Genomic DNA, 65961 nt, shown 5'->3' on the forward strand with positions numbered 1-65961 from the left:
GGCACGATCTCGGCTCCCCCTCCCGGGTTCACGCCATTCTCCTGCCTCAGCCTGTCGAGTAGCTGGGACTACCGTAGCCGGCTACCACGCCCGGCTAATTTTTTGTATTTTTTTGTTTGTTTGTTTGGTTGGTTGGTTGGTTTTTTTTTTTTTTTTTTTTTTTTTTTACTGTTTAATATTATTTTATTTTATTTTATTTTATTTTATTTTTCATTTTTTTAATTATACTTTAAGTTCTAGGGTACATGTGCATAACGTGCAGGTTTGTTACATATGTATATTTGTGCCATGTTGGTGTGCTGCACCCATCAACTCGTCATTTTGTATTTTTAGTAGAGACGGGATTTCACTGTGTTAGCCAGGATGGTCTCCATCTCCTGACCTCGTGATCTGCCTGCCTCGGCCTCCCAAAGTGCTGGGATTACAGGCGTGAGCTACCGCGCCCAGCCGTCTGTAGCTTTTTCATTTGGTTCCCTGGCTAGGTCCTTAAGGACAGGCAGGGTGAGACAGAGGGTGTCTCCTCCTCCAAATGAGAAATGGCCTCTCCTTCTTGACCCTTCCCTGTTGTCCCTCACAGCAGGAGTCTGTACAGAGGTTATGACCACTGGTCAGCTATTCGGAAGGGCAGAACAACAAGGGAACTGTTGTGGCATCAAGACGGGGGCTTTGAAGTGGATTCAAAGTCTTTTTGACTTTGCTGGTGGTCGCTGGCAAAGGAGAGGGTCAACTTCCTCCCTCTCTCATGGTGGTATTCTGCTGCATCATCCTCTAGAGGGCGCCGGTTCTCTTCTCCGGGGTCTTCTCCGCCTTCTGGTCTCCTCTGATGAAAGATTCTATGACCACAAGGTGGCGTAGCACAATAAGGGTTATTATTATTCTATGCCCCAATCACAGAATAGACAGCCAGGCTTGATGTGGCTAGTATGAATGAGAGACCTACCCTCTGGGCCGTGTCCTAGCGAGAAGCGAGCAAGCCCAACATGGGTCCCCTGGTTTGGATTCAAGGGGACAGCCACCTCCTTTGGAGTCCTGGTTGGGACAACATTATAAACATCTTGTCTTTAGTCACGTGAAGTAACAGTTTTGCCCCACCTCAACAAATCTGGGGTCTTGATATTGCTCCGGAAAGGAACAGAAGTGACGTCGTCTGTAATAGCAAATTCAAATAGGACAAGAGCAGAGGCATGCTAGCTGTTTACAAAAGCGCCTCCCCCAGCTGTGCTTAGGGCATCCACGTCAGCCTGACGTTGCTGCCTTAGAGCCATGTTCACGTGTCATATGCGTCTCAAAGTACCCCAAATCACAGGGCCAACTCACGGGGCTCCTCCCACTCTAGCCAGTCATGGGGTCAGGATAGCCCACCCTCAGCCCAGAGATGTGTACTCCCCCAACCTTTTGTGTTCAGACCCACAGGCCTTATAGTGTCCTGTGGGTGCCCCAGCAGTTCCCTGCCTAGTGGGGCCCCAGGCGGGTAGGGTGACCTCCTTCCCCAGGCAGTTCCACACCTGATCCCAAAAGCCAGTTCTAATGAAGTGGATTCATTCAAATACTGGTGTTACTGCTTAGCCAGGCTAGTGAGGCACAGAGAAAACCCACAAATGTAGAGTATGGGACACAGCACAGAGCAATCCCATGCCAAACTGATGTAATGGCATTCCAAGTTTTGAGTTCCACCGCTTGAGACCATCCAGGATTGTTTTACCAATTAATTGTCCTACTGTCTCCTATCTATTTCATGATTACCAGAAATCCTTCCCTTTTCCTCCTTGTCACTTACAGGGATTTTGAGCGATTTAGGGCGTTGATGAAGGAAATATATGACCACAAGGTGGCATAGCATAATAAGGGTTATGGGGTGATTCTGTGACAGGTTTGCATGAAGTCCCTCACAGCAGGAGTCTGTACAGAGGTTATGGCCACTGGTCAGCTATTCGGAAGGGCAGAACGACAAGGGAACTACTTGGGCATCAAGATGGGGTTTTATTTGTCTAGGTGATGTCACTCAGCAGCAAAGCGAAAAGTCTCTGGGTCAGAGAACTCTGAAGGGCGGCAGCAGCAGCTTTGGGTATTTTATGGCCTGGGGCCTAACTTATCTATTCCCCAAAGATGAAAGATGTAGTGCCAGGTTTTCTGGGGTATGTAAAGCAGGAAGGCTCTCAATAGGCTCTCAATGGATAAAAGTCTATTTTTGGGGGCTAATTATGAAATAATTGGGTGTGTAAAAATTTGTTTGGTGCCAGCAAACTTTTTAGTTAAGGGGTCTCAGCCTGCAGTGAAAAAATAAACAACTTGGGGGTCAATACATACAGACCATGTTTGGCTCATTTATATAACAGTGAAGGTGTAATTCATCCTAACTGGTCCTTAGAAATTCTGGTAAAAAAGTTTAAGGGTAGAGAGTTATAGGAACAAGATAAGGATGCCTGCTTTCGTCACTTCTATTAAAGATTGTACTCAAAGTTCTAGCCAGATAAATTTTCAGGCAAAAGAAAGAAAGAAAAGGTGCCCAAATTAGAAAGAAAGTAAAACTATTTATATTCCCAGATGATATGATTTTTATATATATAGAAAATCCTAAAGAATCCACAAAAAAAACTATTAGAACTCATAAACAAATCCTGCAAAATGGCAGACTACAAGATCAACACACAAGTATCAATTGCTTTTCTATACACTATCAATGAAAAAGCCAAAACGGAAATTAAGATAACAATTTTGTTTACGATAGGATAAAAAGAATAAAATACTGAGAAATAAAGTTATCCAAGCAGATGCAAGACCTGTACAAAACATTGCTGAAAGAAAGTAAAGAAGGCCGGGTGCGGTGGCTCACGCCTATAATCCCAGCACTTTGTGAGGCCGAGGCAGGTGTTCAAGACCTGAGGTCAGGAGTTCAAGACCATCCTGGCCAACATGGTGAAACTCTGTCTCTACTAAAAATACAAAAAAAAATTATCCAGGTGTAGTGGTGGGCGCCTGTAATCCCAGCTACTCAGGAGGTTCTAAGGCAGGGGAATTGCTTGAACCTGGGAGGTGGATGTTACAGTAAGCCAAGATCACACCATTGCACTCCAGCCTGGGTGACAGAACGAGACTTCAAAAAAAAAAAAAAAAGTAAGGAAAACTAAATAAAAGGAAAAACTAAATAAAAAATAAAACTAAATAAAAGGAAAGTGTTCGTGGATAGTTAAGGAAAACTTAACATTGTTAAGATGGCAATACTCCCCAAAGCAACCTACATATTCAATGTAATCTCTAGCAAAATCCCAAATCCCTTTTGTGCCTAAAGGGGAAAGTTAATCCTAAAATTTATATGGAGTTGCAAGAGTCTTCGGATAGCCAAAACAATCTTGAAAAAGAAGAACAAAGTTGGAAGACTCACACTTCCCTATTTCAAAACTTACTGCAAAGGTACAGTAATCAAAACAGTGTGGTGCTGGCACCAGGATAAACATATAGATCAATGGAATAGAATTGAAAGTCCAGAAAAAAACCCATGCAGCTCAAATGATTTTCGATTAGGGTGCCAAGATCATTTAATGGGGAAAGAATAGTCCCTTCAACAGATGGCACTGGAAAAAATAGATATCCACATGTAAAAGAATGAAGTTGTACCATAACCCCATACCATATATAAAAGTTAACTGAAAATGGATAAGAACTAAAACTGTAAAATAACTAGAAGAAAATGAGGAAATAAATCTTCATGACTTTGGACTTGGCAATTGTTTCTTAGATATGATACCAAAAGCGTAAGGAACAAAATTAAAAAATGAATAATTTGACTTAATAAAAATGAAAACTTTTGTGTATCAAATGACATTATCAGGAGAATGAAAAGACAACCCAGAGAATGGGAAAATTATAATCTGATAAGGGTACCCAGAATATATAAAGAACTCTTACAATCTAATAACCAAAAAATCCCCAGTTAACACTGGGCAAAGGATTTGAATATATATTTTTCCAAATAAGATATACATGATACACACATGGCCAATAAGCTCATGAAAAGATTTGTTATTAGTCATCAGGAAATTCAAATCAAAATCACAATTAGATACCACTCTACATCTGCTAGGATGGCTACAATAAAAACCAACGAAACAGCAAGTGTTAGAGAGGATGTAGAGAAATTGGAACCCTAATACACTGCTGGTTGAAAAGTAAAATGGTACAGCCACTGTAGGAAACAGTTTGGTGGTTCCTCAAAAAGTTAAACATAGAAATACTATATGATCCAGCAATTCCACTCCTATTTATACACGTAATAAAATGGGAAACAGGTAGGTATTCAAACAAAAACTTATCCACCAATGTTCATAGCAGCACTATTCATAATAGCCAAAAGGTAGAACAGCTCAAATATCTATCAACTGATGAGTGGGTAAACCAAATAGGGTATAGTATATCCATACAATGGAATATTATTCAGCCACAGAAAGGAATGAAGTACTGTTACTGATTAACCTTGAAGACGTTATGCTATGTGAAAGAAGCCAGACACAAAAGACCACATAGTGTATGATTCTACTTATATGAAATAGCCATAATAGGCAAATCTATAGCACCAGAAAGCAGATTAAGTGGTAGCCAGGGACTGCGGGGAAAGGGGAATAGAGAATGATTGTTTAATGGGGATGGGGTTTCCTTTTGGGGTGGTGAAGACGGTCTGGAATTAAATAGTGGTAATGGTTGCACAATACTGTGAATGTCCTAAATGGCACTGAATTGTACAATGTAAAATAGTTAAAATAGCTAAGTTTCACGTTATGTGTATTTTACCACAATAAAAAAAAAAGGTGTTTATATGAGGTACAAGATGTGTGAATGGTGGCCATGAAGCAGAATGAATGAAAGCAAATGGCAGTGTGACTGAATGGGGGGAAATTGGGGGCACCGTGGGAGAGAATAGATGTGAATGATTGGTAGAGTGGGAAGGAGTAGGAGCCATGAGGGCAGAGTGAGCCTGAAGGGGAGTGACGGTGTTACTTTATATCTGAATGGGTCCTGTGCTCTTGGAAAGCAGTCATGGTTACAAAATTCTCACAGCTCCCAGCTCCCTTTGGGGTTCCAGCAAAGGGCTAACTTTAAAAGTCTCTGGATTACCTGCTCGGGCTACCATAATAAAATGCCACAGACTGGATGGGTTAAACCAGAAGTTTATTTGGCATAGTTCTGGAGGCTGGGAGAAGTCCAAGATGAAGAGGCCAGCTGATTTGGTTCCTGGTGAGGGTTCTCTAAAAAGAAAGCCATAAGGCTTGCAGACAACTGCCTTCTTACTCTGTTCTCACATCACCTCTTTTTTGTGCAAATGGAGAGAGAGTGAGCAAACTCTTGGACGTCTGTTTTTAAAAGAACACTAATCCCATTACATCAACGCCCCACCCTCATGACCTCATATAGCCTTAATTACCTCCCAAAGGCCCCATCCTCAAATACCATCACATTGAGAGTTTGGGCTTCAACATACGAATTTGGGGGATGGGGGAGGGGCGCAATTCAGTCTATAGTAGTCCCTAATGTATCTGCATATTCTGAGATAAGACCTATCGATATCTGTCCTGATGACTCAAGGATGACTCCTTTGCTTACCTGCCTCTATACAACCCGAGGTCTCCTTCCTTGTCTTTGGGATGTTCCACATTAAAGAAAGTTTTCCCTATTGCAATAGCCTGAAAGGGCTCACCTGTGCATTTTCTTTCAGGTGATCAATTGGTAGAATGTGATTAATAGGGCAGAGTGTTTGAGGTCGGGAACCTGATCACTGTCTGTCTCCCGGTTATTCCCCTAGGCCTCAGGGAGGCCCCATAGGACTGGGACTCTGGAATCTCCGCCCTCTCAAATCTCTCTGCAACAGGTTCCCAGGAGGAGGATGGAATGCAGGCCTGGCGGAGTCACAATCAGATCTGTCTTCTCACCTAGTCTCCGACTAAGATTCCACCTCACCCGGGCCCCTTTATCCCTAGGCTTCTGTCTCCAACTCTCCCTGCGCCTATGTTTACCAATATCACTTTCTTCACGTTTCTTTCTCCGAGGACAGATTGTACCACACCTCCCTATTTGCACCAGTGGTATCTTCCACAACGGACTGTACCAACCTGAGCCTTCGCCACCGCTAGGTTAATAGTATTTATCTCCCTACTGTTATTTTCTTGAAAGAACTACCAGCTCCACACGTTCTCCCTATCTGCCCAGTGATACTGACCTGTGGAGGGAGGAATGTATTTTCACCGACTCTGCATCCTTTCTCCCCAGCGATAGGTACTAGGGAGGTCCGTATCATTTCAGGCCTCCCCCATCTCCTCAGTGGTATCTCCCAGCGGAGGGGTCTGTGGTCCTGAACTCTACATTTTTACACATCCGTTCTCTTGAAACCCCCCATATACGCCCATAATTTGCCCGTCACTAATTTTGCACAAAGGGCCCCACTTTTATCGCCAAGTCTTCAAAGTCCTCTCAGAGTTCTATCTTTTCCAAACCTTGAGAGGCATATTACTCTCCTGTACGGAATGGTAAGGGCTCTAAAGATGCCTGCTCCCTTGACAAGCTGGTTTACTGGCACGGCCATTTTTCTTGCCAGCCAAAGACGTACAATCATTGCAGTTAAGGAACAAAAAAGTTTTGGTGTCTATAGCACTGTTCGATAACTATAGTTAGCAATAATTTATTGTACATTTTAAAATACCTAGAAGAGAAGATTTTGAATATTCCCAACGCAAAGAAATGATAAATATTTGAGGTGATGCACATGCTAATTACCCTGATTTGATCATTACACATTGTATGCATCTATTGAAATAACCACTCTGCACCCCACAAATATGTACAATTTTTAAAAATTTAATCCTTAAATTAAAGAAAACCACAAAACAACTTTGGCTGCAAGTGCCAATGGCTTTGGGAACGGTACTGCGCATGAGCAAGTATAGTGACTGGCAGTACCTAATGCAGGGTAAAGGTCGGAAAAAGGTGGCTGTCAGAGGAAGTTGTGACTGATTTTGGAAACACAAGGGGACCTTGCCCGAATAGGAATTCGGATCTTAACATCAGAGCAGGGTATGAGGCAGGGCAGAGTTCACATAGAACGGAAGTGAGAGGGCTGGTGGTCTGCGGGCAGAGTCGTCATTTAACCTCTTTGTGCCTTAGTTTCCCTAACTGTAAAATGGGGATGATGATGTTAATGATAATAATAATAATACCTGCCTTGTATGGTTGTTGTGTATATCAATTGAGTCAATATAAGTGTTTACAACAATGCCTAGCATATGCATGAGTTTAATATTATAATATTATTATTAATACCATAAAATGGATACATATAAACACATAAAAAGGAATACGGAAGTAGAGCAAAACCAGGGCCAGGCTGAAATGTCTATATATATATCATAGGATTCTACATAATTATGTTGAGCTACAGTTATTTTTCTGAGCTTCCTAGAAGCCACAACATAGAGGGGGAAAAAGCTCATTTGCTTTCTTTATCTCACCCGTACAGAGAAAGTAAGCCACTTCCTCGAAAGCAAAGATTTCCTTGATAAGACAGTTCTCTGATGCATCAGCCAAGTCCCTTATCAGCAATCTTGTGATAAATACAGGGATAGGATTGCTCTGCTGTGACAAAAATCCAAACTCTTGAGGAATATGCAATCTAAAAGGGGAAATTCACTTATAATCCCATATCACCACTCATTCCAAATAACGAATTTCTGATGAATTTGGTTAATTTCCACCTATACACCTCTCTCTCCCCCTTGTTCTTTCTCTTTATATTTACATACACATATAAATATATATGTATGTAAATGTCTTCCTTTTGCTAAAATCTGCTCATTAGGTAAAACTGTTTTGTCATTCCTTTTGCCCTTTCCAGAATAATATTAATAATGGTCACAGTAGTAATGATAATGATAATACAAATGATAATGATAATAGAAGTGACACAACAGGAGCCAACATGTAGTGAACTCACACTGCACCTGACACCTTACTAAGCATTATATATGCATGATCACTTTTAGTTCTCATAATGACCTTAGGAAGTAGGTACCATTGTTATCTACCTCTTACAGATAAGGAAGCTGAGTACCAGAGTGGATAAGCAGATGGCATGGGCTTGCACAGCTGCTCACTGGAACTTAGAGCTGGAATAGCCCTGACTTAACGAACACTTGTTGATGGAAGGTATTTCAGTATCAGGACATAGTGATATTTTTAAGAGATGCTTTTTTTTTCTTATATGCATGTATCATGATTTATTAATCAGCCCCATATTGAAGGACTTCTGTGTAATTTCTGCTACAGTGTGGCAGTGATCTCTCTTGTCTTTTTCTTTAACTTTTATTTTAGGTTCAGGAGTACATGTGCGAGTTTGTTATATAGGTAAACTCATGTCACGGGGATTTGTTGTACAGGTTATTTCATCGCCAAGGTACTAAACCAAATGGTTATTTTTTTAATCCTCTCCCTCCTCCCGCCCTCCACTTTCAAGTAGGCCCCAGTGTCTGTTGTTCTCCTCTTTGTGTCCATCAGTTCTCATCATTTAGCTCCCACTTGTAAGTGAGAACATGCCATATTTAGTTTTCTGTTCCTGTGTTAGTTTGTCAAGGGTAATGGCCTCCAGCTCTATTCATGTTGCTGCAAAGGACATGATCTTGTTCTTTTCAAAATTGTTATTATTATTTTTTGTAGAGACGAAGTCTAGAGATGAGGTCTTGCTATGTCGTCCAGGCTGGTCTTGAACTCTTGGGCTCACATGATCCTCCCACCTTGGCCTCTTAAAGTGCTGGGATTACAGGCATGAGCCAGTGCACCTGGCCTGATCTCATTCTTTTTGATGGCCGCATAGTATTCCACGGTGTACACGCACCACGTTTTCTTTGTCCAGTCTACCATTGATGGGCATTTAGGCTGATTCCATGTCTTTGCTATTGTGAATAGTGCTGCAATGAACATATGCATGCATGCGTCTTTGTGGTAGAACAATTTATATTCCTTTGGCTATATACCCAGTAATGAGATTGCTGGGTTGAATGGTAATTCTCTCTTTAGCTCTTTGAAGAATTGCCACCCTGCTTTTCACAGTGGTTGAGTTAATTTACATTCCCACCAACAGTGTATAAGCATTCCCTTTTCTCTACAACCTCAGCAGTATCTGTTATTTTTTTATCTTGTCATCTATCTTTGTACACAGTGGTGAGCATTTCTAGAATGTTTGGTTCAAAAGGTGGGCACGTTTTGAACTTTCATAGACATTGCCCAATTGCCTTTGAAAAGTTAGTTCAAGTTGACACCCCCCACTAATAATGAATGAAAATACCCTTTCTAATCTTCTTGTCATGGTTTTAATCCTTGCCATTTGATAGTTGAAAATATCTCATTTCTTTTGTGTGTGTTTGTCAATGAAGTTGAGTATCTTTTCATATTTTTTTCCTTTTACATTTCTTTTGTGAATCATTCACAAATGCTACTTTTTTTTCTGTGGGAGTTTTAAATCTTTCTCTTACTTTTTTTTTTTTTTTTTTTTTTTTTTTTTTTTTTTTTTTTTTTGAGACGGAGTTTAGCTCTTGTTGCTCAGGCTGGAGTGCAATGGCACGATCTCAGCTCACTACAACCTCCCCCTCCCAGGTTCAAGTGATTCTCCTGCCTCAGCCTACGAAGTAGCTGGGATTACAGGCATGCGCCACCACCCCCAGCTAATATTTTTTGGATTTTTAGTAGAGATGGGGTTTCACCACGTTGGCCAAGCTGGTCTCGAACTTCTGACCTCGGGTGATCCACCTCCCTTGGCCTCCCGAAGTGCTGAGATTATAAGCATGAGCCACCACGCCCGGCCTTTTTCTTTTCTTTTCTTTTCTTTTTTTTTTTTTTTTTCAGGCAGAGTCTCACTCTGTTGCCCAGGCTGGAGTGCAGTGGCGCAATCTTGGCTCACTGCAACCTTTGCCTCCGGGTTCAAGCCATTCTCCTGCCTCAGACTCCTGAGTAGCTGGGATTATAGGCACGTGCCATCATGCCCTGCTAATTTTTGTATTTTTAGTAGAGACAGGGTTTCACCATGTTGGCCAGTCTGGTTTTGAACTCCTGGCCTCATGTGATCCACCCGCCTCAGCCTCCCAAAGTGCTGGCATTACAGGTGTGAGCCACTGTGCCCGACCCTCTTACTGTTTTTTAAAATCTTTTAGGGAAAACTAACTTAGATGAAAATGTTTTGGGTCAGACCTTTTATTGAAGCAGAACATACAGAGAAAAGCATATAAAGTATACGGTTTAATGAACTTCCGCCAAGTGAAAACACCTTTGTAACCCATACCTGGATCAAAAAGCAGGAAATGACAAGCCACCCAGAAGCCTTTATCATGCCACTTCCAATCACTATCTCTTGATTCACGGCTAACAACTTTCTGATTTCTACCACCATAGATTATTTTTCCCAGTTCTTGAATGTCATATAAATGGAATCATACATTATTATTCTTTTGGATCTGGCTTCTTTTACTTACCATAATGTTTTTGAGATCCATCCTTGTTACTTTATGTGTCAGTAGTTTGTTCTTTTTCCATACTATTCACTATTCCTTTTGTATAAACATATCACAGTTTTTAATCCATTCCCCTGCTGGTGGATATTCCATTTTAGCTATTACAAATAATGCTTCTGTGAGTGTTCTTGTGCATGTCTTGGTGAACATACGTGTGCATTTCCACTGGATATATACCTAAGAGTGGAGTTGCTGAATCCCAGGTTAGGTGTATCATCTACCTCTTGCAGATAAGTTAGATAAACTAACTTAGATGTCAATTTAGATGTTCAGCTTTATTAGATTCTACCTATCTGTTAAGTGCCTACACCATTTTACTTCCGACAACGTATGAGAGCTTCAGTTGCTCTACATCCAGCCAACATTTGGAGGGAAATTGGAAGGGTTGAACAGATCCAGGATTTAGGGGGAGAAAGACTCAAATAGAATGCAGATAGCCGGGCCTGGTGGGGTGGCTCACGCCTGTAATCCCAGTACTTTGGGAGGCCGAGGCGGGCGGATCACGAGGTCAGGAGTTTGAGACCAGCCTGACCAACATGGTGAAACACTGTCTCTACTAAAAATACAAAAATTAGCCAGGCGTGGTGTCAGGCGCCTGTAATCCCACCTACTTCGGCGGCTGAGGCAGGAGAATCGCTTGAAACCGGAAGACGGAGGTTGCAGTGAGCTGAGATCGTGCCACTGTATTGTAGCCTACGTGATGGGAGCAAAACTCCGTCTCGAAAGAAAGGAAGGAAGGAAGGAAGGAAGGAAGGAAGGAAGGAAGGAAGGAAGGAAGGAAGGAAGGAAGGAAGGAAGGAAGGAAGGAAGGAAGGAAGGAAGGAAGGAAGGATTCAAAAAGCCTTTCAGGAAAGCTGAAGATTGTTGGTCTTAATTTTAGTTTTCTGTTGGCATATAGTGGTATCTCATTGTGGTTTAAGTTTGCCTTTCTCTGATGACTAGTGATGGTGAGCACCTTTTTATATATGTATTGGCCATTTGGATATTCTCTTTTGTGAATTACCTGTTCAAATCTTTTTTTCTGGTTTTTCTATTGGATTATCTATCTATATTTATCTTATTGTTTGTAGGAGTACTTTATAGTTTCTATAGTATAAAAGTCCTTTCCTATAGATAGGTATTGCAACTATCTCAGAAAAGCCGTTTTTGAAATGAAATATTTCATTTCAAATGAAAAAGTCCTTTTTGAAATGAAATATTCTCTCTGAAGAATATGTTCTTTATTTTTGAAAGTATTATCATTTTGATTTTTATCCAACCTATTGAATAGAAGCATTCAATTACAGGGATCATGTCATTTGATGATGTGGCTGTGGATTTCACCCAGGAGCAGTGGAATTGACTGGTCCTCCTCAGAGGACCCTGTGATGCTAGAGAACTATAGAGAGATATAGAGATGTAATACTATGGAACTTTAGCCATCTGGTCTCTGTGGGTGAGGATGGCTTCCGTGAGTAATTCATGGTATATCTAGTAGAATAACTTTCCATCTCTGAAGTGCTTCAATATTTTGACCTCAGGTTCTAGGGATTAAAGATTCTTAATCCCTCCTAGACTGAACAAGGTGTTTCTATTTTCATCTCCCATGTGAAATTTACCCTCATGAATATGTACCTTTCTAACTTTTTGAGATCCCAAAGCCCACACAGACGTGCCCAAGTCTTGTATCATTTTCTGTTACAGGGTATCCTGTGACCAAACCAGATGTGATTGCCTCTTTGGAGGAGGGAGGACTTTGGATCATAGACAGAGAAGTCCCAAGTTTGAGTTGTACAGATAAGAAAGAAATGAGCAGGCCAGGCACAGTGGCTCACGCCTATAATCCCAGCACTTCAGAAAGCTGAGGCAGGCGAATCACTTGAGGCCAGGAGTTTGAGACCAGCTAGGCCAACATGGTGAAACCTCTTCTCTACTAAAAATGCAAAAATTAGCTGGGTGTGGTGGCCACACCTGTAGTCCCAGCTTCCTGGGAGGGTGAGGCACAAGAATCGCTTGAACCCAGGAGGCGGAGGTTGCAGTGAGCTGAGATCGCACCTCTGCACTCCAGCCTAGGTGACAGAGTGAGACCTTGTCAGAAAGAAAGAAAGAAAAAGAGAGAGAGAGAGGAAGAGAGAGAGAGAAAAGAAAGAAAGAAGGGAAGTGATGAGAAGGATACTGCAGTGGGTCAGTGAGGGCTGGACATCTTTGAAAGCTCAGAAATATCTTCTTAAGGGATATTACTAACTGCAAATTGTTAAGTTTTGTGAGCTATTGTCTCACAGTAATGTTGGAGTGAGATGGTGAAGAGCTAGCCTCACCACAATCTGGCCTCGTCCTTCTGCTTATTCTCTTGTTCACCTCAATTGCTTCCAGCTTTCCTAAAAGGTTCTTTGCGTTGTTTGAGTCCTTCTCCCCACAAATCCTGGATGTGGTATCCTTCTAATCTCCCTTTCCCCTGCTCATGGCTCCCTAAACCTATTTTTACCTTCTCTCCCTTATTTTAGTTTTATTTATTTATGTATTTTTGAAGCACAATTTCACTCCGTCGCCCAGGCTGGAGTGTAGTGGCGTAATCTCAGATCACTGCAACCTCCGCCTCTTGGGTTAAAGTGATTCTCATGCCTCAGCCTCCTGTGTACCTGGAATTACAGGTGCATGCCACCACGTATGACTATTTGTGTGTGTGTGTGTGTGTGTGTGTGTGTGTGTGTGTGTGTGTGTGTTAGTAGAGACGGGTTTTTGTCATGTTGGCCAGGCTGGTCTCGAACTCCTGACTTCAAGTGATTCACCTGCCTTGGCCTCCCAAAGTGCTTAGAGGCATGCGCCACCATGTCTAGCCTCTCCCCAGTTTTAAAGTATTTTTCTTAAACAATAAAATTCGCTTATATTTATCATCACTTTCCCATTCCAATTTCTATTACAGCAACTTGGGTTTTTTGTTTGTTTGTTTGTTTGTTTTTTCTCAAGCTCAGAGTGTAGGAAAGAAATGTACTTGGAATTTCTTTCTGACTGGTATATAGGCTTGAAAGAAAAGTCAGTCCCACCAGAGACCTGCTTCTGACAAAGTTGTATTCATAGGCTAGAGTGTGGATTATCATTATTCTTTCTAGAAGCCTGGCAAGCTGATGACCAGCTAGAGAGGCACATTTTGAGGCCTCGAAGATATGAGGGCTGTCAGTTGGAAGCCAAACCTCACCATAAATCTAGCCACAGGTATTAAGGGAAACCCAATTTAATTAATTAAATAAGCACAGTCCTTGGAAATGATACTCAGGAAAAATGTCTCCAGATTTAATACCAAACTCGCATAGAAAAATTAATAAAATCTACTATTATTAAGAATCGCTGTTTTGTCATAATGGAGAATAAGTGCCATATAAGAACAAAAGGGTTTATCAAATGATAGGTAGCTACAGATTTAAAGATAGCCACTAAAGAACAGCAATTAAAAATATACTTTAGGCTGTGTGCAGTGGCTCACCCCTGTAATCCCAGCACTTTGAGAGGCTGAGGCAGGTGGATCACCTGAGGTCAGAAGTTCAAGACCAGCCTGCCCAACATGGTGAAACCCCGTCTCTATTAAAAATACAAAAATTACCTGGGTGTGGTAGTGGGTGCCTGTAATCCCAGCTACTCAGGAAGCTGAGGCAGGAGAATCGCTTAAACCCGGGAGGTGGAGATTGCAATGAGCCACTACACTCCAGCCTGGGTAACAGAGCAAGATTCCATTTCAAAAAAAGAAAAAGAAAAAAAAGAAAGAAAAGGAAAAGAAAGAAAAGAAGAAAAAAACAAGAAATCAGTATCCAAAGCGTTGGCACCCTTTATGGACCCACAGGGAGATATGAGATTTGATTACCTAGGCTCGTTGGGGCACAAGGCGGGGGAAATCCAGTTGGCATTAAGGAAGGGGGCTCTGGCATTCCTTGGCATGCAGTGACAGCTAGCTGTTTTCATGATCATCTGTGATTATCTTGGTTGAAGTGAACACTTCAAGGCCTCAGGTACTTGAGTATCCATCCCAACCAAAGAGTACAAAGAACATGAGGGACTGCTTCCTTATGGGAGTGGCTGCTTCCAAAGGTGCTGGCCGTTGCAAAGAATGGCAAATTGAAATTCCTAAATTCTCTGCTCAAGACACAAAGTGAAACTCAGGCATTCTGTAAGAAGAAATTATTACCATGCGTGTCCATTGAATGTTTTGCCTACATTCCCGCTCTGTTATTTGAAACTTCAGGCTTTGATCATGAAAGAGGGGCTGGGGGGCTGGAAGAATGGTGTTGTGTGGGAGGATGTGGGAAAATGTACCTTTAACTCCTAATTCCCACTGAGCTTCCTGTGTAAGCACAATCCTTTTGGATTCATTCTCCCCTGAAGAGACTGTATCTGCCTTAAATAAAGACCCTGTAGTGACCTGAACTGAGAGTGATTTTTTTTTTTTTTTTTTTTTTTTTTTTTTTGAGACAGAGTCTCGCTCTGTTACCCTGGTTGGAGTGCAGTGGCACAATCTTGGCTCACTGCAACCTCCGCCTCCTGGATTCAAGCAATTCTTCTGCCTCAGCCTCCTGAGTAGCTGGGACTCACCACACCCAGCTAAATTTTTTTTGTATTTTTAGTAGAGATGGGGTTTCACCATATTTGCCAGGCTGGTCTCGAACTCCTGACCTCATGATCCACTTGGCTTGGCCTCCCAAAGTACTGGGATTACAGGCGTGAGCCACCGCACCCCACTGAGACTGATTCTTTTTAAGGGAAGCCAATTTTCATCTCTCCCATCCCACTCCTCTATCTCCAAACCTATAACTGTCTTATGTACCAAGCACTTCATGCGTTTTACAAATATTAATTCATTTAACCCTCCCAATAACCCCATCAAGTAGCTACTATTATTATCATCCTTATTTAACAGATGAGGAAACTGAGGCACAGAGAAATTAAGTATCTCTTCCAAGGCAACACAGCTAGTAGGTGGTAGAGATGGTTTTTGAACCCAGGAGAACACATGCTCTTGATTCACGCTATCCTCCCTTCCTTCCCCACCCTGAGTGATCTGGTATTTCTTAATTAGAGCTTTGAATATATGGAGGAAGTGACAGAATACTGTGACGGAAGGGTACTTCTGGGCATTGAATAAATGAAGAGAGTCAGACATCACAGCATTTTTTGCATTGTTTATCGATACCATCCTTTATTAAATGCACAAGAGAAAGAAATGAAAGGAAAATAAAATCTGTCTCTTCGAATCTGAGTCATGGATGAATTTTCGGATCAATTTTCACGTTCATATCACACCCCTTGAGCCATTCAGATAAATCATGGCCAGAACAGTGCCGCCTCCAAGAAGTCCTGGGAAATGAAGAAAAAGAGAGAGCATGAAGTGGACAGGTTGAGGGGGTGGCAGTGACACTATCCCTGGCTGCCCACAGTCCGGGTCATCCCCATGAACTTACCAGGCAGACAGTCCATTCTGTGAGGACACAATCTGCTTGGCACACATGATGTCATCCAGAATATGGCGATTGAGCAGGTCTGAGGGGGAAGAGAGGGACATGCTGATCTAGTGCATTGGGGTTAGGGTAACAGTGAATGGAGGGCCCAGGGATTTTGAGTTCTTTGGGGCCTGAAGAACCTCAACCACTATGTTGGCTGATTCTGGATGACCTTGATTCTCTTGTCAGTTGGTTATAAATTATCTTAATCACCATGTTAGCTGGTTCTGTACAACCTTAACTCATGTTGACTGATCCTGGATTATCTGGATGGTCATGTTGGCTAGTTATGAATAATCCCAACCCCCATACTATCTGGTCCTGGACAACCTCAATTTCCATTTGGGCTGGCCCCAAATAACCTCAGTCTCCATTTTTTCCTGTCTTGGACAACCTCAACCACCATTTTGGCCAACACTGAACAACTTTAACTGCTATTCTATTTTGTCCTCAACACCACCAGTCTTATCTGGAAAGTTCTGTCATTTCTGCATGGAGGTTATCTGTTTCTGTTTCTAGAATCAGACATTTGCTTCTTTCCTCGGGGCCTGGGTAACTTCAACCCCAAATCAGGACAGTCTCTATCTCTATTCCACATGGAGATAAGTTTCCTGTTTCCTGAGTCTAAGAAAACTTCAGTGTCCTTTCTGGGTGAGGATTGGGAGCTCTGAGCTCTGAGCTCTTCTGTCCTAAACAACCAAAAGTTGCTCAGGCAACTTTTCTCCTTTTCCCATCACTTTTCTCTTGTTGCAGGAGATTATGGCTTAAACAACCTTGCCCTCCCAAGTGTGGGAGAGTAGGGCCCAGCAGGGCTTCAGTGTGTCCCCAGTGCTGACTTACCATGACAATCCATGTGGCAGAGGTTCTTGGTGGGTGTAATGCCATTGTCACACCACCAGGCAGAATTCAGTTGGAAAATGCCATATTCACTGCTGCCATCAGGATTGTGGTCCACGAAGGCGGTGTCAAAGCCACTCTCATAATGAGCCATGCACAGCCCTGGGGCAGGGAGAAGGGAGGCAAGGAGTAGGTATAGAGCTTGGGAATAGGGAAGGATAGGATGGGGGGAGGACAGGGATGGTTGTCATCTCAGTTGTGAGGGTGGTGATCTTGGTTTAGTGGTGGTGATGTTGGTGATTCTGGTGAGACATCAGTGATGGTGGTAGCAATGGTATTCATGATGGTAACAGCAGTGATATTGATTGTAGTGATGGTGTTGACGGCAGAGATGGAGGTGATGGTTGTGAAGGCCATAATGGTGGTGGTGTTAGAGTTAGTTAAACTACTCAGCATAGTCAGTCAGGGAGTGACTCAAGGGATCATGCCCTGGCCTGGAGAGGTGATAAAGGACAAGGGGAGCCTGGGTCTGAATGTGGTGGGTGGCTCAGGGGCAACTGGGATTCTCACAGTCTCCAATGCCGTAGCCCTTGTAGCCGTTCAGCCCTGCCCTCTCCATTCTTGCCGCCAGCTCGCAGCGTTCATAGATCTTGGAATCCACAGTGACAACCATCAGCGTGGCCAAGGTCACTACCACAGTGCCCCAGGCCTGCATTATGGCACCTGTAAGCCCTCCCAGGTGACTTGCTCCAGACTCACCCTGTGGTGTTCGGAATTAGGGGCATTCTGGAACTCTGGGCTCTATGAGCAAAGGTCTAAGTGGTAGATTCTGGAACACGGAGCACAGAAACCTAAACACCTCCCAACACCGTTGCATTGGGGATTAAAGGCCCCACCTCCCAACACTGTTGCATTGGGGATTAAGTTTCTGACATCTGAATTTTGGAAGGGACAATATTCAAACCATAGCACTCATCCTTGGTTCACCTCTCTGCACTTAAAGTGCTGTTCCATCCTAATTTACTGGAATGTGCCCCATGTTTCATATTACAAATGGCATATTACATATACATTCTTTTTTTTTTTTTTTTTTTTTTGAGACGGAGTCACGCCCTGTCGCCCAGGCTGGAGTACAGTGGCGCCATCTCGGCTCACTGCAAGCTCTGCCTCCCGGGTTTACGCCATTCTCCTGCCTCAGCCTCCCGAGTAACTGGGACTACAGGCGCCCGCCACATCGCTCGGCTAGTTTTTTTGTATATTTTTTTAGTAGAGACGGAGTTTCACCGTGTTAGCCAGGATGGTGTCGATCTCCTGACCTCGTGATCCGCCCGTCTCGGCCTCCCAAAGTGCTGGGATTACAGGCTTGAGCCACCGCGCCCGGCCTACATATACATTCTTATGCCTGCTTTTTCAACTTCATTCTCATTCTGCCTTTTGTTCCTCCATTCACTTACACTGCCTTTCAGCCACTTATATTCACCCATACTGGGCCTCATATTATCACAATTCCCCACAGTCTACTTAGCATTACCCAAATTCTCTCATGTCATATTCCTTCTTCACCCCACTCACTCTTGCTCAAACTCATTTCCTATATTTATCTTTATTTCCCACCCCTGCATCAAATGACTCTGGCTTACTCGCACGTGGCCCAGCCTTCAGCTTCTTTCATTGACCCGGGGCCTCATTATTTCCCCCATTCATTCCCTTTCTGCCCCTCCTTCACCTCTATTCTCTCAGATGCTGTCCCAGGAACACCCGCATTTCCTGGAGCTCTGTCCCTATTACTCCCAAACACTAGGTGAAGTTACCCACATATACTTAGCCTACGCTTGGTCACTGTTCTTTCTCAGTTTTCTCTTCATTGCCTCCATTTACTCTTACTCTGCCTCTCACTGCCTCATTCATTTAAATCTATTCCCATTGTAACCCCTATCACCCTCTTCTTGCTCATATTCTGCCTTCCAGTACCCACATTCTGTCACACTGTGCCTCAAATTCGTTACTTTTGCTCACATCGGGCTCCCCATGTTTCCTCGCTTTACTCACCCAAGTAAAGGTGAGTTCCACTCTCTGCCTCGCAATACCCACCTTCACCCATCCTCTGCTCTTCACTTTCATTCCCTCTCACTCTGCCCAACATCACCTCCATTCATGCACACTCTTCAGCTTATTCACATTTGCCGATTCCCACTGGGATCCCTGTACACCCACGTTCCTGGGCTACTACGCTGTATTACGCCCATCTAATCCCAGTCATCTCTAGTCATCCTTCTCCCTCATAGCACCCGCACTCAAACTCGGCCTGCTTCACATTCTACCATGTCTCCATCTCCACTCTTTTATTCTGTCCTTCCCGCACCCCATTCTTCCCTTTCCATCCCACATTACCCACATTCACTCCTACTGTCTCCCTAAATTCCCCTCTCTTCATTCATCTTGTGCCTCATAAAACCACCATTCATTCACACTCTAATCCTTATAAACTCCACTCACATTCACCCCCTTCAGTTGCCCCATTCAGAGTCTGTTCCCACTTTCACCTTTTTTCCGCTGAGATTGTGCCTTATTTCCCAGCATTTACTTAATCTCATCATAATCTCATATTCATTCATAATTGAATGCATGCATAGTCATTCCCTCACTTTGGCCCACATCCACTCCACTCTGGTGTTCATTCACCTCCATTCCATTGCCCTTTGCCTCTCCTTGCTCTCATTTACTCCCAATTTGCCCTTCAGTCACCATTATTCATGCTCCTCACCCACCAGTCCCATGTGTCTCCTGTTCGCTGACACTCACATTGGCCAACACAGAAAAGTCTGATGGATTGCTCAGGATTTGATTTGGCTGCACGCACCAATCCCACCACAAACACCAGTGGCTTCAAGAGGAAGGAAGCAGATTCCTCTTTTGGAGGCAGGTAATCCAGGGCTAGTGTGGTGGCTCCAAGGTCACCAGAGACCTGGCTCCTTTTGTGCTGTTGCTCTGTCAACCTCACCTGCTGCCTCTGGTCCAAAATGACTGCTCACAATTGGCAAGGCTTTTGTGGTCTTGATAAAATGTATCTTAAGAGCAATTGTAATGATAACTCGCCAGCCACGTGGGGGCTTCTCTCATTGTCTTTCAGTGGGAATGTCATGTTGTGCAGACTCTGTGGTGGGACCAGCCACCTGTCAGCTTCTCACTCTCCTTCACCTAGCTACCTGCTGCTTAGGTTACTGTACGAGGAGGTCATACCTGTAGGGGCTGATGGTAGAGGTGGGGGTCCTCGCTCTGCAGCAGCAAACTTAGCCTCACATAGCTTGTGCATGCACACCGTGGGCCCTGGGATAGTTTCTGAGGGGCTGTATCACTGGTTCCTCTGCCCCCCAACTCCCACCAACCCTAAAGGATTTCCTCCTTTGTGTAGGTGTGTGTGTACAAGGTGGTTGGAGATGACGTTTAGGTGCTAGAAGGGGCGACACTGTGATGGGCCCTAAAGGACCAGCCCTTTCTATTTTCTACCTCCTAATGCATTGAGAGAGTGGATAACTTGTATACCCAGGAGGTGCTGATGTGTCAGGGAGCAAGAGATGTGAGTTCCTTTTTTACTTTCTTTCTTTGTCTTGTCTGCTGGGAAGCTCCATTCCTTTTTGTTGTTGTTGTTTGTTTTTTGTTTTTGAGATGGAGTCTCACCGTGTTGCCCAGGCTGGAGTGCAGTGGTGTGATCTTGGCTCACTGCAACCTCTTCCTCCCGGGTTCAAGCGATTCTCCTGCCTCAGCCTCCCGAGTAGATGGGATCACAGGCGCGCTACCAAGCCCGGCTAATTTTTGGTATTTTTAGTAGAGACGGGGTTTCACCATGTTGGCCAGGCTGGTCTTGAACTCCTGACCTCAGGTGATCCGCCTACCTCGGCCTCCCAAAGTGCTGAGATTACAGGTGCGTGCCACCTCACCCAGCTCATTATATGTGTATTTTTAACGTTACTATATGTTAGATTGCTTCAGACTGTTCTTTACAAATCGGATCCTTTTTATGGTTTCCCATATGTCCAGAATGAAATATGAGCTCCCTGGCCAAGGAGGCCCTACAGCACCTGGCCCCAGCCTACACCTCCTACACTCCCAACACACTGACACTGTCTACTCATCCAGAAAAAGCAACCTGTTAGCCACCACTTAATACACCCCTTCACCCCTGGTGTGTGTGTCCCATATCGCCGTTTATTTTTCAGCTTGTCTGCATACCGACCTACCGTCCTTCAAACGCTACAACGTAAACTCCCAGTCCTGACCACTGGATGAAGCCAGTGGCTTTTCCCTACCTCTTACTCTTTGTGCACGCAGAGCAATTTAGCCACAGACCCCGCCGTCCCGTTCTTTTACACTTGCAACCCTGTTGCTGCCCTCTAAGTTCAAAGTGCGAAATTGCCGCCTGCTAGAATCTTTTCCTTAGTTGGGCACTTCCCCTCCCCGCCTTGCCGTAAGAAAATTGGTGTCTGAAGTCTTAGGAGTACCGGCCTCTGCAGAGCTAAGTAAACACCTGCTCTGCGACGCAGCCCCAGAAGCAAAAACACACGGTGAGCGCGGCCCTCTCGCCTGGAGGAGTGACGTCACCGGCAAGACTACCTTCCCTCTGCGCCTGCGCTGAGGCCCCATGTTGACTATTGGCGGACGGGGGGGGGGGGTCTCAAAGGCGCCACTGAGCGTGCGCAGAACCGACCGCTGCAGCCCTTTAGGCTGCGGTGCCAAAGAGTCGGTCCCGAAGCGGAAGTGCTTGTTGGGGCCGGGCTTTGTAACGGTCTCCTGAGCAGCGAGCAGAAAATCTGTTATCGAGAGAGAGTGAGGTTGAGGGGGCAAGTGCTAGGGGTCGTGGGCTGAGTGATGGGGAGTTCTGCGGGATGAGTGAAGTGGGAGTTGGGGGTTGAGTGATGGGGGACCGAGAGGTCAGTGGACGAGGTTCTAGGGGCTCGCTGGTGAACAAAGTTATGGGGGCTAAGCAGGATTGAATGGGGCTTATTAAACTTTGACTTTTACACATTTTCCAGCACAGTGACCTGCCCCTAAGGGTTCATGCCCATCCCTCAGGCCCCTCTTTAGACGCGCCCCGCTCCTCCCTCTGCCCTATCCCCTTGCCCAAGCCCCGAGGTGGGGACCTGGTGTGAATGCTCGGGCCGAAGTGAACCTGCACCCCCGCACCCGAAGGCCTCTTTCCGGCTCCTGGGCAAGGCGGCCCCCGTGAGGTGAGCAGAAGGAAGGAGAGGCACCTGCGAGGTCTCACCTGACCCCGGGCCTCGCCCAGAGTTGGGGACCTGGGAGGAGGGGTAGGTGCGGGGTCTGAGGGAGATGGGGGTAAAATGTAATTGGGACAATAGTTTTAGAGTGTAGTTTTTTTGGCATTTAATAAATAACATTTGAAGTATAGATTAATTCAGAAATAGAGGAAAAGAAAATCAAAAGGAACTAATTCTTCCCCCACACATTTAAATGTCCATTTTTAGACATTTTTGGTGTGTGTAGGGATATGCCTTTTAAACATTTAACATACAGTTTTAAAATGGATTCCCGCAGTTTTAAAACCTACTTTGTTTTCATATAAAAGTTTAATGTAATTCAGCTTAAGATTTTTTTGTACACCTTTAAAAAACGTTTAATTGAGATACGTATATCACAAAGTGCATAGATACTGTACAGTTCCATATAACACTTTTAACAGCTTTGTAGCATTTTATCTTTTATATTTTGTTATTATTAATCCCTTATGTGTCATAGAGGATCGTTTAAGTTTGGCATTATTAAAATCAATGCTGAGACGTGGGTACGTACAGAGAAATTATGATACATTATGATAAATTATTTCCTTAAGGAAAATACCTAGAAATACACTTTATAGGTCAGTACACAATTTAAGATATGTGTATATAAAACCTTTTGTGTTCAATGTTCGCATGAAGGGTGAATAATACACAGATTGTTAAAATCACATGGTTGCCCAGACTCTTCCAGAGAGCAGTCTGATGGCCAGCTGATGTGAGGGGATTGCTAGGCAGCTAATTCTGGGTACTGAAAGTCTGATAGGTCTCCTCATCTGCTCTACTCTTCTCCACTTGTTCCATCTCAGCCGTCACACGTATCTGCTTTTTCCCGAGAAGAGCAGGAAATGGCCAAACCCCAGGTAAGTGTGTTGTCTGTTTCTTCATTCCTCTATTTTACTGTGGATGTAGCGAAATTTGTGGAAATCCCTGCCATAAAATAGGAAAGTATTTGTAAATAAGGATTAGGATTAGACAAAATAAGAGACAACAGATCAAGGCCAAGTTAGAATGTAGAGGTGTGCAGGACTCAGGGTGTAACAGATATTGATGTTGGGCTGTCAGTTTCTCTTTGAGCTTTCTGGTAGGCAAAGGAAACATAAGCAGTACCTTGGCTCACCTTACTCATCAGGAGAGAGCACACAGCCTTCATGGGAAGTCAAGGTTGCCTGGAATTGTGTTTAAAGGTATTTCTTTGCTGGGTCTTCATGTGGATAGTGCAGTTGCCCTCAACCATAGCCTGGTGACAAATGCTTTCCTGCAGATATGTCCTACAGCTTTCCTCAGTGAGCTGGAGACATCACGTCAAAATGTAACTTGGGAATGAAATCTCTTAAGGAACCTGCTTGTCTTTCCAATGATTTTCCTGAAGCAGTTTTCTTAGTTGGACTTTGAATTATCTTTTGTCCAAGAGACAAAAATTTTTCAGATACCTGCAGCCCACCATATTTTTTCTTTCACTTTAAACAATTTTATTTTTTAAATTAACATACAGTGAAATTGATTTTTCTGTTAGATTGGTGTAACTAATCTATAGGACAGATAATAGTTTCATCACCCCAAAAAACTCCTTCATGCTACTCTGTTAATAGTCATATCTTCCCCAGCCTGTAACCTCAGGCAGTGGCAGGTCTGTTCTGTGTCACTATAGTTTTGTCTTTTCAAGAATGTCATATAAGTGGGGTGTCATGTATTATGTAACCTTTTCTTTCTGAGATGATTGATTTACATGCAATTGAAAGAATAATGCAGAGAAATCCAGTGTACTCTTTTCCTAGATTCCCCCAATGATAACATCCTGCAAAAACCATAGTACAATATCAAAGTCAGGATGTTGACACTGATATGGTCAAGCCCCATCATCGCAAGGATCCCTCAAGTTGTCCCTTACGGCCACAGCCACTACCCTTCCTCCACTATACCCATTCCTAAACTCTTGGCAGCTACAAATCTGTTTTCCATTTTGGGAATTTTGTCATTTCAAGAATGTAATAGAAATGGATCGTGTGGTATGTGACCTTTTGGGATTTTTTTGTGTGTGTTTGTTTGTTTCCACTCAGCACAGCTCCCTGAAGATTCATCAAAGTTGTGTGTGTCAGTAGTTGTTTCTTTGTTATTGCTGAATAGTAGTCCATGGTATAAATGTTCTCCAGTGTATTTATCCATTCACCTGTTGAAAGACATTTGGGTTATTTCCAGTTTTTGGCAATTGTGAGTAGAGCTACTTTAAACAATCATGCACAGGGCTTTGTGTGAACCTAGGTTTTCATTTCTGCGGAGTAAATATTGGATTACTGGGTCATATGGTAAGTGTATGTTTAACTTTTTAGGAATCTGCCGAATTATTTTCTAGAGCGGTTGAACCATTTTTCATTTCGCCCAGCAATGTATGAGTTCCAATTGTTTCAGATTTTTGTCAGTACTTGGTATTGTCAGTATTTTTTATGTAGTCGTTTATCTCATGATGATTTTAATTTGCATTTCCTTAATAGTTAAAGATGTTAAGCATCTTTATATATGCTTATTTACTTTTGGTCTATCCTCTTGATGAATGTCTGTTCAAAAGTTTGTGCCCATTTTTCAACTGGATTTTCTTGCTGTTGAGTTTTGAGAGTTCTTTATATATCCTTTATACAGGTCCTTTGTCAGATACATGGTTCGCAAATGCTTTCTCCAAGTGTATTGCTTGTCCTTTTCTTCTCATACATTGTTGTTTGCAGAGCAAACATGTTTAATTTGGAAAATTTCCAATTTATGAATCATTTATTTATGGATCTTGCCCTTGTTGTCATGTCTAAGAACTTTGCCTAACACTAGGTCATGAAGATTTTCTCCTATTCTATAATTTTATAGTTTTAGATTTTACATTTAGATAGATGATTCCTTTTGCATTAATTTTTTTTTTTTTTTTTTTTTTTTTTTTTTTTTTTTTTTTTTGAGATGGAGTCTCACTCTGTTGCCCAGGCTAGAGTGCAGCGGCGCCATCTCGGCTCACTGCAACCTCCACCTCCTGGGTTCAAGTGATAAGAATCACTTGCCTCAGCCTCCCGAGTAGCTGTGACTACAGGCATGCACCACCACACCCGGCTAATTTTTATATTCTTAGTAGAGTCGGGGTTTCACCATGTTGGCCAGGCTGGTCTCGAACTCCTGACCTCAGGTGATCCACCCGCCTTGGCCTCCCAAAGTGGTGGGATTACAGGCGTGAGCCACTGCGCCTGGCCCTTTTGCATTAATTTTTGTGTAAGGTGTGAGGATTAGGTCAGGGTTCATTTTGCATATGGATTTCCAATTGTTCTAACCCCAATTGTTAATAATTTTTTTTTGCTTTTATTATTTTATTATTTAATTTTTAAATTTTTTTTTTTTTTTTGAGACAGAGTCTCGCTCTGTCACCCAGGCTGGAGTGCAGTGGTGCGATCTCGGCTCGCTGCAAGCTCCGCCCCCTGGGTTCACACCATTCTCCTGCCTCAGCCTCCCGAGTAGCTGGGACTACAGGCGCCCACCACCACGCCCGGCTAATTTTTTGTATTTTTAGTAGAGACGGGGTTTCACCGTGTTAGCCAGGATGGTCTCGATCTCTTGACCTCGTGATCCACCCGCCTCGGCCTCCCAAAGTGCTGGGATTACAGGCGTGAGCCACTGCGCCCGGCCTTAAATTTTTTTTTGAGATAGAATCTCACTCTGTCACCCAGGCTGGAGTGCAGTGGTGCGATCTCGGCTCACTGCAACCTCCGGCTCCCAGGTTCAAGCAATTCCCCTGCCTTCCTCCTGAGTAGCTGGGACTACAGGCGTGCACCATCATACCTGGCTAATTTTTGTATTTTCAGTAGAGACGGGGTTTTACCATGTTGGGCAGGCTGGTCTCAAACCGCTGACCTCAGGTGATCGCCTGCCTCGGCCTCACAAAGTGCTGGAATTACAGGCGTGAGCCACTGTGCCCGGCCTTATTATTTTAAATTGACACATAATAATTATACGTATTTATGGGGTATACTGGGATGTTTTGGTAAATGTCTACAATGTGTAATGATCAAATCAAGATAATTAGCATATCCATCTCAAACATTTATTTCTTAGTATTGAGAACATTGAAAAGCCTCTCTTCTAGCTATTTGAAAATATACACTAAATTGTTGTTAATTATGGTCACCCTACAGTGCTGTAGAATGCTAGAACTTATTCCTCCTATCCAGCTCTACTTATGTATCTGTTAACCAACCTTTGGCTACCCACCCCCCAACCCTTCCTTGCCTCTAGTAACCACTGTTCTTCTATGAGAACAACTCTACTTCTATGAAAACTTTTTAAGCTTCTACATATGAGTGAGCACATGCAGTATTTATCTTTCTGTGCCTGGCTTATTTTACTTAGGGTAATGTCCCCCAGGTTCATCCATTGTTGCAAACGGCAGAATTTCCTTCTTTTTTCTTTTTTTCTTTTTTTGAGATGGAGTCTTGCTTTGTCGCCCAGGCTGCTTGGCTCACTGCAACTTCCGCCTCCCAGGTTCAAGTGATTCTCCTGCCCCAGCCTCCTGAGTAGCTGGGATTACAAGCACCTGCCACCATGCCCAGTTAATTTTTCTATTTTTAGTAGAGATGGGGTTTCACTATGTTGGCCAGACTGGTCTTGAACTCCTGACCTCAGGTGATCTGCCTGCCTTGGCCTCCCTACATGCTGGGACTACAGGCTTGAGCCACTGCTCCCGGCCTGAATTTCCTTCTTTTTAAAGGCTGAATGATATTCAATTGTGTATATATGCCACATTTTCTTTATCTGTTCATCCACTGATGGAAACTGAGGTTGATTCCATAACTTGGCTGTTGCGAATAATGCTGCAATAAACATGGGATTGTAGATATCTCCTTGACATACTAATTTCAGGTCCTTTGGATATCTACCCAGGAGTGACATTACTGGATCATATGGTGACTTTTTTTTTTTTTTTTTTTTTTTGAGATGGAGTCTTGCTCTGTTGCTTAGGCAGAAGTGTAGTGGTGCGATCTCAGCTCACTGCAACCTCTGCCTCCGGGGTTCAAGAGATTCTCCTGCCTCAGCCTCCTGAGTAGTTGGGATTACAGGCGCCCACCACCACGCCCAGCTAATTTTTTTGTATTTTTACTGGAGACAGGGTTTTGCCATGTTGGGCAGGCTGGTCCCGAACTCCTGATCTCAGGTGATCCACCTGCCTCGGCTTCCCAAAGTGCTGGGATCACAAGTGTGAGCCACCACACCCGGCCTCCTCTAAGCACTTCTTTAGCTGCATCCCACAAATTTTCATATGTTGTATTTTCATTTTTGTTTAGTTTGAAGTATTTTCTAATTTTCTTTGAGACTTCCTCTTTGACCAATATATTATTTAGAAGAATGATGTTTAATTTTCAAGTACCTAGAGATTTTCCTGTTATCTATTACTATAAAAAATTCATTATGGTCTGAGAACATATTATACTTTGTATGATTTCAGGTCTTTTACACTTGTTACATTTAGTTTTCTGACTCATGGTCTTTCTTGGTGAATGTTCCATGTGCACTTGAAAAGAATGTATATACAAAATTAGCCAGGCGTGGTGGCACGTGCCTGTAGTCCCAGCTACTTGGGAGCCTGAGGCAGGAGAATCCCTTGAACGCGGGAGGCAGAGGTTGCAGTGAGCCAAGATCACGCCACTGCACTCCAGCCTGGGCGACAGAGCGAGACTCCGTCTCAAAAAAAAAAAAAAAGAAAAGAATGTATATTCTGTTGTTTTACAGGAGTGTTTTGTATATCTCAATTGCATACAGTTGGTTGATGGTGTTTAGTTCTATATTCTTGCTGATTTTCTGTCTACTGGTTCTATCAGTTACTGAGAAAAAAGTATTGAGTATACAGTTATTATTGCAGATTTGCCTGTTTCTCCTGTCAGTTTTATCAGTTTTCCTTCATATATTTTGAAGCTCTGTTGTTAGATGCATACAGTTTTAGGAGTGTTATGTCTTTTTGGTGAATTAATTAATTTTTTTTTTTTTTTTTTTTTTTTGAGATGGAGTCTTGCTCTGTCACCCAGGCTGGAGTACAGTGGTGTGATCTTGACTCACGGCAACTTCCCTCTCCTGGTTTCAAGCGATTCTCCTGCCTCAGCCTCCTAAGTAGCTGGGATTACATGTGCCTGCCACCACGCCCAGTTAATTTTTGTATTTTAGTAGAGACGGGGTTTTGCCATGTTGGCCAGGTTGGTCTTGAACTCCTGACCTCAGGTGATCCACCCGCCTCAGCCTCCCAAAGTGCTGAGATTACAGGTGTGAGCCACTGTGCCTGGCCGGTGAGTTTTTTAATCCTTATGTCATTCATTATCCTGGATGAGTTTTGGCTCTGAAGTCTACTTTGGCTGTTATTAAATATGGTCACTCCAGTTTTCCTTTGGTAGTATTTCAATGGTATACTTTTTTCCATTCTTTCTTTTATCCTACCTGTATTATTATATTTGAAGTATGGGGTGTGTGTGTGTGTGTGTGTGTGTGTGTGTGTGTGTGTGTGTTTTAGCAGGGTCTCCCTCTCACCCAGGCTGGAATGCAGTGGCATAATCTTGGCTCACTGCAGCCTTGACCTCCCAGGCTTAAGTGATCCTCCCACCTCAACCTCCCAAGTAGCTGGGACCACAGGCACACACCACCACAATTGGCTAATTTTTTGTAGAGGTGAGGTTTTGCCATATCTCCCAGGCTGGTCTCGAACTCCTGAGCTCAGGTGATCCGCCTACCTTGACCTCCTAAAGTGCTGGGATTACGGGCGTGAGCCACCGCGCCCCGCCAGGATATTCTTTTAGACAGCATGTAGCTGAGTATATTAGTCTGCTCGGGCTGCCATGACAAAGTACCACAGATTGGGTGGGTTAAACAACAGAAGTCAATTTTCTCACAGTTCCAGAAGCTGGGAAGTCCCAGATTAAGGTACTGACTGATTTGGTTTTAGCCTCAGGCACTCTTTCTGGCTTGCAGCTGGCCACCTTGTTGCTGTGTGCTCATATGGCCTTTCCTCTGCTCACACACACACACAGCAAGCTCTGATGTCCATTTCTCTTATATGTATACCAGTTCTGCTGCGTTAGGGCCCCACCCTTATGACCTCATTTAACCTTAATTGCCTTTATAAAGGCCCAGTCTCTAAATACAGTCACATTGCAGGTTGGGGCTTCAATGTGTGAATTTGTGGGTGGGAGTACAATTCAGTCCGTAACAGTTGGGTAATATTTTTTTAATCCATTTTGAAAATTTCTTCCTTTTAATTGGTACATTCAGTCCGTTGACATTTAATGTAATTATTGATACTCTTGGATTTAGGTATTTACCACTTTATTATTTGTTTTCTGGTTTTTCTCCCTTTTTTGTTCCTCTGTTTCTCATTTTCTGCCTTCTTTTGGGTTATTTGAACATTTTTCTTAGATTGCATTTTTATTTGTCTGTTGTGTTTTTTACTTTATCTGTTTACAGAGTTACATATTTTTTTTTTTGGTGGTTGCCCTGCAAATTACTGTATATATTTAAGTTTACACAACATGCTTAGATTCAGTATTTTACCTCTTTAAGTGGTAAACCTTACTATCTTATGTAAGTGTGTGAACCTTACCATCTTATAAGCCCCTTTTCCCTCTCCCCTTTATGTTTTTGTTGTCTTATGTATTAATATTACTTTCATATATACTGAAAATTCTACCATAAAATGTTATTTCTCTTCCAACTGTCAAATGTATTTTAAAGAACTCAAGGATAATCTATTCTATTTACCCAGATTTTTACCACTTTGATGTTCTTCCTTCATTGTTCATAACCTAAGTTTCCTTCTGATATCAATTGCCTGTTATGAAGAACTGCCTTTGGCAGTTGTTTCAGAGCAAGTCTGCTGGCAACATAGTCTTGGTTTTCCTTCCTTGAGAATGTCTTCATTTCACCTTCATTTCTGAAGGAGATTTTTACTGCCTGTAGATTTTTCAGTGGACTGTTGTTTTTTTTTGGAACTTTCACAATGCTGTTCCACTTCTTCTGCATGCCCTGGTTTCTCACGAGAAATCCACAGTCATTTAAATAGTTGTTCTCCTGTAAATAATATGTTGTTTTTCACTTGTCCTTAGCTTTCAGCAGTTTGGTGATGATGTGTCTGAATGTGGATTTCTTTGGGGTTATCCTGTTTTGAACTTGCTGAGCCTCTTGAACATACAGATTTTTGTCTTTTGCCAAATTTGGGAAAGTGTTCAGGAATTATTTTTTCCAGATATTTTTCTGTACTATCCTCTTTCTCCTCTCCTTTTGGAACTCTGATGGCATGAGTTTTGGACCTTTTGGTATTGTCCCACAGGTCTCAGAATCTGTTCATGTTTCTGCAGTGTTTTTTTTATTTTTGGGATTAGGTAATCTTTATTGGTTTACCTTGAAGCTTACTTGCTCTTTTCTCTGTTATCTCTGTTGTGTTGAGTCCATCAATTGAGAGTTTATTTCAGTTATTATCTTTTTCAGTTTCAAAATTTTCATTTGGTTCTTTTTTTTATTTTATTTTTGAGACAGAGTCTCGCTCTGTTGCCCAGGCTGGAGTGCAGTGGTATGATCTCGGCTCACTGCAACCTCTGCCTCCTGGGTCCAAGCGATTCTTCTGCCTCAGCCTCCCAAGTAGCTGGGACTACAGGCGCCTGCCACCGTGCCTGGCTAATTTTTGTATTTTTAGTAGAGACGGGGTTTCACCATATTGCCGAGGCTGGTCTTGAACTCCTGACCTCATGATCCTCCCACCTCAGTCTCCCAAAGTGCTGGGATTGCAGGCGTGAACCACCACACCCGACTGGTTCTTCTTTATATCTTCTGTTTCTTTGGTGAAACTTTCTATTTTTTTTGTTGGTTCCTGGAGTGTTTGCCTTTACTTCTTGGGGTGTTTTTATAATAGCAATTTTAAATACTTTCTCAAATAATTCCAACATCTGTGTAATCTCAGTGATGGTGTCTGTTGATTGTTTTCTGTCATGCAAGTTAAGATTTGATTGGTTCTTTGTGTACCATGTAATTTTGGATCGTGTCCTGGACATTTTGAAGATGCAGTTATAAGTTGGGGTTATGTTTAAATCCTGAGGAGAAAGTTGATGTTTTTGTTTGTGATAGGCAGTCAGCCTGGTTGAGTTCAGGCTGCAAGTTCTAATCAGCCTTCTGTGGTTTGTGGTTTCAATGTCAGTTCAGTTTTCAAACCTATGCAGTGCCATTCAGACCTGTCCTGTCTGTGTGTGACTCTGTGGCCATTCTGGGACATAGGCAGGCAGTGGTTTGTCCCTTAGTTCAGTTCTCAAAGTGTTCGCTTTTCTGTTTAGGATTAGATCCATCCATGCACAGCTTGAGGGTGAGCCCAGGAGTGGATAAATGATTGTATGGGGTGAACTCCTCCTCTCCATGATTTCTTGTGTACTTTTTGGTTCCGGGTGGCCCTCCTTGCCCGTCCTCCTGACAGAAAACTGAGACTCCACTTACTGCACTCTGCTACACACTTCCCCCAGCTGTGCCTGGTTCTTTTTACCACTCTTCAAGACAGATCCAGAGGGCTGCTTCTTGAGTTCTCTCTCTCTCTGTGTCTCAGTGCTCTCTTCTTGGTTTGATAATGCCTTGATCCTGGGCCAGGAGATACCAGAGAATAAGTGGCAAACTCACAGTCCATTTAGTGGTACTTTAAATTCTGATGTTTTCCCATAATCTACTTGCTCCTTTTTTTTTTTTTTTAACTTTTCAGAGTCATGAAACTGCTAGTTCATGCGTTCTGTCCAAGTTTTTGTTCTGTTCTGTTTTGTTTTGAGTCGGAGTCTTGCTCTGTCGCCCAGGCTGGAGTGCAGTGGCACAGTCTCGGCTCACTGCAACCTCAGCCTCCCAGGTTCAAGTGATTCTCCCACCTCAGCCTCCCAATTAGCTGGGATTACAGGCGCCTGCCACCACACCTGGCTAATTTTTGTATTTTCAGTAGAGACAGGGTTTCACCATGTTGGGCAGGCTGGTCTCCAACTTCTGACCTCAGGTGATCTGCCCACCTCGGCCATCCAAAGTGCTGGGAATACAGGCGTGAGCCACCACACCTGGCCTTTGTCCAAGTTCTATACTTGTATTCATTGGGAAAGACAGGGTAGAATGTGCTTCCTCCATCTTGCTTGTGCAATACTGCACTGCCCACAGGACAAGATCTCGGGTGTGTACTTGTGTGCTCCAGTTGCCTGGCACCAGCCAAAAGGCACTGCACCAAACCTGTCTGCCATCTCAGCTGTGTTTTACCACCATCACTGTGGGCCTTTGACAAACCATAGTTGCCATACTGCTGAACTGCCAGGTAGATTCTGCAAGCAATGGGAAGGTTAGCTGTGCACTCACACATCTTTTTATTGTTGTTTCATTGTGAGATTTTTGTCTCCTCTGCTGGGTTTTTTTTTTTTTTTTTTTTTTTTTTTTTGAGATGGAGTCTTGCTCTGTTGCCAGGCTGGAGTGCAGTGGCATGATCTTAGCTCACTGCAACCTCTACCTCCCGGGTTCAGGCAGTTGTCCTTCCTCAGCCTCCCGAGTAGCTGGGACTATAGGCGCGCGCCACCACACCCAGCTAATTTTTTTGTACTTTTAGTAGAGAAGGGGTTTCACCATGTTGGCCAGGATGGTCTCGATCTCTTGACCTCATGATCCGCCCGCCTCGGCCTCCCAAAGTGCCGGGATTACAGGCATGAGCCACTGCGCCTGGCCTCTTCTGCTGGTCTTATAAAAGAAATGGAACTCTCTTATTGCAGATGGAACGGTTGCACAAAACTACTCAGGAATCTAAAAAAGATGTGAATATAAAAAGGCACAATTGGTCAGGCACGGTGGCTCACGCCTGTAATCCCAGCACTTTGGGAAGCCGAGGCAGGTGGATCACCTGAGGTCAGGAGTTCAAGACCAGCCTGGCCAACATGGCAAAACCTTGTCTCTACTAAGAATACAAAAATTAGCTAGGTGTGATGGCGGGTGCCTGTAATCCCAGCTACTCAGAAGGCTGAGGCAGGAGAATCACTTGAACCCGGGAGGCGGAGGTTGCAGTGTGCAGAGATTGCACCACTGCATTCCAGCCTGGGCAACAGAGCAAGACTCCATCTTACACACATAAAAAAGTATGATTGGTTAAATCACCCTCTAGAGAGGAAGGGACTCATCTTCACAGTTTGCTAAAAGTCCCTAGGGAAGTTTGTCTCTCATTCTTTCTCTTTCCACCCCTTCCTCTGATTCCCTTTTTCCTCCCTGTGTATTTATATAGAATTGGTCATTTTTCTGCTCTGTTGTTCCTGGTTCTTTCTTGATGCTTTGAGATTCATTCTTTTATCACTTCCCTTGTGTTAGAAGAACTTCCTTTAGGCATTTTCTTAAGAGTAGGTCTGCCAGAGACAAATTCTTTTAGTTTTCCTTCACCTGAGAATGTCTTAATTTCCCCTTCATTCCTGAAGGATAACTTTGCCAGATATAGAATTGGTGGTAGACAGTCCCTTTTTGTTAGCACTTGAAAAATATTATGCCACTTTTTTCTAGCCTCCATGGTTTCTGATGAGAAATCTGCTGTCATTCAAATTTTTTTTGTTGTTGTTATTTTTTGTTTTGATTTTTTACCTATAAGTAATGCATTGTATTTCTCTGGTTGCTTTCAAAATTTTTTCTGTTTCTGTAGTTTTCAGAAGCTTAATTTTGTCATGTCTTGGCATGAATTATGGATTTGGTCAGCTTCTTGAATCTGCAGGTTTATGTCTTTTGCCAAATTTGGGAAGTTTTCAGGTATTATTTCTTCAAATATTCTTGTAACCGCCTTCTGTTTCTCCTCATCTCCTTCTGGAATGGCAATGATATGAATTTTGATCTTCTGTTATAGTCCCATGTGTCCCTGAGATTCTTTTCATTTTTTTTTTCAGTTTTTTTTTTACTTGTTTTTCAGATTGAGTAAATTCTATTGATCTTTTCTCAGGTTCACTGATTCTGTCCTTTGTCATCACCACTAAACTATTGATCTCATTCAGTGAGTTTTTATTTGCTTGTTGTATTTTTTGGTTCTATAATCTCCATTTTGTTCTCTGTTTCATAACTTCTGTTTCTTTGCTGAGATTTTGTGTCAGAAGAACTTGTAATCATGGGAGCATTTTTGTGTTGGCTGCTATAAATCTTTGTAAATTGTTACTGGGCTGAATTGTGTCCTCCTCAAATTCCTACATAAGTACCAGAATTAGTGCAGAACGTCCAAGTTAAGGGCTTATTCCTGCAAGACTACCTCCACTTCAGATGCCAGCCATGAGTGGGGTGCCCAGGCTACCTGCGTTTCTGCCTGGTTGACTACAAATTCAGAGATTCTTATGTACCCTTCAGGTTCAGTTATTTGTTAGAACAACTCACAGAACTCAGGAAAGCACTTATGGTTATTAGTTTATTATAATGGATACAACTCAGGAACAATCAAATGGAAGAATTCTATAGAGCAAGGGATGGAAGAGTACAGAGTTTCCTTCCATGCCCTCTCTGGGTGTGCCGCCCTCCCAACACAGTGTGTTCGCTAAACCAGAAGCTACCTAACCCTGCCATTGAGGGGTTTCTATGGCAGTTCCATAACATGGGCATGATTGATTAAATCATTGGGCACTGGTGATTAACTCAGTCTGTAGTGCCTGTCCCCTCCCTAGAGGTCTGGGGGTTGGCCTGAAAGTTCTAACCTTCTAATAATATGCTTGGCTTTAAATTCTAACCCCATCCTGGTGGGGCTCCAGGGAATGTGGTTGTGGGTGTTTACACATGTGCCTTTCAGAGAATTCTTCTTTATCCTGGTGAGCGGCTTAGTGCCTGTGTCTGACTCATGACCAGGTGTTCCTCTCCCAGGAAACCTGTTTATTCTGGCAGACGCCCTTGTGGCTCTTGTCTGACCTGCGTACAGCTTATTCCTACCAAGATAGCCACTCTGTAGGAGAGCCCTGACCGGGAGAGAAGTTAGGTTTGGGTGTGTGGGGCAAGGGAGATGCAGAGGAGGCAACTCAACAGAACACGGGAAGTCACAGAGGCAGCACATTCCTTACAGGTCCAGATGGAAGAGGGCAGCACACCTCGCAGGGACAATGGGATGCAGAGAGCTGTCCATGACATACATGCTCAGCCAGTGAGTGGGGACAGAGAGAAGCATGGGGGGACGGAGCTGTGGGGTGAAGTCTTTTCATGGAGAGTTTTAACTGATGGGTTTAGAGCAAGCAGGTGCAAGTTCCATGGAGTCACGCTGTGACTGGGAGGTGGTCACTGTGGCATATTTGTGCAGTCCACGCAGGGTGTGGGGATCAGAGGGAGGAGTCAAGTAGGTTGTGTCTAGCTGTCCCCTAGGGAGATGGTCACCAGTAGATGGTTGTATAAGGCTGATATCTGAGTCAACCACATTGAGGAACAGGGAGGAGGTGGAGAACTGGAGACTGTGTCAAGGGTGACTGAGTCCTGCTTCTTGTACAAGAAAGTCCAACTTATATTCAAAGTGGATGCTAAAGCAACATAAAATTCCAGGAATTCACTACACAGGGGACAAACATTGCTTCCTTGGTTGGGTGCCTGTTGTGTCCAGATTTTCCCCTGCTGCATCTGCATTATGTCTGTTCTCTGGGTGAGAGAGCCAAGTCTTTGGCCAGCAGGGATGAAGAGCATTTCCTGGCTGGGTGCTTGTTGTGTGGGGATCCCCCTGCCATCCTACCTGACTGCCAGGTGTCTTGAAGTGGAGACAGAGTGTCTAGATAGGGGAAGGAAGTCTCAGGTTCAGTGGAGAAGAAGAGCACTTCCGGTGGCTGCTTATTGTCAGCAAGGCTCCAGATTAATCTCCTTTGCTGGTGTCACAGGCTTGTCTGGTGTTGTTGGAAGGACTCCTGCTGATTTGGGAGAAAACAGAGACTACCTAGGCCGCATTCTGTTGCTAGGTTGGGGGTTTAGCGACACAGGCCTGGGTTGCCTTCCATTGTTGGGGTGAGGGGATCATAAGATGTCCTGCCGCAGAGCAAGATGGCCGAATAGGAACAGCTCCAGTCTCCAACTCCCGGCGCGAGCGACACCCAAGACCGGTGATTTCTGCATTTTCAACTGAGATACTGGGGTCATCTCACTGGGGAGTGCCGGACAATCGGTGCTGGTCAGCTGCTGCAGCCCGACCAGCGAGAGCTGAAGCAGGGCGAGGCATTGCCTCACCTGGGAAGCGCAAGGGGAAAGGGAATCCCTTTTCCTAGCCAGGGGAACTGAGACACACAACACCTGGAAAATCGGGTAATTCCCACCCCAATACTGCGCTTTAAGCAAACGGGCACACCAGGAGATTATACCCACACCTGGCCGGGAGGGTCCCACGGCCACGGAGCCTCCCTCATTGCTAGCACAGCAGTCTGTGATCTAACCGAAACGGCAGCAGCAAGGCTGGGGGAGGGGCGCCCGCCATTGCTGAGGCTTAAGTAGGTAAACAAAGCCGCTGGGAAGCTCGAACTGGGTGGAGCTCACAGCAGCTTAAGGAAACCTGCCTGTCTCTGTAGACTCCACCTCTGGGGACAGGGCACAGCTAAATAACAACAGGGGAAGCAGCAGAGACCTGTGCAGATGCAAACGACTCTGTCTGACAGCTTTGAAGAGAGCAGTGGATCTCCCAACACGGAGGTTGAGATCTGAGAACGGACAGACTGCCTGCTCAAGTGGGTCCCTGACCCCTGAGTAGCCTAACTGGGAAACATCCCCCACTAGGGGCAGTCTGACACCCCACACCTCACAGGGTGGAGTACACCCCTGAGAGGAAGCTTCCAAAGTAAGAATCAGACAGGTACACTCGCTGTTCAGCAATATTCTATCTTCTGCAACCTCTGCTGCTGATACCCAGGCAACCAGGGTCTGGAGTGGACCTCAAGCAATCTCCAACAGACCTACAGCTGAGGGTCCTGACTATTAGAAGGAAAACTATCAAACAGGAAGAACACCTATACCAAAACCCCATCAGTACGTCACCATCATCAAAGACCAGAGGCAGATAAAACCACAAAGATGGGGAAGAAGCAGGGCAGAAAAGCTGGAAATTCAAAAAATAAGAGCGCATCTCCCCCTGCAAAGGAGTGCAGCCCATCGCCAGCAACGGATCAAAGCTGGTCAGAGAATGACTCTGACGAGATGAGAGAAGAAGGCTTCAGTCCATCAAACTTCTCAGAGCTAAAGGAGGAATTACATACCCAGCGCAAAGAAACTAAAAATCTTGAAAAAAGAGTGGAAGAATTGACAGCTAGACTAATTAATGCAGAGAAGGTCATAAACGAAATGACAGAGATGGAAACCATGACACGAGAAATACGTGACAAATGCACAAGCTTCAGTAACCGACTCGATCAACTGGAAGAAAGAGTATCAGCGATTAAGGATCAAATGAATGAAATGAAGTGAGAAGAGAAACCAAAAGAAAAAAGAAGAAAAAGAAATGAACAAAGCCTGCAAGAAGTATGGGATTATGTAAAAAGACCAAATCTACGTCTGATTGGGGTGCCTGAAAGTGAGGGGGAAAATGGAACCAAGTTGGAAAACACTCTTCAGGATATCATCCAGGAGAACTTCCCCAACCTAGTAGGGCAGGCCAACATTCAAATTCAGGAAATACAGAGAATGCCACAAAGATACTCCTCCAGAAGAGCAACTCCAAGACACATAATTGTCGGATTCACCAAAGTTGAAATGAAGGAAAAAATCTTAAGGGCAGCCAGAGAGAAAGGTCGGGTTACCCACAAAGGGAAGCCCATCAGACTAACAGCAGATCTCTTGGCAGAAACTCTACAAGCCAGAAGAGAGTGGGGGCCAATATTCAACATTCTTAAAGAAAAGAATTTTAAACCCAGAATTTCATATCCAGCCAAACTAAGTTTCATAAGTGAAGGAGAAATAAAATCCTTTACAGATAAGCAAATGCTTAGAGATTTTGTCACCACCAGGCCTGCCTTACAAGAGACCCTGAAGGAAGCCCTAAACATGGAAAGGAACAACCGGTACCAGCCATTGCAAAAACATGCCAAAATGTAAAGACCATCGAGGCTAAGAAGAAACTGCATCAACTAACGAGCAAAACAACCAGTTAATATCATAATGGCAGGATCAAGTTCACACATAACAATATTAACCTTAAATGTTAATGGACTAAATGCTCCAATTAAGAGACACAGACTGGCAAACTGGATAAAGAGTCAAGACCCATCAGTCTGCTGTATTCAGGAGACCCATCTCACATGCAGAGACATACATAGGCTCAAAATAAAGGGATGGAGGAAGATCTACCAAGCAAATGGAGAACAAAAAAAAGCAGGGGTTGCAATCCTAGTCTCTGATAAAATAGACTTTAAACCATCAAAGATCAAAAGAGACAAAGAAGGCCATTACATAATGGTAAAGGGATCAATTCAACAGGAAGACCTAACTATCCTAAATATATATGCACCCAATACAGGAGCACCCAGATTCATAAAGCAAGTCCTTAGAGACTTACAAAGAGACTTAGACTCCCATACAATAATAATGGGAGACTTCAACACTCCACTGTCAACATTAGACAGATCAACGAGACAGAAAGCTAACAAGGATATCCAGGAATTGAACTCATCTCTGCACCAAGCGGACCTAATAGACATCTATAGAACTCTCCACCCCAAATCAACAGAATATACATTCTTCTCAGCACCACATCACACTTATTCCAAAATTGACCACATAATTGGAAGTAAAGCACTCCTTAGCAAATGTAAAAGAACAGAAATTATAACAAACTGTCTCTCAGACCACAGTGCAATCAAACTAGAACTCAGGACTAAGAAACTCAATCAAAACCGCTCAACTACATGGAAACTGAACAACCTGCTCCTGAATGACTACTGGGTACCTAACGAAATGAAGGCAGAAATAAAGATGTTCTTTGAAACCAATGAGAACAAAGATACAACATACCAGAATCTCTGGGACACATTTAAAACAGTGTGTAAAGGGAAATTTATAGCACTAAATGCCCACAAGAGAAAGCTGGAAAGATCTAAAACTGACACTCTAACATCACAATTAAAAGAACTGGAGAAGCAGGAGCAAACACATTCAAAAGCTAGCAGAAGGCAAGAAATAACTAAGATCAGAGCAGAACTGAAGGAGATAGAGACACAAAAAACCCTCCAAAAAATCAATGAATCCAGGAGTTGGTTTTTTGAAAAAATCAACAAAATTGACAGACCGCTAGCAAGACTAATAAAGAAGAAAAGAGAGAAGAATCAAATAGACGCAATAAAAAATGATGAAGGGGATATCACCACCGACCCCACAGAAATACAAACTACCATCAGAGAATACTATAAACACCTCTGTGCAAATAAACTAGAAAATCTAGAAGAAATGGATAATTTCCTGGACACTTACACTCTTCCAAGACTAAACCAGGAAGAAGTTGAATCCCTGAATAGACCAATAGCAGGCTCTGAAATTGAGGCAATAATTAATAGCCTACCAACCAAAAAAAGTCCAGGACCAGATGGATTCACAGCTGAATTCTACCAGAGGTACAAGGAGGAGCTGGTACCATTCCTTCTGAAACTATTCCAATCAATAGAAAAAGAGGGAATTCTCCCTAACTCATTTTATGAGGCCAACATCATCCTGATACCAAAGCCTGGCAGAGACACAACAAAAAAAGAAAATTTTAGACCAATATCCCTGATGAACATCGATGCAAAAATCCTCAATAAAATACTGGCAAACCGGATTCAGCAGCACATCAAAAAGCTTATCCACCATGATCAAGTGGGCTTCATCCCTGGGATGCAAGGCTGGTTCAACATATGCAAATCAATAAACGTAATCCAGCATATAAACAGAACCAAAGACAAGAACCACATGATTATCTCAATAGATGCAGAAAAGGCTTTTGACAAAATTCAACAGCCCTTCATGCTAAAAACGCTCAATAAATTCGGTATTGATGGAACGTACCTCAAAATAATAAGAGCTATTTATGACAAACTCACAGCCAATATCATACTGAATGGGCAAAAACTGGAAAAATTCCCTTTGAAAACTGGCACAAGACAGGGATGCCCTCTCTCACCACTCCTATTCAACATAGTGTTGGAAGTTCTGGCTAGGGCAATCAGGCAAGAGAAAGAAATAAAGGGTATCCAGGTAGGAAAAGAAGAAGTCAAATTGTCCCTGTTTGCAGATGACATGATTGTATATTTAGAAAACGCCATTGTCTCAGCCCAAAATCTCCTTAAGCTGATAAGCAACTTCAGCAAAGTCTCAGGATACAAAATTAATGTGCAAAAATCACAAGCATTCTTATACACCAGTAACAGACAAACAGAGAGCCAAATCATGAATGAACTTCCATTCACAATTGCTTCAAAGAGAATAAAATACCTAGGAATCCAACTTACAAGGGATGTAAAGGACCTCTTCAAGGAGAACTACAAACCACTGCTCAGTGAAATAAAAGAGGACACTAACAAATGGAAGAACATACCATGCTCATGGATAGGAAGAATCAATATCGTGAAAATGGCCATACTGCCCAAGGTTATTTATAGATTCAATGCCATCCCCATCAAGCTACCAATGAGTTTCTTCACAGAATTGGGAAAAACGGCTTTAAAGTTCATATGGAACCAAAAAAGAGCCCACATTGCCAAGACAATCCTAAGTCAAAAGAACAAAGCTGGAGGCATCACGTTACCTGACTTCAAACTATACTACAAGGCTATAGTAACCAAAACAGCATGGTACTGGTACCAAAACAGAGATACAGACCAATGGAACAGAACAGAGTCCTCAGAAATAATACCACACATCTGCAGCCATCTGATCTTTGACAAACCTGAGAGAAACAAGAAATGGGGAAAGGATTCCCTATTTAATAAATGGTGCTGGGAAAATTGGCTAGCCATAAGTAGAAAGCTGAAACTGGATCCTTTCCTTACTCCTTATACGAAAATTAATTCAAGATGGATTAGAGACTTAAATGTTAGACCTAATACCATAAAAATCCTAGAAGAAAACCTAGGTAGTACCATTCAGGACATAGGCATGGGCAAGGACTTCATGTCTAAAACACCAAAAGCAACGGCAGCAAAAGCCAAAATTGACAAATGGGATCTAATTAAACTAAAGAGCTTCTGCACAGCAAAAGAAACTACCATCAGAGTGAACAGGCAGCCTACAGAATGGGAGAAAATTTTTGCAATCTACTCATCTGACAGAGGGCTAATATCCAGAATCTACAAAGAACTCAAACAAATTTACAAGAAAAAAACAAGCCCATCAAAAAGTGGGCAAAGGATATGAACAGACATTTCTCAAAAGAAGACATTCATACAGCCAACAGACACATGAAAAAATGCTCATCATCACTGGCCATCAAAGAAATGCAAATCAAAACCACAATGAGATACCGTCTCACACCAGTTAGAATGGCAATCATTAAAAAGTCAGGAAACAACAGGTGCTGGAGAGGATGTGGAGAAATAGGAACACTTTTACACTGTTGGTGGGATCGTAAACTAGTTCAACCATTATGGAAAACAGTATGGCGATTCCTCAAGGATGTAGAACTAGATGTACCATATGACCCAGCCATCCCACTACTGGGTATATACCCAAAGGATTATAAATCATGCTGCTATAAAGACACATGCACACGTATGTTTATTGTGGCACTATTCACAATAGCAAAGACTTGGAATCAACCCAAATATCCATCTGTGACAGACTGGATTAAGAAAATGTGGCACATATACACCATGGAATATTATGCAGCCATAAAAAAGGATGAGTTTGCATCCTTTGTAGGGACATGGATGCAGCTGGAAACCATCATTCTTAGCAAACTATCACAAGAAGAGAAAACCAAACACCGCATGTTCTCACTCATAGGTGGGAACTGAACAATGAGATCACTTGGACTCGGGAAGGGGAACATCACACATCGGGGCCTATCATGGGGAGGGGGGAGGGGGGAGGGATTGCATTGGGAGTTATACCTGATATAAATGATGAATTGATGGGTGCTGACGAGTTGATGGGTGCAGCACACCAACATGGCACAAATATACATATGTAACAAACCTGCACGTTATGCACATGTACCCTAGAACTTAAAGTATAATAAAAAATAAAAAAAATAAGATGTCCTGCCACTGTTTAAGTCCTTGGGTCTCTAACCTGTGTGCTTTCCTCTTTCCTCCTTTCAGAGTCCTCTTATGGTTGTCTCTTGCATTACTTTCAGAGTTTATAGTTGTACTTCATGGGGAAGAGCAGGGAAAGAGGAGTCTCTGCCATCATGTCAGGACTAGAAGTCTACCATTTCTATCTAATATCCATTTCTTTGAAACAAGGAAGGCTTGTAAGTATACAGTTTGCCACCTTGTGGTGTTCACTCAGTGTGGTAATTTAACAAATACTCATCAAATGAATAACCAAAGTGTGGTCACCTTTTCCTTCTTAACAGTTGCACAAGATTATTGTATTAGTCATTTCAGGCTGCAATTACGAAATACCAGAGATTGGGTGGTTTAAACAATAGAAATCTGTGTTCTCACAGCTGTGGAGGCTGGAAGTCCAGGATCAAGGCACCAGTAGGGTTGGCTTCTGGTGAGGCTGCTCTTCCTGACTTGCTGAGGGCTGTCTTCTCACTGTGGCCTCACATGGCCTTTCTTCTTTGGGTGCAGGGAGAGAGAAAGGGAGCTCTGGTGTCTTTTTCTCTTCTTATAAGGACACCAGTCCTCTTGGATGAGGAACCTACCGTTATGGCCTTATTTAACCTTAACTACCTCCTTAAAGGCTCTCCCTCTACATATAGTCACATTGGGGGTTAGGATTTCAACGTACAGATTTTGGGGGGACATAATTCAACCCATAACAATTATAATTCAAGCATAAACCATCATTTTTCTTTTGTTCCCTTATTGATAGAATTTTGGGTTGCTTCCATTTTTGTTTTAACAAAGAGTTAGGAAGGGAATGAATGTGTATGTCTGTATTCTTGCGGAGACATTTCTGTAGGACAGATTCCTATAACTGGAATTTCTGAAATAAAGAAATTGTTTTAATTTTTAAGAGGACTTGCCAAATTATCTTCTAAAAAGGCCTAACAGGGTCATGCTGTCACCAAGAGTGCAACAGAATGCTTGTTTCTGAATATTTTCCCCACAAGCATGTATTATCAGTGTTTTTATACCTTGCCAATCATATAATTGATGGATGATTGCTCACTTTCATTTATTTATTAATGAGGTTGACCAAATTTCCACATGTGCTAGCCATTTCCTGTAGAGAAGTTGTGAGAATAGTTCAATGAATAATTGTATAGCTTTTATCTAGATTCACCAGTTTTTTACCTTTTCCCACATTTATTTTTACTTTATTTCTGTATACATATGCGTATGTGTGTGTCTGCATACACACATATGTATGTATTTATTTTGGGGCTGACAGTTTGATAGTTAATGGCAGACGCAATAGCATAATGACAGCTTACTCCTGCTAGCCACTTCAGATAGTTTTTATGTTAGTCGTCACTGTGCAGACCCTAGTGGGGCTGTATGTTGAGCCCTGTACAACCTAGTACCTGTCCATTAATTTTTTAGTGAGAAGCCCATCAGTCTCTTATTTTGAGACCCCGTTATTGAGTAACCAGACCCAGATTTTTGGAGGAAGATTATTTAGAGAAGGGTACCTGATTTGTATTTTTATTGATATTGTAGATATCAACAAAAATATATTTGTAGACGTTGGTGATTAATTTTTATTATTTTGTCAGTAGCTGTTTTTTTAATGCCTGAGAATTTGTCAGCTATGATTCGGATTTTGTTGTGGACTAATTGACCTGACCTCCTGATGAATGCTACTCTGGCTCAATAATCAGCAGGAGTGGCATGAACAAACCTAGAAATTTGAATTAATGATCATCATTCTCCAATGAAGGTGCCTGACCAAGAGTACAAATATTTGTAAGAGTAGGGCTGGCCAGAGGGGCCTGAGTCCTGGACTGTAAGTCTCTTTAGAGACTATAATGTCTTGGCTATATATTCCAAGTCTGATGTGGGGGCAGATTTCTCCTACAAAGCCTGACAGCTGAAGTCTTTGTAATTGTCATTGGTCAGGCCTTTTTCACACATAGAGTTTTAGCCAGGAGCTGGACTCCTCAATTTCCTAAGAGCAAGGACATTCTCCTATATCATTAAATTACACTGAACACACTCAGAAAGTTAACATTGATATAATACTATTATGCAGTATATATTCTTTATATTTTAATCTGGAAGACTTCCTTAGCATTTCTTTGTTTTTTATGTCTGTGACATTTTTAAAGCACATAGGCCATCCATATTGTAGAACGTCCCTCACTTTGGATTTGTCTGATGTTTCCTCATGGTTTGATTGAGTTCGTGCATTTCTGGCAGGAAAACAGTGTAAGTGATGTGTCTTTGTTGTATCACATCAGGGGCAAATGATGTTAATTTGTCTTCTTTTTTTTTTTTTTTTTTTTGGAGACAGAGTCTCACTCTGTTGCCTAGGCTGCAATGCAGTGGTGCCATCTTAGCTCACTGCCACCTCCGCCTCCCGGGTTCAAGAGATTCTTGTGCCTTAGCCTCTCAAGTAACTGGGATTACAAGTGTGCGCCACTGCACCTGGCTAATTTTTGTAATTTTAGTAGAGGTGGGGTTTCACTATGTTGGCCAGGCTGGTCTTGAACTCCTGGCCTCAAGTGATCTGCCCATCTTGGTCTCCCAAAGTGCTGGGATTACAGGTGTGAGGCCACCACACCCAGCCCAATTTGTCTCGTTTTTGGTGATATTAACTTTGATAACTTGTTTCTGTCACTAGCCACGTTTCTCTGCTGTAACATTACTATTTTTCCTTTGTAATTAATAACTAATTTGTGGATGATACTTTGAGACTACATAATTGTCCCATTTTTCATCAAACTTTTCACCTATTAGTATTAATATCCATTGATGAATCTTGCCTGAATCAGTTATTGTGATGGGTACCAAATGACAATTTTCTAACTCTTATTATTTCTTCTGTATTTATTGTCATTTTACTATGAGGCAAACCTTCTTTATCTCCTTTATTTACAATCAGGAATAGAACATTTTTATTTTTATGGGTTTTTATTTTATTCAATGAATATTACTGTCATTATTTCTATGCTCAGTTGTCCCTGAGTTGGCCTGTGAGAGTCCCTTTAAGCTGGCTTTTGTGTCCTTTTGACACATCCCTATAATTTTCTGAACATTTTCTTTAGAAAAAAAAAATTATAAAGAAAAGAGGTTTATTTGGCTCACAGTCCTGCAAGCTGTACAAGAAGCATGATACCAGCATCTGCATCTGGTGAGGCCTCAGGAAGCTTCTACTCATGGCAGAAGGCAAAGAGGGAACAGGTATGTCACATGGCAAGAGTGGGAGCACGAGTGGGGGAGGGAGGCACCAGACTCTTTAACAGTCGGATCTCGTCTGAACAAATAGAGTGAAAAGTCATTCATCACCAAAGGAATGGCACCAAGCCATTCATGAGGGATCCATCCCCATTACCCAAGCACCTCCCACTGTGCCCTCTCTTTAACACTGGGGATCACATTTTTTTTTTTTTTTTTTGAGACAGTTTCTCACTCTGTTGCCCAGGCTGGAGTGCAGTGGCATGATCTCAGCTCTCACTGCAACCTCCACTTCCTGAGTTCAAGCAATTCTCATGCCTCAGCCTCCCGAGTAGCTGGGATTACAGGTATGCACCACCACTGCCAGCTAATTTTTGTATTTTTAGTAGAGATGGGGTTTCACCATGTTGGCCAGGCTGGTCTCAAACTGACCTCAAATCATTCGCCTACCTTGGCCTCCCAAAGTGCTGAGATTATAGGCATGAGTCACCACATCCAACCGGGATCACATTTTAACATAAGATTTGGAGGGAGAGATAGCCAAACTATATCAGTCCTAAAAGTGGAATTTTAAGGCTTTGGTAGGTTTGGTCCATTTCTGAGCTCTGAGCATTTTCTTATTTTCTGGCACAAGATGTTCCAGCCTTCATCTTTAACTTTACTTGCCCTAGCCCTGGAATCAGCCATTTCTCCAAGGAGCTCTGGTTCCTGTTAATGGATAATTATATTTAGAAACCAAAATCTGGGTTCTAGCTGTGCTCATTACTGCTGGGGCATCGTTACTTCTAGGCCCTTTCAGTGAACAGAGATGTGTGTATGGACATATATATCTACATCTGTATGTGTACACACATACACCACACACACATACATACATACTTTGAGTTCATATAGCATCCTGGGAATCTTAGTCATCCCTCATTGCATATTTGCATCTCCCTTCTTTAACAGTGAGAGCACTGGTTCCTAGCATCAATAATTCACTCATTTGTTCAGTCTACAGTATACATAAAGTAGAGTCAGAATTGCTGCACCCACATCACTGTGGAAAACCAACCTGCTGAATATAATACACAATTTGTTTGTATGCTTTTTATCTTTAGACTAAGGATAATGTCAGGATCTCAACCTCTGCTTTGTTATTGTTTCCATTTATTTGTCTGGTTGACCATTGCCTATCCCTTTGCTTTTAGCCTTCTTGAATCACTTTGTTTTAGTTGTATTTCTTGTATACAACATACAGCTGGATCTTGCTTGTGAGTCAATCTGGAGATCTTTTTTTAATAAGCCTTCTTAAGGCCTAATCACATTGATTGATTTGGCTGGTATGTTTGGTCTAAACTGACATATTGTTTTATTTTATAATCATTATGTATATTATGTTGCAATGACTTCTGTATTAGTCAAGGTTCTCTAGAGGGACAGAACTAATAGGATAGATGAATATATGAGGGGGGTTTTATTAAGGAGTATTGACTCACACAATCACAAGATGAAGTCCCACAGTAGGTTTTCTGCAAGCTGAGGAGCAAGGAGCCAGTCTGAGTCCCAAAACCTCAAAAATAGGGAAGCCGACAGTGCAGCCTTCAGTCTGTGGCCAAAGGCCCTGGCAAACTACTGGTGTAAGTCTAAGAGTCCAAAAGCTGAAGAACTTGGAGTCTGATGTTTGAGGGCAGGAAGCATCTAGCATGGGAGAAAGATGAAGGTCGGAAGACTCAGCAAGCCAGCTCCTCCCACCTTCTTCTGCCTGCTTTATTCTAGCTGCCCTGGTAGCTGAATAGATGGTGCCCACCCAGACCGAGGGTGGCTCTGCCTTTCCCATTCCATTGACTCAAATGTTAATCTCCTCTGGCAACACCCTCACAGACACACCCAGGAACAATACTTTGCAACCTTCAATCCGATCGAGTTGACATTCAATATTAACCATTATAAGTCTACCCCTTGCCAACTTAAAACTGTACACATCTCCTGAAATCACACATAAATCTTCAAGTAAAGACAATAATAAGGTCATAATTACTCCTAACACGATACAGCTATCCCTGTCACAACTGGAAGCACACTAATTCTTAGCCTAAATGCTGTTACATAAAGTTAACAACAATTAAGTGCTGATATGAAGTCAATAAATCTTATGTCACATGATAAGAAAAAAGGAAATAAAATGAAGATATTTTCTTAATACAGGTGTAAACATGCACAGACATATTTTTAACAAAATAAGGAGGAAATCCTCATGACAATTACAGTCCTCCTTTCTGCAGCTGCTTATGTGGTCATAGCTGATATTGATAACTGCCTTCTTCTATCCATTCTGTATTCCCCTTGCCTTCAGCAAACACCTCAGTGGGTTGTGGTGTTTTACCCAGTAGAGTGACCCAAACCTTCTTTCCTGAAGAGTCTGGGCCATTTGTAGTCCTGCCTGGAATCTGTTGGTGTAGTTTCCCATTGACCTTAATCACAGGGCATGGTAATACTAAGAGATGCCCTTAGGGATCTCCTGTATTCCACACATACTCTTCTTTACCTCCATTGTGGAGTATTAGACTGATTTCATCTTGATAGTGTGGGTCAGTCACCCCAGCCAACACCCTTTGTAGCCTGTTGACTTAAAGGTAGGAGGAGCCCAAAGTGGCCAGGTGGCAATCTTAACTTCCAGTTTAATGGAGTCATCATTGTGTCTCCTGGTGGCAGCATTCCTCCCTCTGGAACTAAGATCTCTAGGCCGGCAGAACATAATGTTGCAGGAACAGGAAGCAAAACTTTTGCTAGTGGGTCACTAGGGGTGATGGTGAATGGTGCCACTTCCACTTCCGCACCTTGATTCAACTTAAGGGTTCTCAGTATACACTCAGGTTTAATAATTTGGTAGAATGACTCATAGAACTCAGGAAAATAAATACTTACGATTACACTTTTATTATAGCAAAAGGATACAAGTAGAACAAAGGGAGAGATGCGTAGGGTGAGGTCTCAGAGGGTCCCAGCCATGAAGCTTCTGTTGTTCACGTTCATGTCACCCTTCCAACACAGTGAGATGTGACAGTATGCACAGTATTGCTGACCAGGGAAGTAGTATTGTTGACAAGGAAAATATAGATGTATTTTCAGTCTTTGTAGTTTTTATTTCCCATAAATGTAATATATAAATGTAATCATGCAGTATGCAGCCTTTTGAGTCTGGCTTCTTTCACTTAGCATAATACATTTGAGGTTCATCCATGTTGTTGCATAAATCATTAGTTCTCTCATTTTTATTGCCAAGTGGTATTATATTGTATGTAGGATTCCAGGTTGTTTATCCATTCACTGGTTGGAAAGCCTTTGATATGTTTCTAGGTTTTGATCATTAAAAATGTAGCTGCTATATAAATGTTCATGTACAGGGTTTTGGGTTTACCTAAGTTTGCATTTCACTGAGGTAAATAAACATGGGAGTGGGATTACAGGGTTGTATGGTAGTATATGCTTAACTTCATAAACAACTGGAAAATCATTTTCCAAAGTAGCTGTGTGCCATTTTGCATTCCTGCCTATGACAGGAGAGGTGCAGTTGCTCTACATCCTCACCAACACTTAGTATTGTCAGTTTTTTCCCCATTCTAATAGGTGTGTAGTAGTATCTCATTGTGGTTTTAATTTACAGTTCCCTCATGCCTAATGATGTTGAGCATCTTTTTATGTGCTTATTTGCCATCTGTTTATCTTCCATGGTGAAGTATCTCTTTTGCCCAGTTGTTTTAATTTTGAAAGGTTTTTTTATATATATTCTCAATACAAGTTATTTGCCAGATATTTGATTTGCAGATATTTTCTTCCATTCTGTGTCTTTTTAATCTCTTAACAAGTGTCTTTTGAATTTTGGTGTCACATCTAAGAAATACTTGTCCAACCCAAGGTTAAAAACAGTTTCTTCTTTTTCGAGTGCACAGTGAACCTGCTTCACAGCATGCAGTTCATTCATTTTCATTACTACACAGCATTCCATTGAATGATTGTGCCACAATTTACCCATTCTACTGTTGATGGACATTTGGATTTTATCTGTGATCTAGTATTAGAAATAGTGCTGCTATGAACATCCCTATATTTGTTTTCTAGAGCACATGTGCCTGATTTTCTCTAAGATGTGTACCTAGGAGTAGAATTGCTGGGTCATGGTGTATGCAAACCATTAACCTTTGTAAATAATGCCAAACTGTTACCAAAGTGATTATACCAGTTTCTATTCCTGCTAATAGCGTGTAAGAGTTCTCATTTCAACACAATATTATGTGATTTTAGTCTGTTTAATTATAACCTTTCTTGTGGGTGTATAGTGCTGTCCCAATGTGGCTTAATTTTTCACTTACCTGATTGCTAATGGGGTTGAGTACATTATCTTATGTTCATAGATGATTTGGTTTTGCTTTTTAGTGAAGTACCTATTTACTTCTCTTATCCATTCTTTTGTGTGTGTTTCTTATTGATTTGAAGGGGCTATTTTATATATTCTAGATACGATACCTTTCTCCCTCATGAAGATTGCCAGTAATTTCCGTGTCTGTGGCCTGCCTTTTCATTGTAGTACTTTTGATCTTGTAACACTTGTCTTTTCCTTTATGAGGAGTGCTTTTCATGTTTTGTTATATAATTATTTCCCTACTCCAAAGCTTATGAAAACATTTTCCCATATTATTTTATAGACACTTTCCTCTCACATTAGATTTACAATTTACCTGTAGCTGATTTTTACGTATGGCCAGAGGGGTTAAATTTCGTTTTCTCCATATAGATATCTAATAACCCATTCATATCTATTGAAAAGGTCATCTTCTCCCTACTGCTTTACTGTGCCAACTTTGTCATAAATCAGGTGTCTATACATGTTTGAATTCCCTTTTTAGTTCCACTGGACTATTTGTCTATCCTTGTGCTGATATGGCATTGTCTCAAATATTCTCTTACTTACTTTTTTTTTTTACCATGATTTGTGATTCTCCCACAAAGTAGATCACTAACTTGATATGAAATAGACATCCAGTATTGAGTCGTCATGATGAACCAGGAACCCAATCAGAAGTTCCCCTGCATTTTATCCTCATCACCTAGTGGTCAGCATTTTAAAATAAAAGGAATGTACCATTACAGGGGCTAGTGACATTTGAAGATGTGGCTGTGGATTTCACCCAGGAGGAGTGGCAGTACCTGAACTCGCCACAGAGGACCCTGTACAGAGACGTGATGCTGGAGACCTACAGCAACTTGGTCTTTGTGGGTAAGAATGGCTTCCTTTGTTCTTTGTAGATTCTGGATATTAGCCCTTTGTCAGATGAGTAGATTGCAAAAATTTTCTCCCATTCTGTAGGTTGCCTGTTCACTCTGATGGTAGTTTCTTTTGCTGTGCAGAAGCTCTTTAGTTTAATTAGATCCCATTTGTCAATTTTTGCTTTTGCTGCCGTTGCTTTTGGTGTTTTAGACATGAAGTCCTTGCCCATGCCTATGTCCTGAATGGTACTACCTAGATTTTCTTCTAGGGTTTTTATGGTATTAGGTCTAACATTTAACTCAAACAAATATACAAGAAAAAAACAAACAACCCCATCAAAAAGTGGGGAAAGGATATGAACAGACATTTCTCAAAAGAAGACATTCATACAGCCAACAGACACATGAAAAAATGCTCATCATCACTCGCCATCAGAGAAATGCAAATCAAAACCACAGTGAGATACCATCTCACACCAGCTAGAATGGCAATCATTAAAAAATCAGGAAACAACAGTTGTTGGAGAGGATGTGGAGAAATAGGAACACTTTTACACTGTTGGTGGGATTGTAAACTAGTTCAACCATTATGGAAAACAGTATGGCAATTCCTCAAGGATCTAGAACTAGATGTACCATATGACCCAGCCATCCCACTACTGGGTATATACCCAAAGGATTATAAATTATTCTACTACAAAGACACATGCACACGTATGTTTATTGCGGCACTATTCACAATAGCAAAGACTTGGAATCAACCCAAATATCCATCTGTGACAGACTGGATTAAGAAAATGTGGCACATATACACCGTGGAATACTATGCAGCCATAAAAAAGGATGAGTTTGCGTCCTTTGTAGGGACATGGATGCAGCTGGAAACCATCATTCTTAGCAAACTATCACAAGAACAGAAAACCAAACACCGCATGTTCTCACTCATAGGTGGGAACTGAACAATGAGATCACTTGGACTCGGGAAGGGGAACATCACACATCGGGGCCTATCATGGGGAGGGGGGAGGGGGGAGGGATTGCATTGGGGAGTTATACATGATATAAATGATGAATTGATGGGTGCTGACGAGTTGATGGGTGCAGCACACCAACATGGCACAAATATACATATGTAACAAACCTGCACGTTATGCGCATGTACCCTAGAACCTAAAGTACAGTTAAAAAAAAAAAAAAAAAGAATGGTTTCCTTAGGTAATTTTGCTATTTATGATTATTGCATCCAATGGAAGGCATTTCCTTTCTCAGTTTTCCCCTTTTCTCTCCTGAAAAAGTGTTTGTAAGCTCAAAATGCAGGTTAAATGGTTTGACTTTACCATTATGTCAAGCAATAGATTCCTTGTGCTGCCCCTAATATGTAACTTCTTCTGTCTCAGAGGCTCTGAAAGCCAAGGAGGTATCACTGTCATTTCTCATCAACAGGGCAGCAGGTTACCAAACCAAACCTCATCCTCAAGTTGGAGGTAGAAGAATGCCCGGCAGAAGGAAAAATCCCATTTTGGAACTTTCCTGGTAAGTGGAATTTTGACCCAGGCTCTGGGGACATGAAGTTCCACCCTATTAGTCAGAGGTGAGGCCCTCTGACAGGGCTTTCAGGAATATCTTAGGAAAAGGTTCTGGCCCTTGGCACTGTTGGAGGACAGGAACATGAACACCTCAGACACAAAACTGACACTCCCGCTGTCACCCATACACCAGGCCACTCTCCCTAAGTTGGTGCTTACCTGCAAGTTTCTGCACAGTTCCTTTTGTCCCATATGAAAGTGTCTTTTAAATGCCACAACCTCCTGGCCCTGCCACTTTCACGACTGTCACCTGTCACTGACTTATCTGAAGCCAGGCCCACGTTAGTCACAGGCCTGGACTCTAATGTGCTAATTTCAGATTGAACAACCTGAGTCCAGTCTTCTCGTTCAGTTTAGATATTTGTCAGATTTGCTCTCCCAAAACATCTTGGTCATCTATTTTTTAAAAGTAGCTTTATTGAGATAAAATTCACATACCATAAAATTCACCCTTTTAAAGTATACAATTCAGTAGTTTTTAGTGTATTCACAGAGTTGTGCAACCATCACCACTACCTAATTCTAGAACATGTTCATCACACTGAAAAGAAGCCTCTACTCCCTAGCAGTCACTCTCTCTTCCCTCTTCCCCTCACTCCCTGGCAACCACTGATCTATTTTGTCTCTATGATTTTGCCTGTTCTGGACATTTTATTTAAATGGAGTCAGACAAAATGTGGCCTTTTATGTCTGGTTTCTTTCACTTGGCGTGTTTTCAAGGTTCATCCACATTGTACCATGTATCAGTACTTCATTCCTTTTTATGGAGGAATAAAATTCCATTGTTAGGATAGAACACATTTTGATGGTCCATTCATCAGTTGATGGAGATTTTGCTTGTTTCTACTTTTTGGTTATTATGGATGATGGTGCTGTGAACGTTGATGTACACATTTTTGTGGTGATACATGTTTTTCTTTCTTTTGAGTGGATACATAGGATTGGAATTATACCATATGGTGGTATAAAAGGAACTGTATGTTTAACTTTTTTTTTTTTTTAGAGACGGAGTCTTGCTCTGTCACCCAGGCTGCATTGCAGTGGTGCAATCTTGGCTCACTGCAGCCTTCGCCTCCCAGGTTCAAGCAATTCTCCTGCCTCAGCCTCCCGAGTAGCTGGGACTACAGGTGTCACCACGCCAAGCTAAATTTTTTTTTTTTTTTTTTTTTTTTTTTTTTGAGACGGAGTCTCACTCTGTTGCCCGGGCTGGAGTGCAGTGGCCAGATCTCAGCTCACTGCAAGCTCCGCCTCCCAGGTTCACGCCATTCTCCTGCCTCAGCCTCCCGAGTAGCTGGGACTACAGGCACCCGCCACCTCACCCGGCTAGTTTTTTGTATTTTTTAGTAGAGACGGGGTTTCACAGTGTCAGCCAGGATGGTCTCGATCTCCTGACCTCGTGATCCGCCCGTCTCGGCCTCCCAAAGTGCTGGGATTACAGGCTTGAGCCACCGCGCCTGGCCAATTTTTATATTTTTAGTAGAGATGGGGTTTCACTGTGTTATCCAGGATGGTCTCGATCTCCTGACCTTGTGATCCGCCTGCCTTGGCCTCCCAAAGTGCTGGGATTACAAGCGTGAGCCACCGCACCTGGCCCCACTGGAATAATTCTATAAAGAGAAATTGCTTCTCATGTATTATTTGGCTACCATGAGTTACATATCATACAGAAAAGATAGGCTTAGTGATTGAGCTTTTCCTTTTATTTACTAGTTTTCAAAATAATGAATTGATTTTGTAGCATCATCCAAAGGTGACCAATAAGTTATATCTTTTTTGTGAATCATTTATGGACTTATGGGTGTATACATTTCTATGTTTTAATCCATTGTCTTATTTTCCGTATTATACATGACACTGTCCCATCTTTGGCCGGTGGAATCTCCTTCAAGTTGGCTCCTGAGTCTTTGGTCGCTTCCTTGCTTTCTGGTGTTACAACATGTCCCAGGCTCCATTTGTATATTTCCTGCCTCTGACCTAGAATTGGTGATTTCTCCAAGGGACCCTGGTTCTTTTCAGTGGAAAATAATGTTTTAAGCCCATGATTTAGAGGTTAGAGAATTGTTTCGAGGCCTTTTCATTGACAGAGCTAGGAACTATTATGTATAAATTTTTTACAGAAAAAATATCTCATGTGTTCAAATTAATATTTCCAAATCAAATTTTGGACTTAAATGTTTTTAATTTATTAATCTTACATCTGACAGTAGTATTGTTAGTGTTCTTCTTGAGACTGTTGCTTGTCTATAGCGAGTTGAATGAATTGAGGTAATCATTTCAGTGCCATTGAGAATCAGGACTTTTCAGCATGGTCATTAGCAAATGCAGCAGAAAGAATATTTACTATTATTAAGGAATCCTTTTATGTTCAGTTTTGCTTTATGATTATATAAAATAGTTACAAAAGATTTACTTGGTTCCAAAATCAATACAGAAAACAAGGTATATTCAGAAAAGTCCAGCTTCTTTCCCTTTCCATTCCATTCCCTTCCTTCCTTCCTCATAGATAATCTTTATTAAAATTTAAAGGTTTATTCTTCCATCATTTTTTACAACATGAACCTGTAGGAATATATATTTATTCATTTCCTACTATGCACAGTGTTTTAAACATTTTTAAAAGTTTTAGTTGACACATAATTGTACATATTTATGGAGTATGGTGTGATGTTTTGATACATATATACAGTGTGTCATGATCAAATTTGGGTAGTTAGTATATTCATCACATCAAAATTTGTTTCTTTGTGGTGGGAACATTCAAAATCTTTTCTTTTAGCTGTTTTGAAAGATACACTCTATTATTGTTAACTATAGACATCCTGCTGTGCAATGTAACACTGAAACTTATTCCTCCTATCTAACTATATCTTTGCACCCATTTACCAACCTTTCCCTATCCTCTCTTCCCCTCTTCACCTCCCAGTGTCTGGTCACTATTCTGCTCTCTACTTCTATGAGATCAACTCCTTTAGCTCCCATATATGAGTGAGATCATGCAGTGTTTGTCTTTTTGTGCCTCGCTTATTTCACTTAACATAATGTCCTCCAGGCTTATCCATGTAGCTGCAAATAACAATATTTAATTCCTTCTTATGGCTGAATAGTATTCCATTGTATAAACAGATGACATTTTCTTTATCCGTTGATATTCCTTGATGGACACTTAGGTTTGATTCCATGTCTTCTAACACCTTTCTTGCTTCCTTCAAACCTCCACTCCAAGTTGTTTTTCCCTCTTTTAGCAAATGATCTCATCTCATTCCTTGCTGTAAAAGAAGCAAAGTGATGAAACTAATACCATATCATAACACACAAACACACACACGTACACCACACACCACACTTTAAAAACCCTTCAGCTTCCCTGTCCTATGGCTCAAAATAACCTCCAGCATCACCCAGTTTTTCCCTTTGTTTCCTGCCTCAGGTAACAGTGTGTGTGTATGCACAGTTTTATTCACCATTTTTCACTTAATATTCTATAACATGTTAAATATATAAAGATACTCTTTCTTTTTACAGTAATGTAGTAATTCTTAAAAATCATAATAGTAGTAGTTGTGATAGTAATAGTGGTGGTAAACAATTTAAAGCACTTCCTGTGTACCCTGCAAGCCCTGTTGTAAGTAATTTAATTCTCTCAACATCCATTTGGGTGGGCACTGTTATAATTCCTTTATGGGTGGGGAAGTAAGATACAAATAGTTTAGATCACTTGCCTGAGGTCACAGACCAAGTGAAAGGTTGAGCCAGGATTTTCTCCTGGGCTAGAGAGCCCAGGACCCTAACCACATGGGCCATACTGCTTCTTACCACCTAAGAAGGTTCAGATTCAGCAGATCTTTGGTGGAGCTTGGGTCCCATGGAGAGCATTTTGTAAAAAGTTCTTCATATGATTTTGTGTTCATCTCTGGTTAAGAACTAATGCTTAGCTAGCCAAAGAAAGGAAGTCACAGGAAGAAAAATAACAGCTGCACAATCCATGTTAAAATTCACTATCACTGTAGCAAAACGTTAACACTATTGAATCTAAGTGGTAATATGGGTAATTGTACTCTTTCAACTTTTTCTATGCTTGAAAATTTTCATATAAAAATTTGGGGAAAAGTAAGAAGAAAAGTAAACTGTAAAAAAAGATTAAAAACTCACCATATGTACAAAAAGTACTTGCCATAGATTTAAAGACATACCACTAAGAAAGAAAAATTGCCACCAATTAACCTATGACGTTGATTGTAACGTGCATCTGAATTCAGAGATGTTAAAATGTGAAATAATGTGCTGCTTGCAATTGATGAAATGAAATTAAGGGCAAGGCTTTGCAATTTTAACTGTTTAAATGAGTGATACAGATGACTGACTACTTTAGAAGTTAATAAAAATTTAAGTTATATAGGAAGATCAGAGTAAGCTTTTTAGAAAAGACTGACCTGCCTCTTGAAAGTTATCTAGATTCTGAATATAGCAAAATACAGAACACAGGGCTATGTGGGTGATGGAACATAAAGAAGGGTTTGGAGTACAGAATAGGCAGAGGTTTTAGTGGGAATAGTATAGACAGGAGCAGAGAAGGTGGTGTTGAAGAACTGTGAATGGAAGCTTTGATGGATATACAGGTGAACCCAGATTGGGCAAATATTTTTAGCTTTTTGTTTTTGTCAAGCTAATCATTCTATATTTTTCTTTCATTCATTGAGAATGTGGATTTGGTGTTACTATTGTAAGACATGAGTCTGAGAACTAAGCTGTTGCATTTCCACCTAGACAGAAATTCTGTAAGTCAGGTACAGTTAAGACTTCATATAATACTGGCCAGGTGTGGTGGCTCATGCCTGTAATCCCAGCACTTTGGGAGGCTGAGGCGGGAGGATTGCTTGAGACCAGGAGTTTGAGACCAGCCTGGGCAACATAGTGAGACTTTGTCTCTACAAAAATACAAAAATTAGCCAGATGTGGTGGCTCGTGCTTGCAGTCCCAGCTACTCAGGAGGCTGAGGTGGGAGGACTGCTTGAGCTCAGGTGGTCAAGGCTGCAGTGAGCTGTGATTTTGCCCCTAAACTCCAGCCTGGCAACAGACCTGAGATCCTGTCTTTAAAAAAAAAAAGTTTATATGATAACTGAAGATTAAGGGTATAAATTTCCCAGAGTTAATGAAAGTCAGGTGTGATGTATAAATAGAGGTAAGAAAGACTGAGGTGACAGGGTAAGATTGTTCTTGGTAACAAAAAGACCAGCAGGTGGGAGTTTAGTAAAAACTCTCTCTCCAGGAACTCTGATAAAATGAGATGATAGTGTCAGCTTTCATATGGCAGAATAATTCTAAAGAAGGTCCGTTCCATAATGTCAAAGCATAAAGGTGGTTTATTGTACTTCTTTCTAGAAGTCTGTCAAGTTGGTGAACAGATTGAGAGGCAACATGAGGATGACCAAGATAAATGTCTGCTGATGCAAGTTGGATTTTCTGACAAGAAAACAATTACCACCAAGAGTGGTCGTGACTGTCATGAGTTTGGAAACATACTTCATTTGAGTACAAACCTTGTTGCTTCAATACAAAGACCCGATAAACACGAATCATTTGGAAATAATATGGTAGATAATTTAGACTTATTTAGTAGACGTTCTGCAGAAAATAAATATGATAATGGATGTGCAAAATTATTCTTCCATACTGAGTATGAGAAAACAAATCCTGGAGTGAAGCCCTATGGCTATAAAGAGTGTGGGAAAGGTCTTAGGCGAAAGAAAGGCCTTAGTCTACATCAGAGAATTAAAAATGGAGAGAAACCCTTTGAATGTACTGCATGTAGGAAAACCTTCAGCAAGAAGTCACACCTCATTGTACATTGGAGAACTCATACAGGAGAGAAACCTTTTGGATGTACCGAATGTGGAAAAGCCTTTAGCCAAAAATCTCAGCTCATTATACACTTGCGAACTCATACAGGAGAGAGACCCTTTGAGTGTCCTGAATGTGGAAAAGCCTTCAGAGAAAAGTCAACTGTCATCATACATTACAGGACTCACACAGGAGAGAAACCTTATGAATGTAATGAATGTGGAAAAGCCTTCACTCAGAAGTCCAATCTCATTGTCCATCAGAAAACCCACACTGGAGAGAAAACCTATGAATGCACTAAATGTGGAGAATCTTTCATACAGAAGCTTGATCTAATTATACATCATAGTACCCATACAGGAAAGAAACCCCATGAATGTAATGAGTGTAAGAAAACTTTCAGTGATAAGTCAACTCTCATTATACACCAGAGAACTCATACGGGAGAGAAACCTCATAAATGTACTGAATGTGGGAAGTCTTTCAATGAGAAGTCAACCCTCATTGTGCATCAAAGAACTCATACAGGAGAGAAACCCTATGAATGTGATGTGTGTGGGAAAACCTTCACGCAAAAGTCAAACCTTGGTGTACATCAGAGAACTCATTCAGGAGAGAAACCCTTTGAATGTAATGAATGTGAGAAAGCCTTCTCTCAGAAGTCCTACCTTATGCTACATCAGAGAGGTCATACAGGAGAGAAACCTTATGAGTGCAATGAATGTGAAAAAGCATTTTCACAGAAATCATATCTCATTATACATCAAAGAACTCATACAGAAGAAAAACCCTATAAATGTAATGAATGTGGCAAAGCCTTCAGAGAAAAGTCAAAGCTCATTATACATCAGAGAATTCATACAGGAGAGAAACCCTATGAATGTCCTGTGTGTTGGAAAGCTTTTAGCCAGAAGTCACAGCTCATAATACATCAGAGAACGCACACAGGAGAGAAACCCTATGCATGCACTGAGTGTGGCAAAGCCTTCCGAGAAAAGTCAACATTCACTGTACATCAAAGAACTCATACTGGAGAGAAACCCTATAAATGTACAGAATGTGGGAAAGCCTTTACCCAAAAATCAAACCTTATTGTACATCAACGAACCCATACAGGAAAGAAAGCCCATGGAAGAGGCCACACTCGGAAGTCAAAGTTCATGGCACATTAGAGAGCTAATCAACAGTATATATTATGGACACTGAAGGAAAGTTGGGTCAATTTAATTCACATTTTAAAAGTATATTCTGACTTCTGGTTTAAATATGGGAGTAAACTCAGCCTTTCTTCTTTTCATCTCGGTCATAACCCAAAAGCTACGGGAGAAAAAGCAGAAGTGTAATCTCTGTATCTGACAAAATTAGAAGACAGCTGCATCCCTGATAAGAGGGCTGCCACAGGCAGAGGAAATGCAGCACTGGTGCAGGAGATTTCAGAGCGAGCGTGCTTAAGGCTGCAGATGCGAGACAGCACTGGTAAGGACTCTTAGCTGAGGTTCGGGATATACACTGAGGCGTGGAACCATAGATATAACAGTGGTAACAGTGCGTGGGCAGGTAGGAGGTAGGATGTTTCCTAGACCATTTGGGGTCTGAGGAGAAACAGGCTGGGGCCTCGAGAAGGAGTCACTCAGACAAGCCATATTTGTAGAAAGTAGTCTACTGATGGGAGAAACAGTTATGGGGGTGCTGGGGGAAGAGAAGGGACTTTTCCTTGTGAAGAGCCCCACAGCTGCCCCTGTTTACTGACTTGGGAGAAATAAAGTCAGAAAGAACTAACAGATGTGGGGGGAAAAAAATCTCAGTTGTCAAAAAAAACTGATCTGCTTAGAATGTGGCCCTGGTTTCTTTTCCCACATGAACCTCCAGCAAATAGCAAGTCCAGGAAAAACTCTTCTCATTCAAAGAGGAATGATTCAAAAGTAATCAAAACCACAAATGCATTTGGTTTTGGGGCCAGCAATTCCACTTCTAGGAATGTACATACTCACACATGTACAAAATGATGAACATACAGAAGTATTCATTAATGCACTGTTTGTGAAAACAAAAGATTGGAAGCTGTCTAAATGATACCGTATCAGGGTTCTGGTTCCCTAAATTGTGGTATATTCATACAGCCTACTCCTGGGTAGACAACAATGAATAAATAAGGAGAACTAGGATACCATTTATGTAGTGATGTGGGATAGCCTTCAGTTTATGTTATTAGGTAGGAAAAACAAGGTTAAGGACAGTGAGTATAATATGCTGCCATTTGTATATAAAAAGGAGAAAAATGGTAAGTACATAATTGTGAATTCATAAGTTATCTCTGGAAAGAGACACGAGAACCTGGTAACCCTGATTACGTTGGGAGGGGAAGGAGCAGTGGTGGCTGTGGGGATGGAATTGAGGGGGAGACAACTGTATCCTTTCATAGCTTTTGAAAATGTGGATGTACTATGTACTATGTGGATGTACTATCTTTTCAAAAATAAAACATTTTAAAAGCTATTTTGTTCTACTGTTATAGTAAAGTCACAGTCTAGGTACAGGATTTTATAATATTTAATATAGATATGCTCAATGTAGAGTTTATTTTTTAGTGAATCAATTGAATAACCAAGCAGATAGAACAACAGTTATTCAATCAATTCCAGAAGCACATAGGCATTATTTTCCTGAGATTGCCAAATCAAGTGATTCTCAGGTCAGCTGGGACCACATTAGGTAACTAAAATAATTGAGACTGGAACTATTTAGTATGCACAGTGACATCTGTGAAAAGATCCTGTACTAAAGCCCACCGAGGACTTTCCATATCTTAACGAAATGATTTTTATTACATCATTCATACAAACGGTTTTTACAAGTGCTGCAAAACACGAATCCATAGAGAGGTTGAATAACTTGCTCCTCTAAGGTCGCACTAGTGCTGGTGATACATACTTTCTAAGGTGAGAGACAGATTGAGAGTGATGGTCTGAATGGACATAGCCGAAGACCACATAACAGGACGTTTGCTTCAGAACAAGTGGTCCTGCTTGTGAATTACTGTATTTGTGGCCCTCATGGTTCTGTGGCTTTTCACTGGGGCCATCTCTTTGCTAGAACTGGACAATTTAAGCTATGAAAAACTAGGGATGGGCAATGTTTGGATTTATCAAAACGGGTGGGTGAGTTAGACCTGAGACCCTGCCTGTGCCCTTCCAGGCCTTCTTTTTTCCCTGAGTAATACTGCAAGGAAACAAGCCGTGGGCTCACTTTGTGAACTATGTAAGGTAAACATGTCACATTCAGTGCCTTTCCAGGGAGAGGAAATGTGGGGCAGACTGGCTTGCTCCTGGTGCAGTCTCCTTGAAAGATGCCCAAGGGCACTGGAAATAAAGCTATTTTGCCTTTCTACTTATAGAGAATCTTCCTAGGGTTTCAGGTCCATTGAAGGTCATCCTGTAGTGGGGTGGGAGTGAGGGTCAGATCTCACCATTTCAGGTAGATCTTGGACTCCTGCTTCCTGGAACACAAATGGCAAGCTGATGGGCCACATGTGGGTGAATGGAGGTGAGTGAAGCAAAGACAGGGGGATGGATGGAGATGAACCTCAGCATGTGAATAAAAGGATTGGGATTGGAGGAAGAGAGAGGAGGGTAACGAAGGGCCAAGTGGGAAGTGAATGGAGTAAAGAGGGGCAGAAGGGTGGTGAACAGGGAAGAATAGGGTGAAATGGGGGAAATATCCAGTGGTGTGAGTTACTGGAGAAGAAACAGTTGAGTGTAAGTAAACATGAGTAGTGTTGGGGAGAGAAGGAGGGAGTAGAGTGGCAGTGAGTGAGTGGAGAGTGGAGGAAATTGGGAGTGATATGAGGCACAGTGTAAATGACAGTGGTTAATGGTGTTGGGTGAAGAGCAGTGCAGGAAAGTGGCAAAGCATGGCATGACACTAATGAGTGAAGAGGGGAAGAACCCTGGGCAGTCAAGGTGGGAAGACTGTGCTGGAATGGGAGGCACTCTGGGGTGAGTGATGGGGATCTATGGTGTCAGAGGTTATAGGGTCTTGGGGTCTTAGTGATGCATGACCTTGCGTTGTTGGCGATGGGGAGTTGGGTGGAGGTGGGAGATGATCCCTGGGGTTTCTGCACAACGAGGAGCTGCGCTGAAGACCCTGCAGTGACCACAGGTGTATGGGATGGGATCAGCCTGTGTTCTGGACACAGTGCTCAATGAATGTCACTTCTGTGTTCCATCCCTGATGTCATTTGGATCTGTGTCCCCATCCAAATCTCATGTCGAATTGTAATCCCATGTTGGAGGAGGGGTCTGATGGGAGGTGATTGGATGTTGGGGGTGGAGTTCTCATGTATGGTTTAGCACCATCCCGCCTTAGTACCATGTAGTTAGTGACTTCTGATGAGATCTGGTTGTGTAAACGTGTATAGCACCTTCTTCCTTTCTTCCTCCTGCTCCTGCCATGTAAGATGCCTGCTCCCTCTTTGCCTTCTGCCATGACTAAAAGCTCCCTCGGGCCTCCCTGGAAGCAGATGCTTCCATGCTTCCTGTACAGCCTGCAGAACAGTAAGCCAACTTAACCTTTTTTCTTTATAAATTACCCAGTCTCAGGTATTTTAGCAGTGTGAGAACAGACTAATACAGTTTCCTTGCCATTGTTAATTTATATATACTCAGAGGGGGAGAGGACCTACTGCAAGAAGTGCCCCTCATACCTCCCCCATACCAGCTCTGTTGTGCCCCCTTGGCCAGCCCTAAGCCCCACCCCCACGTTATTTATGCCGGTTACTTAATTTGTCTTACTGCTTTAGATAAAATGCCTAAAATAAAATTAATTATGGTCCTTCTTCACCTTATTCTTAGGGCTCCCAAAACTATCCTGGTTTCCTAAGATCAGCCCTGTGACCCTTGATTGGCCCTATAACCACCCAGATCAATACTGGGCCCCCAATATTTTAGCTAATTATTTCATATTATTGTCCTATTTCTTTAGGTAAACTCCAAACTGTGAATTATGATCCCTTCCCACTTTATCCTTTGGGCTCTGTTAATGTGAGAAATTCCCTTGATACAGTGATAGTGTTCAATATGCGACCAGGCAAGCTACCCTAGAAGTCTCAGAATAGAAAGGCTCACAGACCAAATTAAAATGCTTGAGTCAGGCTGGGCATGGTGGCTCACGCCTGTAATCCTGGCACTTTGCGAGGCCAAGGCAGGTGGATTGCTTGAAGTCAGGAGTTCAAGACCAGCCTGGTCAACATGGTGAAACCCCATCTCTACTAAAAATACGAAAGTTAACTAGGCATGGTGGCACATGCCTGTAATCCCAGCTACTTGGGAGGCTGAGGCAGGAGAATTGCTTGAACCTGGGAGGTGGAGGTTGCAGTGAGCCGAGATTGCCCCCAGCCTGGGTGACACAGTGAGACTGCCTTAAAAAATAAAATTGTTGAGTCACATGGCTTATTAAATCAATTTTTTTGAAAAATGCAAATATGTGTATATATAAATATCCATATATATACATATAGGACAGATATGTATATATATACACATGCAGAAGCAAAGAGATGGAGTAAGTTAACAGACTTAGGGTACAAACAGGATGAAGGACTACATTTCCTGAGTCCTGTGTTATGGAATTTTCATAGACCCTGCCTCTGACTCTGCCTGTCTCTGTTCCATCAGCCTTATTGGTTATGAGGACCAGAGTTGAGGTTTGAAAAAGGGCCCCAATCAGACTGAAGGTGCTCAAGGTCAATGACATACCTTGCTTACCTCAGCTTATAGCTTACCAATTAGCCTGAATAGTGATGGGTTTTATCTGTGTTCAATGGAACAGTACTGAGTGTCACCAGTTGATGGTTAATTTAAGTATAATATAACCAAGGTGGTAGGATACCTTATGAGTTGGTGTTCCTGTCCCTTTCTATCTATAAGTAATATACTCATTTGTTCTATCATATCCTATGTATTCCATTTATCTTTAGTACGTCTTACAAGTTGCTTGCTTGGTAACTATAACACATCTTATGAATTTTGCCTGTCTCAAAAGCTACTTGTTTACTTATCTATACTTCACACATCCTATGCATTTTCTTCATGTCTCATAAGTGTCTAGCTTACTATATATGCTTGGCACTTCTTGTGCGTTTCCTCCTTCACATTTGTTTTCATGACCTCTGAGGACAAACAATAGCAAAAATCAAAGCTAGTTCTCTGAAAAGATTAATATATGCAAGAAACTCTAGACTGATCAACAAATAAAATACAAATTTTCAAATGTCCATCATAAATATCCATCACTACAGATTCTACAAACATTAAAAGGACAGGGAATTATGGAAAATATGCCAATAAATTTAAAAAGCCAATGTAATTAATAATAGGTTATATGATCTTTCTTAGAGATCATATAACCTATTATTTTGATGATATTGTGTTGAATGTATATGAATATATGAATTCATATATTCATAATAAATTATATAATCTATTACTAATTTCTCTAAAGAGAAAGGGATTTGAGAAAATTCAACACAATATAAATTCTTAGCAAACTAGAAATAGAAGAGAACTTCCTTAGCCTGATGAAGGGTGTGTTTAAAAGAAGCATGGCAAAACTTAATGGTAACATGGAAAAAATTTCCTCCTGAGATTGGGAATGAGACAAGGACACCTGGTATGCTCACTTCTAATCAACATTGTACTGGAGGTTGGAGGCAGTGCATTAACGCAAGAAAAAGAAAAGGAGTAATGACTGGAAGTGAATAAATAAGACTTTCAATTTCTGCAGATGATGTGTACATAGAAAAATCCAAAGTATCTATAGATAGTTAGAATTAATAAGTGAATTTATCAAAGTTACTAAATATAAGCTCAAACTATAGAAATTGTTTTTCTTTGCATCAGCAACAAACAACTAGAAAACAAAGACACCTGATATGGTTTGGATTTATGTCCCCACCCAAATCTCATGTCGAATTGTGATCCCCAGTGTTGGAGGAGGGACCTGGTGGGAGCTGATTGGATCATGGGAGTGGATTTCCCCCTTGCTGTTCTTGTGATAGTGAGTGAATTCTCATGAGATCTGGTTGTTTAAAAGTGTGTAGCAAAACACCAAAAGCAACGGCAGCAAAAGCCAAAATTGACAAATGGGATCTAATTAAACTAAAGAGCTTTTGCACAGCAAAAGAAACTGCCATCAGAGTGAACAGGCAACCTACAGAATGGGAGAAAAGTTTTGCAACCTACTCATCTGACAAAGGGCTAATATCCAGAATCTACAAAGAACTCAAACAAATATACAAGAAAAAAACAAACAACCCCATCAAAAAGTGGGCAAAGGATATGAACAGACATTTCTCAAAAGAAGACATTCATACAGCCAACAGACACATGAAAAAATGCTCATCATCACTCGCCATCAGAGAAATGCAAATCAAAACCACAATGAGATACCATCTCACACCAGTTAGAATGGCAATCATTAAGAAGTCAGGAAACAACAGGTGTTGGAGAGGATGTGGAGAAATAGGAACACTTTTACACTGTTGGTGGGATTGTAAACTAGTTCAACCATTATGGAAAACAGTATGGCAATTCCTCAAGGATCTAGAACTAGATGTACCATATGACCCAGCCATCCCACTACTGGGTATATACCCAAAGGACTATAAATTATTCTACTACAAAGACACATGCACACGTATGTTTATTGCGGCACTATTCACAATA

At 41.9% G+C, this 65961-nt stretch overlaps 2 protein-coding genes across 4 annotated transcripts; one reads left to right on the forward strand and one right to left on the reverse strand.

Annotated features, from left to right (window-relative positions):
* Window positions 1-15675: 15675 nt before the first annotated feature.
* Window positions 15676-21232, reverse strand: SPACA5 (sperm acrosome associated 5). The gene is made up of 5 exons (XM_010381346.2): window positions 21151-21232; window positions 17414-17644; window positions 16847-17005; window positions 15968-16046; window positions 15676-15863 (listed from the first exon to the last, which is right to left on the reverse strand). Exons 2-5 carry the CDS (start codon window positions 17556-17558, stop codon window positions 15767-15769), a joined length of 480 nt encoding a protein of 159 aa, XP_010379648.1. The 5' UTR covers window positions 17559-17644; window positions 21151-21232; the 3' UTR covers window positions 15676-15766.
* Window positions 21233-21580: 348 nt separating this feature from the next.
* Window positions 21581-60736, forward strand: ZNF182 (zinc finger protein 182). 3 transcript variants are annotated; one of them, XM_030933966.1, is made up of 6 exons: window positions 21581-21672; window positions 21874-22068; window positions 22947-23000; window positions 50700-50826; window positions 52260-52349; window positions 57782-60736. In XM_030933966.1, exons 3-6 carry the CDS (start codon window positions 22986-22988, stop codon window positions 59410-59412), a joined length of 1863 nt encoding a protein of 620 aa, XP_030789826.1. In that variant the 5' UTR covers window positions 21581-21672; window positions 21874-22068; window positions 22947-22985; the 3' UTR covers window positions 59413-60736. The 3 variants fall into 3 exon arrangements, with proteins under 3 accessions (XP_030789826.1, XP_030789825.1, XP_030789827.1); XM_030933965.1 differs by having other exon boundaries at window positions 21581-21667; XM_030933967.1 differs by lacking the exons at window positions 21581-21672; window positions 21874-22068; window positions 22947-23000 and adding an exon at window positions 45869-45913.
* The last annotated feature ends 5225 nt before the right edge of the window (window positions 60737-65961 follow it).

Source organism: Rhinopithecus roxellana, chromosome 7 (genome assembly GCF_007565055.1).
Source record: "Rhinopithecus roxellana isolate Shanxi Qingling chromosome 7, ASM756505v1, whole genome shotgun sequence".
Lineage (NCBI taxonomy): Eukaryota > Metazoa > Chordata > Mammalia > Primates > Cercopithecidae > Rhinopithecus > Rhinopithecus roxellana.

Bases quoted from the DNA above. Each gene is read 5' to 3' on its own strand.
- SPACA5 (XM_010381346.2), bottom strand. From the start codon at position 17,558: ATGCAGGCCTGGGGCACTGTGGTAGTGACCTTGGCCACGCTGATGGTT. The intron at 16,047-16,846 runs GTAAGTCAGCAC...CTTCCCCCTCAG, and splicing joins CTGCCACATGGATTGTCATG to ACCTGCTCAATCGCCATATT. The intron at 15,864-15,967 runs GTAAGTTCATGG...TTCATTTCCCAG, and splicing joins CAGAATGGACTGTCTGCCTG to GACTTCTTGGAGGCGGCACT.
- ZNF182 (XM_030933966.1), top strand. The intron at 50,827-52,259 runs GTAAGAATGGCT...TCTCATCAACAG, and splicing joins CAGCAACTTGGTCTTTGTGG to GGCAGCAGGTTACCAAACCA. The intron at 52,350-57,781 runs GTAAGTGGAATT...ACTTCTTTCTAG, and splicing joins CCCATTTTGGAACTTTCCTG to AAGTCTGTCAAGTTGGTGAA.